Source organism: Panthera leo, chromosome A2, assembly GCF_018350215.1.
Source record: "Panthera leo isolate Ple1 chromosome A2, P.leo_Ple1_pat1.1, whole genome shotgun sequence".
Lineage (NCBI taxonomy): Eukaryota > Metazoa > Chordata > Mammalia > Carnivora > Felidae > Panthera > Panthera leo.
Window position 1 is genome coordinate 74,812,647 of NC_056680.1, and position 62,618 is coordinate 74,875,264.

Genomic DNA, 62,618 nt, shown 5'->3' on the forward strand with positions numbered 1-62,618 from the left:
AGAACACTTAGGAAAGTGTCAGACAAATAAAGATGTTAGTTATAATTATATTTCCTATTAACAGTAATATATTATTCTTATAAAAACAAATATACATGAAGCAAATATTACTATACTATGTTAGTACAACTATGTCATCCATACGAATAAAGATAAAATGTTATATACGTTAAATTATTAAAATTAATTAAGATTTTAGGAATCTTTATTAATTACTTGTTGATTTGAATGAATTTATCTCTTAGATATTTATCTTTTACGAGTTTTAACTTTCACAACTATCCTCAGCTAATCTATCAATGGTCTAAACTTTGTCTAAAGCACTTTCATTAATAGAGATTCTCAATTTTGTAGCCAGATTTTTTTTTTTTACCACATACATTGCATATTTGGAGTCCTGTTTAAGAAAACTTATCTTTCTGGGGTGCCTGGGTGGCTCAGTCAGTTAAGTGTCTGACTTCAGCTCAGGTCATGATCTCATGGTTCGTGGGTTCAAGCCCCACGTCGGCTCTGTGCTAACAGCTCAGAGCCTGCTTTGGATTCTGAGTGTGTGTGTCTCTCTCTCTGCCCCTCCCATACTCACACTCTGTCTCTGAAAAGTGAATAAATTTTTAAAAAATTAAAAAAAAACTTGTCTTCTCCAATATTATAAAAGCCCTGTACCGTTTCTTGTTATATTCAGTTTGAGATTTTCACCCACGCTGATCCTGGCATTAGTGTTTCTAGACTTCTGTGAACTCGTCAATCACTCGGCGTCTCCTGGCATTTCCGTAGAAGATCCCTGCACCATATTCAGAAATAAGTCGGTAGAGAAGTTTTCAGTTACTGCAAAAATGACAAACTAAGTTGTACTGTTTCTACATTGAATACAATAAGAAAACTGAATGGGCACTGGTGGAGAGAAAAGTCATGATGTTCACTCCTGATGAGCTGATGTTGAGTACTGACTTATGTAGGGAAAAAAGTTAATAAAATGAAACATACTGAGAATTCTCTTTTATAGACATTAGACCAATGACTGGACTTTTCTGTTCTATATGATCTATTAATTTTATGTACCTATAACTATAAACATGTCAGTAAGAAAAGTAACAAAATGCGGCTCGTGTAAGAAGACATTGCTGATTGTGAAGGTTGTCAGATGTTTGATGACACACGGACGTTAGTACTACATTGCATTTAATGTCAGACTGTAAATTTCATTAGTGTCAGAATTAAAATGCCTCCTCCTCCAGGTAGCTCACCTGGTTGGGGTGTGTGTGTGTGTGTGTGTGTGTGTGGCAGTTTGCTAACAATGCTGACCCCGCACTTGGTTAATACTTCCTGAGCTTGACACCCATGTCCCCTGACCTCCATTCTGTCAGTCAAGGCTACTGTGGGCATCACACTGGTCAGCTGTCACATTGCTAGGATCCTAGTTGGGGGAAGGAAGGACAAGGCCCAGGTCCCGTGGGATTGTCTCTGGGCTCCCCAACTACCAGGGGGAGCCCTGGCTCTGTATTCCAGGGGTCCCTCCTGTGGGGTGAGGTCTTTGCAGGTTGGACCTGGTAGGGGACAAACCTGAGTGTCCCAGCACACCAGCCTGCTGGACTGAGGGAGGTGGGTCGCTGACCTGCTAGACCGAGGGAGGAGGGGTAGCATGAGCAGCCAGTCAGGGATCGGGCACCACGAAGAAGCCCACTGTGGCCCCGTCTGCGTTTAGGGGCTGGGGACAGGGTGATGTGGGAGGGCCCGGGCTGGCAGAGCTGCTCCAGGCCTTAGGTGCTTCTGGCGCTGACAGGTCTCTTTGTGAGGAGGGGGCTTCCCAGCGTAAAATGTCTAACTCGAATGGTGCTGGGTTATGTGTCTTTCAGCTGACGACAGCAGTGACCAGTGCCTTTTTACTTGCAAAAGTGATCCTCTCAAAGGTACAGCCTCCCACGTTTTCTGTACAATTACCGTCTATACTGGCGAAGGCTCATGTTCCAGTGTGAGCTCCTGGTAACTGCATTTCCCTCTCCTGGTCACGTCTGTCCTTCCAGCTTTTCTCTCAAGGGGCTTTCGGCTACGTGCTACCCATCATTTCGTTCCTCCTTGCCTGGACTGAGACGTGGTTCCTGGATTTCAAAGTGTTACCTCAAGAGGCGGAAGAGGAAAACAGTAAGTGTCTCTCAAGTTAGGCTCCTCAGATGGGCTGGGGACCGAGCCAGAAGGAAGAGCCTGGAAGTCAGATTTGAAGGGAGCCACACTGGGTGGGGTAGGCGGGTCTCGGGTCTCCACCTTGCAGAGGACCCAGCAGAAATCCAGAGCAGGGCAGAGGACAGGACAGTGAGAGCACATGGCTCCTCTCTGGAGCTGTGAGGCCAGATTTCTCTGGAAGAAAGTGTGAGCCCTGGTGAGAGGGACAGACAGCAGAAACAGCCAGCACCTCCTTATCCCCAGTGATCGCGGTCCCAGGACACCAAGCACTTTGTGCATCTGAAGAGGACTGTTCCTTAGGGACACAGGGATGGCAGACACGATAGGCTGAGCTGAGACAGTAAGTCTCAGAGTCCGCGATCCTGCCAAGTCTCACGTTGCTACCTTACAGCAGGCGGTGGCCTGGAAGGGGCCCCAATTAGCACAGGGGGTGCCTGGTGGGGGAGAGTGGTGGGTGAGTGAGGAACCCAGAGGGCGGGAGGGGGAAGACAGCAGCCAGACATGTGTGCTCAGCTCAGGGTCCACCTCCCCCTGTGAGTAGCAGAGGGACTCCTAGCGATCTGTGACCATGAGCCCTGCGGGGCGGCCGTCATCTCCTGCGTGGACTCATGTGGATACTGACCAGGAAGGCCCAGTGATGGACTGAGCTGCATGATTCAGTATGGGGCTAGAATTCCTCTCTGCATGATGGCCTGAGTGGAAGCCCACGGGCCACATCTGCCCTCTGGTGGTGACATGTTTGAAACTCAGTACAGAGACCCAGGCCTTTTACCACGTGCCGTGGTTATGTCCTTCATGCGTCTGGCTCAGATTGCCCTGCAAAATAGGAAAAATAAGGTCCTATGTCCTAGAGAAAGTGAAGTATGATTGTAACCTCAAGGGATAACAGAGAATGAGTAAACATGTAAATGGATTTATTTTGAGTAATCTCATTTACAGAGTAGAAATCTATAAGAACAGAATTATTATTCAAGAGTGCATTTTAAACACCTGAATCAGACCTAGATAAGTCTTCTGTCGTGTGTCCTCTGTGCTTGTATGAAAACCTGTTGTGGAGCAGGGCAGGTACAGCTAATGGAAGTCGCTTTTGGACTTGTGTATAAACATCAAATCGAGCTTGGGTGAAAGCATATTAGCTGTTAATGTCACTGGGGCTTGAATGCGAGTGTGATGCCACCACGTTCAAAGGCACTAACTGGGCAGAACTGGCGTCGATGAAAACGTGGAGCAGCGGGTACGCTCACGGTCACGAGCAGGCAGTGAGCTCACACCTGCACCTGCGATTCGGCCGCGGCTTCCTCCAGCTTCTCTCGTGTTCGCTCAGCTCTGGCGAGACTCGCTGCCGATGCTCCCTGTGCTCACGGGCGCCCGTCCTGAGCTTCCACATCAGTTCCTCCCCTTTTCTGTGTTTGTTCAATTCCCTTTTCTGGCGGGACCTTTTTAAATAATAAATCTTTCTTCCCCGTCTTACTGACGCTTTCCACATTTATACAAGTCTCTCCACTTATTGTGCCTTACATTTGCTATTTCCCTAACGAAGTGAATACTGGAGGCCATTTGTATGACCTACCAGGTTGTTTTCCTTTGTGCTTTGGTTTTGATTATGGTGATTTCTGCAGGGAGGAAAGTGTTCTCCAGGGAAAGAGGCCCTAAATACTGAATCAAAGAATCCCCTGAGTCACAGGCAGGTTTTTAAGTCCGCTGCCATGTGCCCTCACAGCACTGGTTCATAGCGTAATAACAAAACCTATTTTTTGTTTGAAAGATTTTCTTTCTGGCAAGGGTTTTTCTCTTTTTTAGCGTAGCAACGACACCATTTTATTGTGCCTAACCTCGCAGAGAAGCTACCAGAACCGTGACGTCACTCTCAGCCTCTGAATTTCTTCCTTTCCAGGACTCCTGATAGTTCAGGATGCTTCAGAGAGGGCGGCACTCATACCTGGAGGTCTTTCTGATGGTCAGTTTTATTCTCCTCCTGAATCTGAAGCAGGTAACAAAAATGTGATTATCGTCTGTGTTTTCATCCATCATTCAAAAGCTCAGCCCTCCCTCCCTCTCCTGTCAGAACACTGCTGAGCAGACATCTCACAGTGCAGGCACGTAGGAGACAGAAACAACCGAGATGTGGTCTTGATGTGGGAGCAGTGGGGAGACACAGAGTGTAGAATACATGTAACCCAGAGACACAGACCCCGTGTGACCGGCCATGTGCATCTCAGAAGACAGGCAGACGAGGGGAAGGGTCCGCTCCTCTTCTTACCCGTCATCCCCTAGCCCGACCTTCCTCCCGGGTCCCCGTGTCTGAGGGTGCAGCTCTCTCTGAGCTGAGCTGTTGCCCATGAAGAAAGCAGAGCCTCCCTGGGGACTCGGCCCTTTCTTAGGCCTCACATCCCTGCCTTCTCCAGGCCATTTCCACCCTCTGTATTTCTGCCTCCTTTATCTCATTCATTGCACCACTTCCTGTCTTCTCCACCTTTCCTTCAGCATTCCCTGCTTTGGTTTCTGCAGCCATTTGCTGCCTCGGTCACCCTCTCCCTGCCCTGCCGGAGCGCCATGTCAAACATAACAATTGCATTGTCGTATGGCTTCCTCAAACCACTCGATGAGGCAGGAGTCTCATTATCCCTATTTCAGAGACCATCAGATTGAGGCGCAGAGAGGGGAATCATTTGTGCAAGGTCTCTGGAGGAGTAGGAGGTGGTGGGATCTGAACCCCAGCTCAGTGCTGGAATCCGCGCTCACAGCTGATCCATGTGGGGCCTCTCAGTATTAACGGAAACGAAGCATTGACCACCTCTTCCCCTGCCCAGAAGCCTTCAGTGGCAGAAAGGATGAAGGAAGTCCTGGGTCCTGAGCCTGGCAGAAAGCACCATTTTAACCTCATTACCCAGTTGTCCGACATCCTGGTACCGTCTCCGTGTGTTCTCTTCTTAGCTTTGCTGAAAACGTTGTGAGCCCAAGCCATCAAGCCATCGGGCAGCTTGCTTTTTCTGTTTGTCACACTGCCCCTCTGCAGGCCTGCTCTCCACGCACGGGAGAGAAGGCTATCCCACCGCACCCCCACCCTCTGGCTCCTGGGAGAACATTCTCTGCATTTCCTAGGACATTTCTCCCACCTGTGCGGGCTGCACTGCCTTCAGCCTTGACCTGGCCTCGTTCTATCACTGGGGTGGAAACTTGAGTTAGAGAGACTGCGTTATTTCATTCCCCGCATTGAGCTTAGTAACTATTTGAAACACACACACACACACAGGATAGTAAAGCAGATTCCAGGCAGAAAGAGGCATGTGAAAGATCAAAGGCCCAGCAATGTGACATAGTGAATCATTGGAACTCGAAGTACCTTGATATCCTGGGCTATTCGTATTTGATATTAAAGCAGGTTAAATCAGGAAGCATAGGGTCAGATGAACTACAGATGTGAATTGGCAGAATTTCTCTTCTTAGTCAGCAGAAGGTCAAAGAAATATCAAACTCTCGTTACCTCAGTATAAGGGTTACTTCGGGGAGATATTTTGGTATGTCATAGGACTTATTCTTTTGGCATACAGGCAGTTCAAATTTTGTCTGTGCTTTTGCACAGCTGTTATTTTTCTAACACTAGTAAAAGTTCTCAGCACTAATGTATTTACTTAATTAGAAACCCTAACTTGATATTCTCTGGACTATGTTGGATCTAAGCATGGGGTCAGACAAAATACAGATATGAACTAGGAGCCAATCTCTTTTTCAGGTGGCAGATACTCAATATAAGTATTCAATTTTTCATTACCTCGCTATGAGGGTTATTTCACTGAGGTTTTTTTTTATGTCATAGGAGTCATTCTTCTGAAAAAAGGGAGTTCGCATTGTTGTTCATGCTTTTATCTAGCTTTTATTTTTCTAGGACTCATAAAAGTTCTTGGTGCTGATATCTTTACCCAATTAGAAGTTCAGAACAGCCGGATAATGATAATGGGAGGAGTTACACCTTAGACATTCTTCATCAAACTTTCCAGTCCTGAATCCATTGGCTTCCTGCCTGTGACTTTTACCCCCACCTAGTGGTGGTTGGGAGCATGACCAGTTCATTGGATTATGGAGCGGGCCTGGAACATGGTCCGGGTGTTCAGGTAGCTGCTTTGTTCAAGACAAAATGCAGGTAAATAGTTGGGAGAGAAGGAGGGTTCAATGTGACTTACTCTATTGTATTATATTTTCATTGTCTGAATATGCAAGTTAGGAAAGAATTAAAATTAAACTTATTGTTGGAATGAACATGTCTAGAAAAGAAGATTCTCCTCTAAAGCATGGCTCACTCATTAGGCCGATGGCTAAAAACTACACAGGAGTCTGTGCTTCTGCTGCCCTGGGACTGACACAGGGCTGATTGGCGCCTGGGGGACAAGAGGGCATCTGGGGCTGCTCGCCTGCTCTTGACTTTCCTTCCCCAGCACCTAGGGCAGTGCCGGTACTTAGTAGATTTGTAACTGTGGAAGGGAGGAATGAGAAGGGAGAAAGAAATCAGAGTCACCAAAAATTAAAATGTTAGTATTTTTCTTTTTAATGGAATGGCTTGAATTTTAGTGTCAATATACTAAATATAAATATGAATATAGCTGAGAGAGAGAGAATCTCAAATCACGTACCACACTTTCAGTGCAGAGCCTGACGCTGGGCTCGATCCCACAAACCCTGAGATGATAACTTGAACAGAAATCGAGAGTCAGATGCTTAACCGACTGAGCCACCCAGGCACCTGTCATGTCTCAGAAGTGTTCCTGCTTAGATGATCAATTATATAGTGAGTCTATGTATGGTCCATAGACTTGAAACACAAGTTTTCCTCTTTTTAATAAAAATTTTGAAAAGTATTAAAGCATCATAGTGCAGGATATTACCTAACCTTGATTAAAAAAGAAAACAAACAAACAAACGGTTTTAGTGAGGTATAATTTACATAGCATAAAATGAATTCTTTTGTACATGTGCAACTGCATGATATTTAGTAACTTTATGCTTTTTAAACCAACATCACAATATAATTGTAGAGCACTTTTATCATTCAAAAATATTTCTTTATATGCAGCTACTCTTTCCTCCTACTTCTCGTCCTAGATAAACCACTGTTCTTCTTTCTGTCTTGAAAATTTGCTCTTTTTAGACAATTAATATAAATATCACAGAATATGTAATTTTTTGCATGTGGCTTCTTTTACTTAGTGTGGTGTTCTTGACCATCAATCATGTTCTAATATGCATAAATCGTCTCTTCCTTTATATGGCTCAATACTATTCCATTTTATGCATATATATTGTTTTGTTTATTCCTCAGTGGATGGATGTTTGGATTGTTGCCAATTATTGGCTATTATGAATAATCCTGATGTGAACACTTACATACATGTCCTTGTGGGAACAAATGGGTTGTTTTCCTTAGATAGATTCCTCAGAGAGGATTCGCTGGGTGTTTTGGCAAGGTTCTGTTTGACTTTTTAAGTTATTGCCGAAGAGTTCCCCAAAGTTGCTGTACCATTTTAAGGGTTTATTTCTGGACTCTCCATTCTCTTCTAGTGACCTGTATGCTCTCCCTGCACCAGGACCACGCTGGCTTAAGTAGGTAACTTAATTCTTCTGTGAGCTCTGAAATCAGGTGCTATAAGGCCTTGCCTAAAAGGTCCATGCTGCTGTCCCAAGGACCAACAGTAATAAACCTTTTCACACCGTGTGTGTGTGTGTGTGTGTGTGTGGCTTCATCATTCTCAACATGCAAGTCAAATTTTGGGTGCACCCCTCCCTCCCACTGCTTCTGCAGGGTGACCATATAACTGTCCTGCAACTGTGTTTTTTTTTTTCCAAAATGATTTTGGGTATCCAAAGTCCATTGGGTGTGATGTAATTTTAGGGTGAGCCTGTTAATTTGTGCCCACAAAGCTTTAATGAACTTGGAAAGAATTGCCATCATGACAGTATTAAATCTCCTAATCCATGAACATGGGCCTTCTCTGCATTTACTTAGATATTCTTTCATTGTTACCTGCATTGTTTTGTAACTTGTTAGCCTAGGAGTGTTGTTCTTCTTGTGTTGAAATAATTCCTAAATGTCTTATTCTTTTCGGTTCTATTGTAAATGGAACTGTTTCCTTAATTTCATTTTCAAGTTTTTCATGCTGGTATATATAAATACAACTGATGTTTTTAATTGAATGTGTACCATGTGACAATGCTAACCTTGCTGATTAGTTCTACTTTTGGGGGGTGTGTGTGTGTGTGTGTGCGCGCGTGCATGTAGATTCTGGGGGATTATCCATGTACAGAAGCATGTTATCTGTGGATAAAGACATTTTAACTTCTCCTTTGCAATCTGTTAGATATGTTTACCTTTTCCTATGTGCACTGTCTACCTTTAATACCGTGTTGAATAGAAGTGTCAAGAGTAGACATCTTTGTCTTGTTTCTGGTCTTTAGGGAAAAGTGTTCAGTCTTTCCACATTACGTATGATGTTAGCTATGGGTTTTCACAGATGCCCTTTATCAGGTTGAGGAAGTTCCCTGATATTAAGATTGTTTCTTCTGCTGACTGCATTATTCTTTTAAAGCCCCCTAGTGAATATTTCACTTTGGCTATAATGCTTTTCCATTTCAGATTTTTAAAAATATCTGTTCTTTTTTTGTAATTTCTGTCTCCTTTTTTAGATCGCTATTTGTTAATTTATTGTTGTCATACTTTACTTTTTTCTTTCTCCAAATTTTTATTTAAATTCCAGTTACTTAACAGGCAGTGTAATATTAGTTTCAGGTGTAATATTAGGTGTTTTCATCACTTACGTACAACATTCAGTGCTCACAACAAGTGCCTTCCTTAGTCCCCATCACCTATTTAACCCATCCCCCTGTCTACCTCCCCTCCAGTAACCCTTAGTTTTCTCTCTATAGTTAGGAGTCTGTTTTCCAGTTTGCTCCTCTGTCTTCTTTTTTTCCCCCTATGTTCCTCAGTTTTGTTTCTTAAATTCCACATATGAGTGAAATCATATGGTATTTGTTTTTCTCTGACTGACTTATTTTACTCAGCATAATACTCTCCAGCCCCATCCAGGTCCTTGCAAATGACAAGATTTCATTATTTTTTATAGCTAAGTAGTATTCCACTGTTTATATATACCACATCTTCTTCATCCATTCATCAATCGATGGACTTTTGGGCTCTTTATATAATTTGGCTATTGTTTTTTTGTTTTTTTTTTTTTTTTTTTTAATTTTTTTTTTCAACGTTTTTTATTTATTTTTGGGACAGAGAGAGACAGAGCATGAACGGGGGAGGGGCAGAGAGAGAGGGAGACACAGAATCGGAAACAGGCTCCAGGCTCCGAGCCATCAGCCCAGAGCCTGACGCGGGGCTCGAACTCACGGACCGCGAGATCGTGACCTGGCTGAAGTCGGACGCTTAACCGACTGCGCCACCCAGGTGCCCCAATTTGGCTATTGTTGATACTGCTGCTATAAACATCAGTGTGCACGTGTCCCTTCAAATCAGTATTTTCGTATCCTTTTGGTAAATGCTTAGTAATACAATAGCTGGGTTGTAGGGTAGTTCTATTTTTAATTTTGTGAGGAATATCCACACTGTTCTTGAGAGCGGCTGCATCAGTTTGCATTCCCACCAACAGTGTAAGAGGGTTTCTCTTTCTCCACATCCTCACCAACACCTGTTGTTTCCTGTGTTGTTAATTTTAGCCACTCTGACAGGTGTGAGGTGGTATCTCAGTGTGGTTTTGATTTGTATTTCCCTGATGATGAGTGATGTGGAACATCGTTTCATGTGTCTGTTAGACATCTGGATGTCTTCTTTGGAAAAAATGTCTATTCATGTTTTCTACCCAATTTTTAACTGGAACATTTTTGGGGGTGTTCAATTTTATAAGCTCTTTATGTATTTTGAATACTAATCCTTTATCAGATACGTCATTTGCATATAACTTCTCCCATGCCAAAGGCTGCCTTTTAGTTTTGTTGATTGTTTCCTTCGCTCTGCAGAAGTCTTTTATTTTGAGGAAGTCCCAATAATTTATTTTTTGCTTTGTTTCTCTTGCCTCAGAAGACATATCTAATAAGAAGTTGCTATCTCAAAGCAATGTCTGATGTCAAAGAGGTTACTGCTTGTGTTCTCCTCTCAGATTTTGATGGTTTCCTGTCTCACATTTAGGTCTTTCATCCATTTTGATTTTATTATTGTGTATGGTGTAAGAAAGTGGTCCAGGTTCATTTATTAGCATGGTGCTGTCCAGTTTTCTGAACACCATTTGTTGAAGAGAATTTCTGTTTTCCATTGGATGTTCTCTCCTGCATTGTTGAAGATTAGTTGACCATACAATTGTGGGTCAGTTTCTGGGTTCTCTATTCTGTTCTAGTGACTTAAGTGTCTGTTTTTGTGCCAGTACCATACTGTCTTGATGATTATAATTTTGTAATATTGAAGTCCAGAATCGTGATGCCTCCAGCTTTGCTTTTCTTTTTCAAGATGGCTTTGGCAATTTGGGGCCTTTTGTGGTCCATACAATTTAGGATTCTTTGTTCTAGCTCTGTGAAAAACACTGGTGATATTTTGATAGGATTGTATTAAATGTATAGATTGCTGTGGGTAGTATAGACATTTTAACAATATTTGTTCTTCCAATCTGTAAGCATGGAATGTTTTTCCATTTCTTTGCATCCTATTCAATTTCTTTCATCGGTGTTTTATACTTTTCAGAGTACAGTTCCTTGACTTCTTTGTTTAGGTTACTCCTAGCTATCTTATGGTTTTGGTGCATTTATAAATGGGATTGCTTCTTTTATTTCACTTTTTTCTGCTTCATTATTGATATATAAAAATGTAACAGATTTCTGTAGATTAATTTTGTATCCTGCAACTTTGCTGAATTTGTGTAACAGTTCTAGCAACTTTTTGGTGGAGTCTTTGGGTTTTCTATATAGAATATCATGTAGTCTGCAAACAGTGAAAGTTTGACTTCTTTTTGGCTGATTTGGATGCCTTTTATTTCTTTTTGTTGTCTGATTGCTGAGGCCAGGATTTCCAATACTATGTTAAATAACAGTGGTAAGGGTGGACATCCCTCTCTTCCTGACCATACATGAATCTCTCAGTTTGTCCCCATTCAGGATGATATTAGCTACGGGTTTTTCATATGCAGCCTTTATAATGTTGGATATGTTCCCTCTATCCCTACTTTGTTGAGGGTTTAATAATGAATGGGTGTTGTACTTTGTCAAATGCTTTTACCGCATCTACTGAAATGATCCTTTGGTTATGATCCTTTCTTTTATTAAAGTGGTGTATCACGTTAATTTATTTATAAATATTGAACCACCCTTGTAGCCCAGGAATAAATCCCACTTGATTGTGGTGAATGATTCTTTTGACGTACTGTTGGATTCAATTTGATAGTTTTGTTGAGAATTTTTCATCCATGTTCAGCAGGTGTAGAAAGAAAACCTGTAGTTTTCTTTTTTTAGTGGAGTCTTTGTCTGGTTTTGGAATCAGGGTAATAATGGCCTTGTAAAATGAATTTGGAAGTTTTCCTTCCATTTCTATTTTTTGGAATATTTGAGAAGAATAGGTATGAACTCTTTTTTAAATGTTTGGTAGAATTTGCCTGGTCCTGGACTTTTGTTTGGTAGGAGTTTTCTGACTACTGATTCAATTTCTTTTTTGGTTGTCAGTCTGTTCAAGTTTTCTATATCTTTCTGTTTCAGCTTTGGTAGTTTATATGTTTCTAGGAATTTATCCATTTCTTCCCAGTTGCCCAGTTTGTTGGCATATAATTGCTCATAATATCTTCTTAAAATTTGTATTTTTGTGGTGGCGGTTGTTTTTTCTTCTCTCTCATTTGTGATTTTTATTTATTTGGGTGCTTTCTTTTTACTTTTTGACAAATGTGACTAGGGCTTTATCAATTTTATTAAGTTTTTCAAAGAACCAGATCTTGGTTTCATTGACCTATTCTACTGGTTTTGTTTAGTTGCTATATCATATATTTCTGCTCTAATCATTATTATTCCCCCTTCTTGTGCTGGCTTTAGGTTTCATTTGTTGTTCTTATTAGAGCTCCTTTAGAAAGTTTAGGTTGTTTATTTGAGATTGTTCTTGCTTCTTGAGGTAGGCCTGTATTGCTATAAACTTCCCCCTTAGAACTGCTTTTACTGCATCCCAAAGGTTCAGACCATTGTGTTTTCATTTTCAATTGTTTCCACATATTTTTTATTTCTTCTTTGATTTTCTGGTTGACCCATTCATCCTTTAGTAGTATGTTGCTAAACCTTCATGCATTTGTGGTCTTTCCAAATTTTGTCTTGTGGTTGACTTCAATTTCACAGCGTTGTGGTCAGAAAAATATGCATGGCATGATCTCAATCTTTTTGTAGTTGTTTAGGCCTGATTTGTGACTTAGTATGTGATCTATTCTGGATAATGTTCCATGTGCCAGTTTTGGGGCTGTGCTCTTTACTGAAGTTGGTTTATGCTGAGGGGTGGGGGAGGAAAATTGTGGCAGCCAGCTCCATTTTCCTCAGAGAAGGGTCTCCGTGCTTGCTTGCTCTTAGAGAAATACTCCCAGAAGAGCAAATAATTTCCCTTCCTGCATCCCGGGTGGTTTTCAGATTGCTTTTTTTTTTAATGATGTCTGCCTCCAGTTTGCTTGCCTGCTTGGAGCAGTGCAGTGCACTTTGGGCTCTATCCCACCCAATCCTGCTGACATTTAAGACTCCAAACTTAGGAAACCTGGTGTGGGGGGGGGGCTTGCACTGGTTCTTAGGCAACAGTCTCACCGTGTTGGCTGGGCCTGATTTAGGGTTGATTCATGAGGGCAGTCGCAGAGGGGTAAGATTTGGAGCAGGGCAAGCTAAACAGCCAGTGTCCAGCAGGTGTCTCTGCACTTATGCCAAGAGGCAGGAGAGGGAAATGGTGCCCACGGGCTATTTTGTCCCCAGAGAAGTGTCTCTGCAAATGCCACCTCTCACAGATGTGCTCCAAGAAGAGCAACAGTCTCTCCCCATGTGCCTTAGGTGATCTTTGAATTGCACCATCTGCCCCAGAATTGTTTGCCTGCCTTCTCTCCAAGAGCAGGGCGATGCCCTCAGGGTTCTATCCCAGCCAAGCCCAGGGACCTGTAAACCTCCAGTCTTTAAACCCCACTGATTGCAAAAATTCATGAAAATCACTTCTTCTCATTTTCCCAGCCAATGGCTTTGGGGAAGTGTTCTCCTGGGCATTCCCCTGTGTGTTCGGCTCTCTCTCACCTTCCCCCACAACCGGGGCTCCCTCCCTTCTGCAGCACCTTGATCCTTTCTCCCTCAAACTGGCATGTGTCTGCTCATGACTCTCCTCAGTTTCCTTTTGTAAGTTATTTTCTTTCTAAGCTTAGCTTCCTGGAGATCACCCCTGTGTCTACATAGCCTAGTTGTAACCAAGATCAGGTAGGGGTTGTGGTCAAGCACTTTGAAGAAGACTTCCATCCCCTGCCAAATCTTTATGTTGTATGTATTGGGTAGCCCCTTCATACTTTAGGCAATTTTGAGTCTTACCCAGCTTATACACTTTGCTGAGTCTCTTCACATTGCCTCGGCATATGCCTATGGCCTCAGGGTCAACCAGGAGTATTGGGCTGGCTTTGAGTCTCCACTAAGCGCACACGCAGCTTCAACCAAGCACGTGATTGCCTCAGCCATGACCATAATCTCAAACCAGGAGAGCCTCTAGCCCTTCCTCCTTGCACACCACTGAGTCTGTCAGTTCACCCTCAAATCACTCGCCACCCCAGATTACCCGAGCTCCCTTACACTGTAATTTTGCTGCCAGTCCTCATGGCCTGTCCCAACTGGAGGAATCTTCATGCTCAGAGAGCTGGGTATTGGGAGGCGGGGGAAGAATGGGATCCACTCCAGGCCAGAGCATGACTGTGGTTCCCTGCACTCTGTAGCTTTTCAAAACTAAGCACTTCTCAGATTATTGTCTGCCTTTGGACACTTCCTGAGGGTGAAAGGGCTGGTTTAACTGGTTTACTACAGTTTTATATTGATTTTCAGGGAGAAGATTTGTTAACCTCACTTGATCAGAGCCAGAAGCCCTTGCTAGATCTCACTTTTAAATTATGCAAGGCATACATATTATTATATTTTAATGAAAAGTTTGTCTTCGGGGCGCCTGGGCAGCTCAGCCGGTTGAACATCTGACCCTTGATTTCAGCTCAGGTCATGATCCCAGGGTCGTGGGATCGAGCCCCATGTCAGGCTCTGTGCTGAGCATGGAGTCTGCTTAGGATTCTCTCTCTCTTTCCCTCCCTCTTCTCCTCTCCCCTCCTCACGTTCTCTCTTTTTCTCTCTCTCTCAAATAAAAATTTAAAAATAAAAAAATAAAAGTTTGTCTTCAATTAGGATGCCCAAATAATTACAGGGCATGTGGCTCAAATGCCATTAGCCTGACATGTGGAAAGGAACCCCAGAAACATGAAGACTTGGTATGACCATCCTCCTGAGACTCATTTCAAATTGAGAAGGCATTTAATCTGCCTCAGTGTCTCTAAGATTTACAGCAGTTTAATATGCTGGAAATTGAAACCTTCCAACAGCTATACCTTGATCTATTTATTTTGCCACAACTTTAACCTCAAATGTGTGACATTTATGAGGTTAAGAAGTGGAACATAATCTTGTCTGCTATTCATGCTCCTGCATCAGATTTGCTCCTGGCTACAATGCAGGCAGACATTCTCAGGAGAAGAAATGTCCTATTTGAGGTGTATTATCTGAAAAAAGTAAAGCAAAAGTGAGGCAAGCAGTTTCTTTTGTGTGTGAGTAGGTTCTATCCCTAACCTGCTACCTTCCCTTCCTACTGCTCACTTTCATTGTCCCTTCCCTGATTGTGAAAGTAATGCATGCTTTATATAAAACTACACAGGGGTGCCTGGGTGGCTCAGTCGGTTAAGTGTCTGACTTCGGCTCAGTCATGATCTCATGGTTCATGAGTTTGAGCTCTGCCTCAGGCTCTGTGTTGATGGCTCAGAGCCTGGACCCTGCTTGGGATTCTGTGTCTCCCTCTCCCTCTGCCCCCCACCCTCCACTCACCCCTGTCTCTCAAAAATGAATAAACATTAAAAAATTAAAAAAAAATAACTGTACACAGAACAGCAAAGAACCTGTCCTTCAGATTCCATAGCCACATTAGTACTGACAGTTCAATTTGTCTCCTGCTAGTTTTCTGTGTGAAATTTCACATCATTGTGGCCATACAATATTATTTCCACCCTGTCTTAATAATTATAATTTAAAAATTATAAAGTCAGTTTTTTGTACATATTTTAGAATGTCCAGAACTGATTTAAGTCATCTGGTTATTATTTTCTTCTCATCTTTCTGATCTTCACATATGTGTTTACTGTATTTAGTATCATAAATATGATTCTATGCTATATCGTTTTTTCATTACAAATTTGCCTTTACTCTATAAAATTTGCATTTCCCATGCTGTTCTAAACTATATACATATAATTTTAGTGGATGCAACATACTTTGTGGAAATATAACACTTATTTAATTTTTTATTCTACTCTCAGACATTTAGACTTTGCTCTTATTTTTAGGGGGGAAAGGTACATAATGGAAAGCAAGTATTATTTATTATTTCCTCAGAGATATTTCATAAAGAAATCATTCTAGAGTGAAATGTCAGAGTCACATGTATGATTAATATAAGACTCATGAGGCATGACCCACAGTGGTTATAGCAGCGCTCTCTGGCCACCGTGCACACAACAATAACCATCTGGGATCTTTGACATTAAGAAGTCCCCACCCGTCTCATTCACTGGGTACAGCGATTTTTAAAATTAGGTACATTAGACTGTGCCAAAGCTCACAGTTATTTGCGGTTGAAAAAAATACATGCCAACTTCTTGGCAAAGAGGTGGAGGAAGAGGAGCAGTAGATAATAATTCTTAGTCTGTATACAATTTTTCAGTAGTACAGAAGGGACATCCATTTTGATAGGTTACCACGAGTTAACCAAAGGTCTTCCTCCTACAAGAAGTAAAAGTAAAACTGTACTTTACAATTACAGTTTTGTGAACCTGAACTCTTGGCAATTAAAGACGTGTATCTCTGGAGGTCTTAAAATGGTTTAAAAATTTTTAAGTCTATTTATTTATTTTGAAAGAGAGAGAGGCAGAGAGACAGAGAGAGAGAGAGAGAGAGCACAAGCACATGGGGAGGGCCAGAGAGGAGGAGAGACAGAATCCCACGCAGGATCCACACCATCAGCGCCCAGCCCAGTGCAGGGCTAGAACTTACAAACCTTGAGATCATGACCTGAGCAAGATCAAGAGTCTGTCGTTTAACCTACTGCGCCAGTGAAGGCACAGCATCTCAACAGTCCTGGCCATACAATTCCCGACTCAGGAAGCAGATACCTGGAATGAACTTGATATAAAACAGGAGCTCGGGATACTAGAAGTCTGCGGGCTGTTCCCCGCAGAACAGAGGCATCAGACTGGACTGAAGGTGCAGCGTCTCAACAGTCCTGGCCATACAATTCCCGACTCATGAAGCAGCTACTTGGAATGAACTTGATATAAAACAGGGGAACCCCTCAACCACAGCCTAGGAATATGTTTGACAGCAGTCCTACGCGTGTGCAGATGGATATTTTCTTTTCATTAGCCGTGGCCTTGTGGAAAAGAGCAAACTTGGCTGTGGTCTAACTGCCCTTATTTTATCTGACAAAACCTACTACCCCTTGCACAGCCCCAACCAGTAAGGGCCGGTTTGACTTCGAGCATTTTCCACGAATCAACCACATTTGACAGAGCAAATAGACAAGAAAAGCCTGAGAAAAGAAAACCCCACCACCGCACCAGTGCCCTCCTGCCCCCCACACTGTCCCCTGCACCACGGCCCTCCCCCTGTCTGCACTCCAGGGCTGCCCAGGTCCAGGTCGGGTTGGGGAAGGGAGGGGATTGGAAGCCACAGGGGACACTGGCTAAGAGTGCCCGGCCCTGAAATCAGCCCACACGGCTCTGGGTCATTTGCTAGTCTCCCCTTTGCCTCTGTGCTTTCCACACACAGAAACAGTTGCAGATCAGTTCCAGGTCTCTAAGTAGAGGCCCAGGTATTTGGTCTAAAGAGGCCTAATGAAATCCCTGAAAATGAAGGAATGGATGAAAATTAAATTTCCTCCTTTTTTGTATTTGGTGGGTCTTGTGCTGTTTCCACCTCCACTTAGTCTCCAAAAGCACCTGTTTCACAGAAACTGAAGCTGATTGTAAATAAACACAAAATCCTTCCCGATTTTAAATGAGGCATTGTTTTATTCTAATATGTCAAAACTTTTACTTTAAAAGGATTCACTAGAAAAGGAAAAAAATGACCAATCACTTATTTCTTCACCCACCTACCATATATTGAACATTTTGTTTTACACTCATGCTTGTAGAAATAAACACACAAATATAAGTGAGTGTCATATTTCTTAGTGTTATTACTCAGTAAAAATCATAGTCAAAGGAGTGGGCAAATATTGCACAAAAAAAAGAAATGTAAATAAACTCAATATATGAAAAGATGGCTATACTTATGAGAGAAAAACAAATTAAAACCATGACGCAATATTATTTTTCACCTGTCAGATTAGCAAAATCCTGATGTTTGACTGTACTGTTCTGACATTCACCTACACTGTGGTACTCACATGATGGTAAGACACCAATAACTATCAAAATGACCAGTACACATGTCCAAAGTGACATAAAACAATACTATAATTTCAGCATATTTTAATTTTTTTATTATTTATTTTTGAGACACACACACATACAGAATCCTAAGCAGGATCCAGGCTCTGAGCTGTAAGCACAGAGCCCGACACGGGGCTCGAACCCAGGAACCGTGAGATCATGACCTGGGCGGAATTCAGACCTCAATGGACTGAGCCACTGAGGCGCCCCAATTTAGCATATTTTAAAATAGCAAATGGTAGGAAATAATCCATTGGTCGATCACAGGGTACTGATCTTAGAAAGTATTTTATAAGGTAAACATTCACTAGCGAAATACTGTGCCGCTAAGTGTCCCTGTATACTGACATAGAAAGGGCCCAAGGATGTGTAAGTGAGAAGTGCAGAATAATGTAAATTGTGTTCTGCCTGTGAGTTAGAAGGAAGAACATTAGATCTGTATGCATTTATTAATTTTGTATGTAAATTCATATTTGTATACATTAAAACTGGAAAGATCCCCAAGAAACAAAACTGTGACCCTGAAAGAGGTGAGGAGGTAGAGACAGTGGTTGAAGCAAGATTTCCTAGTTTGATGTTTAAAGTGTTTTGGTTTTTGGAACCATGTGAAGGTATAATCTAACAATTTTAGTATGGTCCTGCCATGAATACTTCTTCAACAGCACTTTCTTTTTTTTTTTTAAGTTTTTATTTATTTAAGTAATCTCTACACCCAATGTGGGGCTCCAGCTCATGACCCCAAGATCAAGACTGAGCCAGCCAGCCCCTTCGGTGACAGTCTCTGATTAATTTTCCATTCCTTTACCAATATACACTTTTTGGTAAATGCATAATAATCCATCATACAACATCATTTAGTTTATTTTTTTGCTTTCTTATTGGGCATTTGAGTTAATTTGGGATTGTAAATGGCACTACGGTATTGCATGTAAATCTCAGCACATAATTTGCGTGTGTGTGTGTGTGTGTGTATGTGAGGATGTGTTCTCTATTATTTCTAAACTAGAGCTGCTAACAGTAGATTCTAATGCTTTTGAGGACTTGTGTGTGCCCAGCACAATTAACTCATCGCATCCACACAACCCCAGGAGATGTGTCACTGTAAGTCCATTTAACAAATGAGAAAATTAGGCACAGGGAATTCAAATAGCTATAGACCCAAGATTTAAACCCAGGCACTTGGGGTCCAGAGTCCAAGCACTTAACCCCTCCAGCACCCTCCCTTCCCGTGTTAGTGCAGCTCTCATGGGGTTCTTGTGACATCGGGAAACATGGTGCACGTGTGACACGGGTCCAGGTCTGACACACCCGCCAGTCACATGACATGTGATACTGTCACCACCAGAATGTCTTAAACCAAGTGAGTCTGAATCTGCTGCCCTTGGAAGGAGAAATAACCTGGCACCTTCGCTGGCTGTGGCTCCCCTGGGGCCAGTGCCCCCAAAGAAGGCATCACAAGGACTCTCTCAGGGAAAGAGTTAGAAATGTGGAATTGACCATGATTATTACATCAATGCTGAATGTGGAGGTTCAGTTGCCATGCTGTCCATGGCCTTGGACTCTCAGTAATATTTCACCGAATGAAAACACACAGAGGCAAATGTAAGCTTTTGATTGTTTTTATTGTGCCTATTATGAAAAACAGCACAAAGTTCAGGCAGCAAGGATGAAGGCTTCCATGTATGTAAAATAAAAGGCCTCCAGGCAGTTATCTGGATACAGAGCCCCAGGGGCCGCGATGGAAGCTGCACGCCGGCTGTACTCAGAGGCGAGGGTGCTGGGTGGCTGACGGGCTGGTGGGCATGAAGGAGAGAGCGGTACTGAAGCCCCCGTGAGTGCCCCCCGGCCCCGCCCCTGACTCATGGCAGAGTCTGTTCTTGGTGCAGAGTGACATTTCCTGTTTGCCCAGCGGTTTGTAAGCCTGTTCTGCAATGATGACACATAGAAAAAGACATGTGAACTGAAATAACCCAAACCCAGAAAGAAAGCCCCGCTAGAGCCTCAGCAGACACCTTTAGTGACAGTAGCCAGTAAAGAAAAGTGGAGCCTTGGGCCACCATGGGTTAGGAACTCTTCTCATTGCGGCAGAGTGCTGGTCTCCCAAGTAGACGGTAGGCGATGATGATTGTGTAGACCACGCTCTTGACGAGGAGGATGATGTAGGTGTAGTAGGCAGAGCTGGTCACTAGCTGCAGCTGTAGGGGGTCTAAAAGAAGCTATTTTAGTTTCACCTGTTGTTTTGAAAGGCTAGTACTTATTAATGGGAGGTAGGTCGTATTATGCAATTCTGATGACCTGGGTGGAAGTGACTTTCCTGCACCAACGCAACCCAACAGTAAACGTCTATACCACTGTCACCCCTACCACCACCACCAAGACAACCCAGAATCCAGCTTGCGGGTCAAGTGAATCAACTTCTGTGAAATTCACTTAGTATATTCCAAAGTCTTAAAAAGCAAGGTTATGTTTTAGATGAATGAGTCACCCTGCAAAAAGCATTGGTGATAAGTAGCTTTTGCCATTTCTTCACCCCCACCTTGTCTATAAGTTACCATAATAGCTAATATGCATTAACCACTAACTAAATGCCAAACATTTGATTTGAGAGTTTTGAGGGCAAAGCTTTAATCTTACTTAAGTTTTCAATAACCTAGGAGATTATTATTTTCATTCCCATTTGACAGATAAATTGAGGACAGAGAAGGAATTTGTCTGATGTCATACAGTTAGTAAATACAAGCCAGATTTTAATCCCAGCAACATAATGTTCGAGAACACATTCTTACGTACTCTGATTCTGCACCTCCACAGGTTACAAATACCCCCAACAACAAACAGTTAAGAATATGTGTAAAGATAAATTGCTGATTTAGAAGCACCTTAGTCATCACACATTGTTCGTTAATGAAGTTCCTACTAACGGTATGGTCCATGGAAATTTGGTTGTGCTCATAGCAGGTTGGAAGGGAGGTTTTAGTGGAGGGTGTTGGCTGTGATGAGCACCGGGTGATGTATGGACGTGTTGAACCACTCACTATATTGTGCACCTGAAACTACTCTTACCCTGTATGTCAACTAACTGGAACTTAAATAAAATTAAAAAAAATAATAATAAAATGAAATAAAGTGGAAAAAAGTAGTCTCCAAAGAGTAAGAACTCCAGAATCATTAGCCCTTGGTGTGTGGAAAGGGACCCTGAGAGATGATGTGTTCATAGCTCCACGCCCTTGGTCAGGTAATATGTTACCTAAGGTCCAGAGGCCCCTCGATATTGCACATGGAAGGCAGATCGGCAGGGCTGGAGACAATGCTTCTTGTCACTTTCTTATACATACGTGGGGAGAAAGGGCCAGAAACCAGTACTTACCATGCATCAGGTAAATGAGATACCCTATGCTAGACATTTGCCATGTGTGACCCTATGTCTTTCATAACTGAGTTAGCTGTTGTTCGTTTTATTCCCGGTTGGCTCAGAAAATGCAAGTAATGTACCCATACTCATGCGCAAATAATTAAAAGACTGGGGTTAAAGTCCAGTCTGTGGCCCTTGAAGCCCTGCACTCACACCCATCCCCACGGGTGCCTGGCTTTGGGATTTCTTGCTCTGTGACTACATCTTACAGGTAGAATAGCAAACCAAGTAAGCGTATCAATTGTTGACTCAGATGGTCCATGTTGAGGCCTCAGATCCCGCTGTGCAGTGTGGTGCAAGGGACTTAGTTCATTTTAGCTCATTGCCTTCATGCATAAAATGTGAATGAAATCCTATATAGTGAGTATTAGGAGAATTAAACAAAATGCACTCACAGTAACACAATGCCTTCTGTACAAGAACCTCTTAATGTCAGTTCATGTTATTAACTATGAACAAAAACAAAGACTTAAAAAAAAAAAGCAACTCAATATCCTGTTTTCCTCAGACAGTAGAAACAAGGACCACAGAAATGAGTGAAATCTGTTGCTGAAAGACTTCGGAGCCCCTCACTGCACCCCTAAGTTATATAGTCCTCTCAATCCCAAATCCACAAAGATGTGAAGATGGCTCCTGGGAAATGATGGACTGACTTAAATTATCAGTCAGTCTATTTTGCAAGATCCTGCCATTGTGAGATTTCTACCTGAAGTCAGGGAAGTTCAACAGTTAAGTTGATTGGGAGGAAAAAATGCTATAGCATAACATAAAGGCACACACATACAAAAACTTACCATTTTCATCTTTCAGCGAAGCTTCTGTAGAATTAATAGCAGGGAGTTCTAAAAGAAAATAGAGAAGGTATTATTCAATTGTTCATATCCATGATTTGACATGTGTCTGAGTTGTGGGTGGATGGATAGATAGATACTTCCAGACATACACACATACAAACATACATACATACAATTTGGCAACCAAGAGGAGAGAGCCTAGACATATATGATCCTCACAATTTCTGGAATGATTGCTCCGTTACTATGTAATTCAGTAGATCGATTCACATATTCTATTTCCTCACATGAAGATGTTGAAGTTCACGAATGATGCATTTTTTTTTCTCACAACTAGAAGGTAATGTCTGAGACTATCTTGTTTTCCTTCTGCGCTCACCGCTCCTAGCACAGAGCCTGCCTCAACGTAGGTGTTCTATAAGTACTTGTTGACTGGAAAAATAACCGGAAATAGTGAATACTGGGCAATCCTCAGCACCCACGCAGACATGCGGAGTTGCTACAAAATGAATTCATCTAACCCTAGACTCCACAGGAGAATTTTACATGTTGGAAGGAGTCTGGTTGAGGTAAATTCACCTAAGTAAAGGCAAGAGGCCCTCCCTTTCCAAACCATGCATGCCCCCGTGGTGTGTGTGGGTGTGACAGCAATGCTAATGAAAGCCTGTACCTATCGAGTGATTACGACTGTGCCAGGCACTGTGTGAAAGGTTCACGTGCATTATCTCATCTGATCCCCCAGTCACACCGATGTGAGCTGAATTTGGAGGACTACACGTTACACAACAGGCAATAAGGTTTAGAGAGTCTAAGTAACTTGACCAGAGCCATGCTAGTAACTGGCTGAGCCAGCACTCAAACGGCAGTTGTGGGGGGTTAGATGAGCTAAAGCAAAAGCTCAGTGTTTCAGTGCGCGCTGAAAGATTGGCCAAGTAATCATAGTTTTCTGAATAGATAAAACCTGAGGGGAGGGTTGTATTTCTCTAATGCGAAAAAACAAACAAACAAACAAACAAAAAGCTGAAGTTACATAGAAAGACAAAATCCCTTAAAAAGATCATCGACTGTTGGCTGGACGGACAGACAGTCCCAACATATTTTGGCTTATCCTTTTTCTGCTTGATGAGTCCTTGTCCATACAGATACGGTTCTGGTATGCAAATTATTCACTCCACACCATCTTGTTTTGGGCGCTCTTACATTCTAAATTCTAATAGGCTTTGGGGTAAATCACAGGAATAAAAATGTTTGTATAATCATGTTTACATGTTAAAATACCCTCAAAAATGGACTTTAAAGTGTCTTAAAAGTCTCTTTCTTTTCCATACAGTAGCTCTACTCATTAAAAGAAAAAGAAACATCTTTTATCACCATGAATTGATTGAGGTAGAAACATTAAGGTAACAATTTTCCAAATTAAAATCTGTGTGTGTGTACCCTAGGTTCACTTTCTCAATCAAGGTTGGTTGAAAACTTAGACCATATAGTTTTATCTCTTCCAAATCATTTCATGGATTCATGTTTCCATGGTCTATATATTTTTAACTTTCATCAAAAACAAAAACAACAAAAAAACCTTACTAGAATCAGCATTAAAAATTTGCTGTAGAATGGCATTAACAGAAATACCCTCATTAGCTCTGTTCCATTGAGAAGACCTTGGGAGACATGCGTTTCCAAAATTAAGTGCCAAGTAAAACACATCTCACAAATAGGAACTTCTCCCTTTTCGATAATCATCACCATGGAACTTACTCTACTTTACTTCGATCACTATAAAAACCAACATCTAAAGGATTACAGTGGTTACATTAAACTTGTGCTTTGCTCATTTGCCTCCTCTCTGTTTCTTAGCTGTAGAAATTTTTAAAAATTAGGGCTGTCTGCACTCTTACTTCAGTTAGTTTTAGGAGAGGATGCACATAAATACAAGAAGCACATGAATAAATGCATTCATGTTATATTTTCAAAAGCAAGCATTTTCACTGACATGATTGTATTTCTTCTTCATCACAGCCAGGGAGAAAGCAGAGATAAATGTTCAACCCTAATTTGATCATTGGAAACACTAAGGATCCAAGAAGATAAAGATTTATTTCAACAATTTTAAGCGGTATACAGCAAAGGTCTTTGCACATTTAGTTACGTGCGTGTTCCCCCTGCTTCCAAAGGGCTTGGTAACCACAGAGAAAAGTACAAACTAGTCCTGTCCAGTGGGCCCTCTTGGGCCGTGGTCTCTTATGTCAAGGCTCAGGACTTGACTTCTGAGTCTAGAGGTTATTGGATCACAGCCGGGTGCCCACGCTATCGAAAAATGATCAGCATTTGTACCAATGGTGATCCTACGGGACACCATGGCTGAATCACAAGTGACCGTGAGTGATTAGGAAACATGTATTCACTCTACTGTAGTGATCCTCCTGGGGACAGTGGTCCATCCTGCATCCTTTCCAGGCCTGGCACACACTCGTTCCGCAATGTTTGCTGGGCAGCATTTCCCAGGGGTAGAAACACATCCATTGTGTAGAATGGAAGAATATTTGTATACATTAGCCTCACACAGTCTTTACTTACCAAATTTCACCTTAGAGTGGTATGTAAAATTCAAATATGAGAAACAGAAGACCATACTAAAACCTCAGCAACCAATTTACTATTTTTGTTGAGCGCGATCTGTCTCCACCAAATGAACAGCATTTTGTCGCCTATGACCCATTGTTTATGGGTTATACTTTGAGTAGAGCAAGATTAAAGTGAGAGGGACTTTGCTGAGTAGAACATTCCTAAAGATGTATAATTGTTCTAATTTCCTCATCAAGTACAATCCTTAAAAGTGGACTCTCTTTCGAGCGTTTATGATTTGGGAGGATGCTAGGTGCTTTTGCATGTACTGTTTCATGTAATTCATATAATGACGCTAAAAATATCACTGTAACCTTAACATTTTGGTTGATGAAACTGAGGTCAGAAAGGCTAAATGAATTTTTCTTGTTTTTTTTCTTTGTATGTTACAAAGTCAATACTATTTTAGTTCTATGGGGAAATAGCAGGACATTTATGCTACCATTAAAAGTAACAACATTTAAGAAAGATTTCTATTTGTTTCTTTTCATTAATATTTGACAGCAAAGGTGGGATATTTCCTTTGACAAAAGGGTTACTGGTATATACACACATACCTGTGTTTATTGAAGGAAACAGAATCTCTTGATCAACCCCTCCTTTATTCTTCTCGTGTTTGACAATACATTTGTGTTCTTTATCCATTGACTTTTCTGTCACAGTCAGCCAGGTGTATTTCATGTATGTGTCCTTAGTCTTCATGGTGTTTCCCTGCTGGGATTTCAGAATTGTTTTGCCATCTTTCTCTTTCCAATCTACCTTGATAACATCAGGGAAAAAATCCTCAAGAAGACAAAGATATGTTCCAGTCTTATGGAGTGTTCTTTCAGCAGGTGAAGGAAGAAAAATCGTGGGCTTGGGGGAAGTGTCTTCATTAGGGCTTTTATCTGTTGGAGAAAATGGAATAGCAATTAAAGCTATTGCTAGAAAAATGGAAACATTGTGTGGTTGGAACCACCTGGCACATAGTAAAAGGAAGGAAAAGTTGCCATAGAATTAGTGCTTATGGTGGCCTTTCCTCCACAATGGTTCTGAGTTGCTTACCTTCTTAGTTTCCATGGGAAAAAGAGGGTCAAGAAGTTACATAACATGCCCAAAGTCACAGCTACTAAGTGGCAGAGTCGGGATTAAAACATGGAATTTTTTTAAACAATACACAATCGCTTGTTTGAATGGGAAATATTTCCAGGTGTACTTGACAACCTATCGAGTTGACCCTGGGTGGCTCAGTCAGTTAAGCATCGGACTTCAGCTTGGATCGTGATCTCGCAGTTCTTGAGTTCAAGCCCAGCGTGGGGCTCTGCGCAGAACCTGGAGCCCATTCCGAATTCTGTGTCTCCCTCTCTCTCTGCCCCTTCCCTGCTTGCACTCAGTCTCTCTCTCAAAAATAAATAAACATTAAAAAAAAAAATTATAGAACATCTCGCTTTCACGTCTGAATCATGTCAGGACTTCGTGTAGGGCAATGTTTAAAGCTGCACTTCCAAATTATTTACACCTTGAATTTAGAAACAAAGTCTCAATATATCCAAAAGTGCTATTTCAAAACTGATTATTTTCAGAAATGCTTTTATATTAAAGCCTTATCAAGTAACACCCTTATCAGAACTTTTGTTTTGCTGTGGAAAATGTTCACTGAAAGCTTATTTCCTATTAGCATTTCATCTGAAGTTTATATGTGACCAAGAGAACACCATATTTTGACTCTCAGAGTCTCCCTCTAAGTTGAATCTGCCCTAGAAAGCTGCTGAACTTGTAACCCACAATATTTGGTGATTTCACTGGCTGAATAATATGTAACTGGTGTAATGTTACCTGTTATGATTCCAGAGTTTCCTGCAGACATAATGTCAAAACATATAACAAAAATCATAGTTTTCAGGGACATGTCATTTGAATGTTGGTATGTTACTTGATACATTTACTGCTGATTTAATGGTTATAATTATAAATGTTGGAACCATTTTAAAATTGATTTCCAACTGAAATGCAGGTGCTTTACTGATATTCTCTTTGGGCTAGTTTGGTATTAGTTTAATAATTCAAAGGGCAATTTCTTAAGAAAAGAGTTCATTTGAGAAGAACAGAAAAAAAATTCTTTTGGGGGGCTCTTAATATACTCTCTTTTTTTTCTTTATTTTTTTCTTTTTCTCTTTTTTTTTTTTTTAGAAAAAAAGATTCTTGAGAATTTCTGCCTGTGTAGCTAAGCTCCTAATTTTTATACTAACTCAGTAAGCAAACGATGAGTTCTTATTTAAGCTGTAGGTAGAATTAGGTCATAATGTGCTCTTTTTTTTTTTTTAATGTTTATTTAGTTTTGAGAGAGACAGAGACAGAATGCGAGTGAGTTGGGGGCAGAGAGAGAGGACACAGAAGCCGACATAGGCTGCAGGCTCTGAGCTGTCAGCACAGAGCCCGGCATGGGGCTCGAGCTCATGGACTGCAAGATCATGACCTGAGCTGAAGTCTGATGCTTAACTGACGGAGCCACCCAGGCACCCCTATAATGTGCTTCTTTTAAGTATACACATCTTGCTTGTAGTGCATATGTATTTTATTGATTATAACAGTAAGACATCGTATATTTCGCCAACCACATACTTTGTTTTTAGTGTAAAAAGCATGTTAGATAGACAAGATTAATTTTTCAATTGTACATGATATTTAAATGACTTTAGCCTCTAGTCAATATATTAAAGAAACTAATTTTCATTTTTGAAAATTTGTGGGTTTTTTTATTGGACCGCTTCTGATTCATTATAGTGAAGAACTCAAAAATCAAATGATGAACTTGATAAATTTCTGGACGGTAGCATACCGTTTTTACCCTCTGTCCCTTTTCCTTAACCAAATTCTTGATGTTTTACTGTTTTCAAGATAAAATGAATCTTGAACTTCCACAATTTTCTCAATGGAATAATGAACTGAGCATTAAAGCATCCATTTGATTATATATGGCTCATGCCTGTATTTTGGGTAATTATCTTACATAGTTTTTCCTTCAACATTCTTTTTTAAACCTGTTAACAGTGATTTTTATGATGAAGATAATTTTTATGATGCAAAAATAGAAACCAGATTCTAAAATAAATAAGCCTGTCTGGTATATTTATATACATTTATTTTCATAACCATAAAATACATTTGAGTTAAGTTGCCTGAGCTATTTATATTTTAAGATGCATCCATATGAATTTTAAATAAATGTACCAAGTGTCAACTACATTTTCAATTTGCAAGGGTGATACTTCAAACCTGCATATTGATGTTGATTTAATTCTGTTCTACTTTTTTTAATTTTTCCTTTATTAAACAAATAATTATAGCTATTTCATATTTAAAATGTGTGGGGAATACGTTTAGGAATTCCCTGGGCATGCACCAATGGGTTAACAAGGCATAAAGAATTACAAAGCCCTAGGTTACTCACACCCAAGTTTGGGTAGATAAGATTAGGCCCCCAGAATAAAGTAGGGCGGGGCCAAGGCCCCCAGGATAGAGAGGGGGGCAAAGGCCCCCAATACAAAAGTATATAAGGTAAGCAAGATTAGGTATTCAGGACCAAAATGCCCCCCAATTTAGTACTATCGCAGAAAGCTGCTTTCACAGGAGGGAAGGACCGAATTAGGTAAAGAGGTACAGAGGGCTATAGACCCGGGGTGTTGCAGGTGATGCTGCCCAGGGCAGAGCTGATTAGCAAAAGAAAAGGTGCCTTGTTAACCCTGAGGTTACATGCTCTGTAGCTAAGATAAGGAGACATAGCGCCTCCTGTCTGCCATTAACAACCATCTGCCCATCTGCCCAGCGCCAGGATTTTGCTTTATATTGACCCAAACCCCAAACCCCATATATCTTCAAAACCCCCTTTCCCTCATGGCCACGAGTTAATGTTCGCAGTTTCATTGTCTCTTTGTGCACTTCCATCATGTTTGTAAGCCTTCTGATCTTAATAAATACAGGGCAAGGATCCTTATTCGGGGCACTTGTCTTTTCCCGGACATGAGCCATCTCTCGCATTTTAATCCTGCATCCGCTCTCTTGCTGGCCAAGAGAGAGCTTTAGACTCAGAGTCTATGACAAAAATGTATTTCAAATGTATGACATTTCTAACTTTATTTAAAGGTCTAGCTATATTTAAAAAGTTTAAACATTTTTCTGATAAATATGAGCATGAAGGCGAAACTTGTTGGTGCCTGAGTGTGTCTGTTGAAGGTCACCATCTGTGAATGACATTCAATGTCATGGTGCCCACAGTAATGATGCAGCGGTAGCATGAAATGCTTTTGTTTAAAGACCATTTCTTCATTTTAGAAGATGGATCTGGAAAGTAATGTCCGCTATTTCACTTCACATTCCTCCTAAAGGACTCACGCATTGAAGTCCTTTTCTCATTTTATGGCGGGAAACATATAACAAATACGAAAATTTGGAGATCTTCATTTTATTAGATAATATAAAGTATGGACTCCACCACATTTTTTCCTACTTTTGAACATTAAATTTTACCCTGTGCTTTCTGTTAGGAAATCCCAGACCTTTTTCATCTGCTCTCCATAGTGCTTTTGATCCTCTCTTTTTATTCCATGGCCTCACTGTACTTGTGTATTCTATTTTAGGCCTTCTCAAATAGGTTTTGGAAATAGGCAGTTGAAATAAATGAGAAATGATTTGTGCGTTCGGGTTTGTTTCATTTGCAGTTTCAGAGGTTGATAGTTTTGCAAATCTAACTCGAAGGTGACATGAAAACTGAGAGAAGATGTTGGCAAATCCCGCTCTGCGATACAAACACAAAACATGCAGAATTCAAACACACTGAAATGCTGGGACATGAGGTGAAGCTTTCGTTCCCAACATCATCCCTCATGAAACAGGGGTTGTCTTATGTTTCGGTCCTGGGCAACCTCTCGTTTTAAAGGATGCTCTTCTAATGCTCTACTTTGATCAGACAATACTCCTTAGACAAGGTGTCAACCTGAAATAAACGCAATGCTCGTTTTAGAGGTAGCACTGGTAAAAGACAATAAAGAAGTTTAACATGGATTTGGTAAACAGTACTTGGGAACAAAGTCTCTACCCTTTACATTTACATTGCACAAATATAGAGTAACAGAGTAAATGAAAACAATGCTTTTTAAAAATTTTGTAAGTGGGTAATTTTTTCTTTTTTTCAGATAAAATATTCGGTGACATCATCATGAGGAGATCCCAAAACACTGGGACCCTGAGATAGCTCAGAAATGTGCTCGAAAGTATACATTTTAGACGCATGTGAAGAGTTTGAACAAAATTTTTGATGAAATGTCAGGGCACAAAAAGCTGTATTTCTCAACTTATTTTGTACTGATATCTTTTTTAACTTTGTAGGTGTAATTCAATTAAGATATTAAATACACAAGGGAATACTTGGCTTTTTATCTGTATCACTGCAAGCTTATATATTCAGGTTGCGCAATCTCTTCTCTTTTTATTTTATATCTGGATCTTTCCATTGAAAAATGAGAGATCACCTTATGTTCTGGCAGGCAATAGTGGAGGTAATGCTTATTCCATTATCATCATTTTTAGAAACAGGTGACAATGAGCCATAGAAATTGAAAGCATACTGCAAATTAAACCGTTTGTTCGAAAGTGACCTATAGACTAGATGGTAATTAACGTATTTTTCTGTACTCCTGATAATATAAAGAACTCCAAGGGATGGTAATTTGAAATGACATTTTTTTTTATCACTGACCATGTCCCAACCTTTATGGTTCTTATTGACATATTTAATTTCATTTAGTCCCTGTAACATCCACCTGAGATGGTTGTTACAGGGACAGAATCAATGGATGGAAATATAGCAAATATTAGCAGTAATAAGTGTCACTAAACTTTTTTAATGTTTTCATTATTTTTTTCTCTGTTCTTATTTTCATAATGAACATGTATTATTTTTATAATTTTAAGAAAGCAATAGTGACTGAATCAAAATCTAAACGCTAAGGAATGGTTATATAGAAAGTGATAGATACAGAGTCATAGTCCAGATTTTTCTCTGCACCACACTCCTCTAAAACACTTTTCAGGACTCCATGCATTATACGTCTGTCACCATTGTTTAATTGGATTGCTAGAATTTACATGGAGTATGTAGTCAGTTGGAAAAAAGAGGACCAAAAACTTGCTTTTCGGTTTATGAATTCATTTGTGCCTACGATCACAACTATTGTGGCAAAAAACCACATCACTTCTTTCATTTTTTTCAGTGTTTTACCACCTTTGTGAAAATTCTTGAAAAATTTTTATTTGACGAGACCTAGTGCTCTGGAAACACCTGTGTGAGATGTTCTCCCTCATCAGGCAAAATTTCACCTCTAAGTCTAATGAGGAATGAACAAATACAGCATACTGCATTTAGAGGGGAAAAACCTAGCTTAATGTTCTTGCATATGTTTATGCAGTTAAATATCTTGATACTTGATAGTAATCATCCTTTGACAAAATGAAAGTTCAGCAATATTTTATTCCTTCTTTTCCATTGATTATTTTTGGAATTAAATAAATAAGATACACAAACTTTACAAGACGTTCAAGACCGAAATCCCAAATGGTTCTAACATCTCCCCCGCCCTTAGAAACCCCCATTTGCTATAGCCAGTTAGCTCCTTGTGAATGTCCTCCATGCTAGATCAGGTGGCAACTACCCCCAAAGATCGGGGCAGAGTCTCCAAACTCTCCAAGGATCCTGCTGTTATCTGTGAACATACTGGGACCAAATCCTAGAATTCTGAGCCAGCACTGGTATCACCATCTCCCCTCCCCGCACTTTACTAAGAATGGAAAGAAAAGGTTCCTATAACCCTGAGCAGTGTGCCAGGACCGAACACTTGTATTCGCAATAGCCAGACCGATCACACTGTCTGAAGAGCTTTTACACAATCTCCCTTTGTGCCAGTTTTAAGGTTGTGCCCATATTTTTTCAAGGTTTATATAAAGACATAAAAATGGGCCCCACTACCATTAAACAAACATGAAACTCAAACAAAATCACATTAGATATGAACACAGTCGAGAATTGAGGAACTGACCTCTGCCTGGTCAGCTTGGTTCTGTCTTTCCATCTCAGTCACACAAGTTGGAAAGTATGATTTTACCTTTTCTTACTATTTTATTGATGCTCAAATCTCTTCCCTTAAAAGGTTTTCTTGTATGATATCCCTTCTTTTACCGGAGTATGACTTGCAGTTATCATTTCTTTTGTTTTCAAAGAGGAACCAAAAAGTATTTAATAAATGAGTGTTCAATATTTTTATAGTTTTTTTTTTAATTTCTACATATTGAGGGGGTAGTTATCTTGTTTGTAAAGTTCTTTCCAGAATCCTGTCGCCCCTGATAGTAGACCAGATGAGTTGTTACAGAGTCTGAAATATTAATAATGATCTCTAAACTTACTTATTCCTGAAAGACTACCTATTTGAACTTGAAATTACCCCAAGAGTTTCCAGGGAACTCATCTAAAATCCTGAGCTGTTCATCAGAGGATCCTGTCTGGTCTGGTCTTTCTGCCGCTGTCCCGGCCTGAACGGAAAGACAGCTGTGGGTCATGAGGCCGAGTCCTGCTTGTAGGTCACCTGCTCCAGCTCTCCTGCCCCAGTCAGTGTTTCCGGCGCACTTGATGCCGATGTGGAAAGAAGACTGAATGTGATGGTGTGGAAAGGACTTGTCATTTTATAGCAATACCCTAAGAATCACATTTTGAAAATCCAATTTTTGAACGTGTATTCAACATGACTTATTTGATCATTTGTGGAGGAGAGAGGCAATTATAATGCCATGATTAGAAGCAAAAGCATCATTTTCTGCATGAGGAGTAATACAAATTGAGCTATTACTAATTAAGCATTCAACTAAAGAATCTATTTAAAAAGTCAGGCTGCAGATGAGTAAATATCAGATTATAAAAACATGGCTTCATGTTTCTAATATCACATCATGGTCCAGACCATGCATTTTGGAATGGACAAGTCTCTATTGGATCCCCCTCTATGCCATAGTAATAAGCCATGTGAGTTAAGGCAAATAACTGAACTTCTTCAAGCCTTAATTTCTCCATCTGCAAATTTGGAATAAGAGGATTTTCTGTATAGGGCTGTTGAGGAATGAATGAGATAAGGCGGTGAAACTGGTCAGCATGGTATCTGGCCCTCAGTGAATCTTAGCTAATATTATTATTCTCTTTAATGGGATGGTTTCAGGCCATTTTATCAAATTATTCCACAAAACAAAATGTATGGATTTTGTAAGCAATAGGTATTATAAATTAAAAAAGCAAGAGAGCTCATAATTCCAAGACATTTTGTGTCTCCTACAGCCACACGCCGAAACACATAGGGCCCAATGATGCCACAACCTAGAATAGTTGTCCTGTAGACTAGAAGTTTTTTGAGTTTGGGGGTTGTGTCTTCTTTACCCCTTTTCTAGCATCCAGCACAGAAACTGTGTTCAATAAGTGTTTGCTGAGACAACAAATGAGCAAATGAAAATGTAAAGCCCTGCAGACAGACTCTTTTCACGGACTGTGGAGCTAAAATGATTTGTTGAGTTCATAGTTCTATTCAACTGGACCATCTCTTAAGAAATATCACAAGACTCGCAATGGCACGAATTTTTGCTAGTCTTACCCTGCCCTCTAAGAAGCCAGAGTAATAAAATAAGAGGGGTTGTTGATGTTTTATGGTCAATTACTGTAAGAGTAAAAATTTTTGCACTGCATTAAGGGTGAGATCCAAAGCAATCACAGATTTTGCAGGTTATTAGAGAAAGAAACATTACTCATTAAGAATTCATACTAGAGGTACTTAATCAAAGTGTTTCTCTTAAAGAGACCATCTATAAGAAGAGCATCTTGAACCTGTAACTCACACCAAGGGTTTAAAGACACCATCCTAAAAATAATTTTAATTTCAAGCCTTGGTCTATTTGTGCATGTGCGTATTGTCAAAATATAGAATTTCAGTTTACTTGCAAGCAGGTAAGTAAATAAGCCATTTTCAAAGTAATTCATTTACATACAGAGTTTCCAGTAGCTGCAAAATGGCTCTCTGTATGCTGACTTGATCATATAGATCATTTGCTTTCTCTAAAAAGCATCTCTTGGTTTTTTATTCACACAATCAAAGTAGAACAACGTTACTTACCTGGGGGAGTTACTATGAGCTTAGTTCCTTCTGCAAATATCTTGATCCATCCTGATTCATCACACTGGTTAGAGCTTCTACAAAAACGTCAGCCTTGTCCTGAGCCTCATGGCATGACCAGCAAGTAGAAACCTTGTCCTGGCAATTTGATCTTCTGGACTCCCTTGGAAGTCTTTGAATATAGGCTTCATGGCGTCTGACATTTTATAAATTTTCCTCAGATTGGTTGATAAAAATCTGTGTTTTCCAAGGAGTCAGTAATTACAGAAAGTGCTGATAGAAAATGGAAACAATTAGAGCACAAGTAAAAAGAAGAGAGAGAGAGAGAGAGAGAGAGAGAGAGAGAGAAAGATTGGGAGTAACTTGTCATCCAACTACTCATTTAAATTACCAGGAGGGGCACCTGGGTGGCTCAGTCGGTTGAGTGTCCGACTTTGGCCTAGGTCATGATCTTGCCTTTCCCAAGTTCCAGTCTCATGTCGGGCTCTGTGCTGACGGCTCAGAGTCTGGGGCCTGTTTCAGATTCTGTCTCTCCCTCTCTCTTTCTCAAAAACAAAAATAAACATTAAAAAAAAAATAAATTACCAGGAAAAGTGTTCAGTCAATTAAAATGTTTTGATTTCCAGGTGTTCAAGTGTGTGAAACTACTCAGAGATCACATCAAAGGAAAAGCCCTTCTCTTCTCAGAAACACCAGACCTGCTCTGTTAGCAATCTGGGATTGTATTTCTAAAGGAGAAAATTCTTTAGTAACCAAAAATACAAAAATGCCAACAGAAATATACTCAAGAAATGTGAACAGTGTTGTCCAGTTTTAAATCAGCTACTTTTACCATTTGACAACATGATTCTCTACCACACAGTGCAAAAATGAGAAAATAATTGTGTAATGACATTCCCGCCCCCCCCACCGAAATAAAAGAAGAAATCTGTAGAAGTCTTTCTTCCATGAAATACTAGATTCCTATTTAAACCATAATTTGAAAACAAAATCCAGTTCTCTGATATGTTGAAAAAAAGAAGTGATTCTGTGATCTTCAGAAATGCACTTGTAGTCCTCTCTCTGTGGTTAACTAGCTCTGGCCGAGCTTTTGCCATCACGGGGTCTCTGCATCCCCATTGGTTGTGTGGGCATTGGGCTCTGTATGTCCAAAGGGCCCTTGCTGTTCTAACAGCTCATAACCTGTGACTAAGGACAGGAAAGGTTGGGCTGTGGTTGCTCAAGTGGGAAAGAAGTTGAGAGTTAGTAATAGAGAAGGTTTTCTTATAGGTCCTTCTGACTTTGTGATATTGTGAGATCCCAGTGGGCACCATATTAGGTGGCCTTACTGGACTTCAGGACATTTTTGATTATCAGGTAAAAGCCTCCATTTTCTTTCTTATCTGTGTCCAAGCCAGAATTGGACTAGTCTTACAGGTAATATTGGTTAATAGGATTGGATATAGGATTTGTTTCAGGGGCCCTGCTTCTTTTCGTTGTTACCAGTGGGTCTACTTGAGGGAATCCCCAGAGTACATGCAACACATGTCAACTGTTCTGTCTGGTGTTTGGGGAGAGGAGAGTTGATCCTGAGAGATTCTCATTTTGGTGGCTCCATTTGAGAACCAAAGGAGTAAAATCAGAGGCGCTTGAATAAATTGAAAGTGGACGTAAAAACAGTAAGAAGATAAGCAAGGGGTATAGTCAACATACAAGCCCAAGCCAAAGACCCACATAAATCCATTTGGTTGGCACTGCCAGTGATTGGTCAGAATGGACTCTAAGAGGGGGGCATGAATCAGGACTGGGAAGGCAGGGCCAGGCCTCATTCTTCAGAGGCCAGGACGTGAAAGGAAAGTTTGTTTTAGAACCAATGAAAAAGCTTCTCTGTAAGACCTGTCTCAATGTTATTTTATTATGTCCCTGGTATAAAGAACCAACAGATCCCAGCACCTCACCAAGACACCTATGTAATAATAATTCAATGTTATCTTCCTTTTGGGGGCAATACCTCCATAATTTTCCTTTAGGTTTTGCTTCAAACACACGTACCCTTGAGCTCTTTTTCATCCCTGAGTTATAGATTTTTCACCAATTTCATGAGTGTGGCAGCTATATGGCTATCATGAGAATTGGAAGAAAACTCTTACCACTGTATAATAAGAAATGAGATAATAACCTCAAAACATTATGCAGAAGTATGTACATTTACACGGACATCTTATAGATCATTAGTTTGTAGAAAGTTCCCAAAGCTTGTTGAAATTTAATAATTAATGTAGTTATTGCTTTAGGTTATATGACATTTCTATACTCTGCTGTGAATGAAGAAAAATCTTGGAGGAAGAATTCACAATTCTTAACTCTTCAAAATAAAGCAGACTTTACTGTTGTTTGGAGGACGATGTAAGATGTGACTTTTAAAGAGCCCCTGAGCTCCTGTGTTAGCTGAGATGGCTCAGGGAAGAAGCTCGGTTGTAATGGGAACTGACACTGTGATGTGCTGACCCTGTGCTCGAACTGTCCTGTGTGGAACCTCCTTCAGTCCTCAGCAACCCTATGAGAAAGATCTGGTAACGTTCCTGGATCGTGCTGTCAGTTAAGTGGCTGAGCAGGAATTCAAATCCAGGTTTTTATCACTCCAAAGGCTTTATGGGGGCCCCTGGGTGGCTCAGTTGGTTAAGCATCTGACTTCAGCTCAGGTCATGATCTCGAGGTTCATGAGTTCGAGCCCCACATCAGGCTCTGTGCTGACAGCTAGGAGCCTGGAGTGTGCTTTGGGTCCTGTGTCTCCTTCTCTCTCTGTCCTTCCCCTGCTCATGCTATCTCTCTCTCTCTCTGTCTCTCTCAAACAAACAAACAAAAACAACAAAGGCCTTGTGGTTTTCATCATTCTCCTATTCATTCATTCATTCATTCGTTATTCATTCAAAACCAGCAAACCATTTTGCACATTGGATATGGCTTCCTTCCCAGGAAGCTTCTCATAGACGGAGAAGTGGAAAATTCAGGACACTTACAAAAGCCATCCAGTCCCCAAGAGGGATAAGAATAGATGATAAAGTGACCTAACTAGAAGAAACATCAGATTACATCCTTGGGCTCCTAGCACAGACCTTGCTGAGGACACAGATGCAGGAGACAAGTCCTGTAGAGACAGTGGCCAGGTCCCTGTGGGAGGCAGAAAGGCGTGTGTATGTGTTTGCAGGGGTGTGGGGTCATGGGAGGGTTTTTGTTCAGTGTTACTGGCGCATTTCCATACAGTGGATCCCAGCAGGCGCAGTAATACAGCCCAGCATCATCCTCACTAATTTTGTGTATCCTCAGGCTCGCTGGCAAATCCCTCTGTCGTTTTCTGGCTTCATATTTTTCCTCACTAACACCTTGTTCGTGGACCACATTTTCATTTGAGGAAATATACAGAATGCGTTTTAGAGGCTGGTCTGGCCTCTGTCGATACCAGTGTATATTTACGTTTTTCTTTAAGACACCTGTTTTTACTTGGCATTCTAAAAATGCTGTGTTTCCTTTTTTCTTGGTAATGGATGGTATGAATTGTGTTATGAAAATGCCTCCATTTGTATCTGAAAGAAAAACAAAAGCAACAATTAGCAAAATTTAGACATTCATTGAAATAATACACCTTTCTTCCCCATTAATGAAAAGCTTGGGGTCAGGGGGTCAACATTTTCTTCCGGAAGAATTCAAGGTCATGGTGAAATTTGTAGTTTACTTTGAATGACCTTGTGGGTGGCCTTCTGCCCACATGGGCCACTAGATTGTCGATGCTTAATATCACCTTTCTTCACTGAATGAAATGCCCTGTGGGTAGAGCCACTCACAGCTGCAAAGGGAGGCCACCAGGACCAGCTGGGACAGGAGCCACATTCTGCCAGCACTTGTCAGGAGAGGTGGTTGAATACAGGGCTGATCACAGCGCAGATCTGGTGGCTGTTGCCGTAAGAGGAAGTGGTGCTCTGAGCACACAGCTAAGAACCAGAGGAAGAGACCCACAGAATTTACCCCAAATCATCCTGCAAATAAGGCTACTAACCTGCTTTATCAGCAGATTTCTCTCATTACTGTGCATTTGTTATCCAATGATATTAATGTAAAGAAGCCATTTTCCTGGTAAAGGACTATTGTCCTTCACCAGTTCAAATCAGAGAGTGGGAGGTGGGGGGGTAATTCTTACAGTTCTTCTATGAGTTATGAATTATCTGCTTCCTCTCTCTGTCTCTATGTCTGTCATTCTCTCTCTCTCTCTTTCTTTCTCTCTCTCTCTGTCATTCTCTCTTTCTCTCTCATATCTTTCCATTGTCATTTGGGTAATATCTAGTGGCCCATAGTCTTTCCTCATTTATCTTAAATCCACTGATGAGCCTTTCAGGGCATTCTTCATATCTGTCACTGTGTTTTTTATTTCTTGCATTTCCTTTGATTCTTTCCATCTCTCTAATGAAATGATTTGCCTGATCTTGCATCTTGTTTACTTTTCCTATTAGATTAGATCCTTTAAAGCGTTCATCAAAATTATTTTAAGTTCCCTGATGGTTCCAACATCTCTGTCATGTCTCAGTCTGGTTCTGGTGACTGGTCTGGGTCCTCACACTGTGTTTCCTCTTGACTTGCTCTACGCCTCTGGGTGTCTGGCTGGAAGCTGGCCATGTTGTGTGGTAGAGTAGATACTGAGATAAATATGTTTTGTGCTTGAAAACGAACACGCCTTGGGGTGCCTGGGTGGCTCAGTCGGTTAAGCGTCCAACTTCGGCTCAGGTCATGATCTCACGGTTCGTGGGTTTGGGTCCTGCATCCGGCTCTGTGCTGACAGCTCAGAGCCTGGAGCCTGCTTCCGATTCTATGTTTCTGTCTCTCTTTCTCTGGCCCGCCCCTCCCCTCCCCTGCTCATGCTCTGTCTCTCTGTCTAAAAACTAAATAAACAAAAAATTAAAAAATAAAGTGGATGAAATGAATATTACATTGCAAAAATGTTGTGATCATTATATATATATATATATATATGTAATATGTATACATAATATACCTAATATAATATATATGTGATATCGGCAACATGTTTCCTGGCACTCAGTGATTTCTTCTTTGGATTTGAGCAACATAAACTTTCGGGTAATCTCCAGACAGTTACCTGACTTGGTCCAGATGTTGAACATAGTCTGAGTTTTCAGAGGTTGAGGAAGACTTCCTGGGAAGTGGAGGCCAGCTCTGAGCACAAGCCAAGAAGCTGGCCACGGTGCTCACGTAGGGAAGAATGTGGGTAGACACAGACCTGAGAAGAGGTTCCGTGTGGGTTGTCCGGGCACCTCTTGACCTATGTGTCCAGCTGACACAGTAGTAAATACCCACATTTCCTTTTCTTGCAGATTTATTCTCAAGGTCAAAATGGACCCAGGAACACTGTTTTTGGCGACAGAGCCTCATGGTTGATAAAAATCTGTCAGGCTATGCTTCAACCAGTATGAGTGGCTGAATATCATCTTAGGCAGTGTTTGGACTTTTTCTATATTTCTCAGAAAGATTAGCATTTCAGATCGCTCCAACTTAAACTGTCAAACACAAACTGGGCTCAACAAAGAGGAGTTCTGAACACCAGCTTTATAAAGATGCACCATTAAATCATGTCTTTGCTCTCCCACCAAAAGTTGAAACAAGTGAGGAGCCGGTCTGAGCTCAGACGAAGGAGAACGTCAGTACTTCCAACACTGACATCTTGCTGAGGAGGCAGGAAAACAAGAGTTTGATGACCAGATGGTTCAGTCAGGGGGGGAAGGGTGTGATCTGACCCAGGTGGGTCACATGGTCTCTACAGGCCATCCCGTGCTGGCTGCATACCAGATAGGACACCCCAGGGGTGCGCGGAAAATCAAGGGAGACAGCCTTGATTGTGTGCTGGTTTGGGGATGATGAGATTGCCTTATTTCCTTCACACACCCTGTGCCCCTCCCAGGGTTGCATACAGTACATAGGAAAAGACGCCTTTCATGTTCAGTATGAAACCTTTCACCTTCTGGTTTCAGGGCAGAGTGATGTGAAATTACTCTATGTAATTAAACAGATATTAACTCATGTATCCAGAGTCACAAAGCTGGTATCTGCGGGACCCTGGGAACTCAGTGAAAAACTCCTGTGGAAAAGGGAAAACACAATGATAACAACATAGGTCTCCCATGACTATACCACTGTAGGGCAAACACCATTTTCAGTGCGGTACATTTATTTATGGTTTTTCTTCCACAGCATATACATATACAGACACACATAAAATTATATGATTATATGCAAAAAACTAATTATACACCTATATAAATTTAAATTATACATACACATACATATATATAATTTAAGTGGTCATTTACTTAGACTTTATATGATTTAGCTTTATTTATGAACTTATGATTATTTTTATAGCTGAAATTTATAAATAATTAAGTATACACTTGTACACATCTTACAGTGTATATGTTTCATAAGAAATTTATATAAAATCATTGTAAACCTTTTAAAAATCAGAAGAAGTGCAAAAAATAAAAATAAATATTATCCACAACAGGCTTTACCACTCTTAAAACTCTTAAATTTACCTTGATTTTATTAATATATCCATTCACATATCTGTGAGCTGGTCACATATGCAGTTCTTTATTCTTTTATTTTTCTCAATATTTTCAAGTTAGTATTTTCTTTTTTTTAATATTTTTAAGGTTTATTTATTTTTTAGAGAGAGAGAGAGAAAGAGACAGAACACAAGTGGGGGGGAGGGGCAGAGAGAGAGACAAACATACACAGAATCCACAGCAGCTCCAGGCTCTGAGCTGTTAGCACAGAGCCTGACTCAGGGCTCGAACCCACCAACCATGAGATCATGACCTGAGCCGAAGTCAGATGCGTAACTGATTGAGCCACCCAGGCGCCCCTCAAGCTAGTATTTTCAGCCTTATTCCTTAAAGTCCCTATTTTTGGTAGACACCTAGTGTTTCATATTTTGGTGCAACATTAATTAACTTCACCGTTTTCCCACCATGGACACCCCTGGGAAGGTAATGAGAAGATGATACAGCCTCAACCCTTTTGTATTACTCATAAGTGACCCTTACTTTTAGATCCTGACTTCTCCGACTGTGAGTGAAGTACACAGGGATCCTGCAGGAACCTTGTGAAACGAGATTGGCATTCAGGAGGCCTGGCTGAGGTTTGATTTTCTGCATTTGTAACAAGCTCCTAGGTGAGTGGAGGCTGCTGGTCCACGAATCAAATGTTGGGCACCAAAAAGTTAGAATACACATCCAAATGATTTCCTTTTCAAATAGGCAATAATAACCCATATAATCGCTGCAATGCCCCAATATATTGAGCATGAGGCATGCCCCAAGCGTCGTGAGAACTTTATAGGTATTATTGACGTTACTTCTCTCAGGACCTCCTTCAGGTTAATATGTTTCCATTTTAAAATAAGGAAAATGAGTCAGAGATATGTTATACAATTTATTCAGAATAAGTTCATAAATGGGGAGAGTGGCTATGTAATGAAGGGACATTGAAGAAACGCTAAGAAATAGGGAAACCTATAGTAACAATAAATGTCACTCTCAGTGTATCATTCTATGGAGGTGGTTGACGAACTACTTCTGTGTAGGGCCACACGATAACATTTTAGGGTTTTGGGGTCTCTGTTGCAACCATTCAACTCTGGCATTTAGTGCAAAAGCCACTATAGACAATTTATGAACATATGGGCAAGGTGGTGGTTCAGTAAAACTTTATTACAAAACTAGGGGCTGCTGGGTATGAATATAGTTTGCTGACTTCCTGTTCCATGGCAACCATTATGGTGAATTGTAGTGTCTTAGTTTGTATTTTTTATGGAAGATACAGAGTAGTAATATTATTACACAGAAAATTAAAAATATATAACAATTTTAAGTGTGTCATATGTATATATAGCTATATTCTATATTATTATATACACAAACTCATTATTAAATGTATAGATCAATAAAATATTGAGGATTATGCATACATAATAGATTTTTATTAAATTTTACAAAATCTTTAAATGTACCAAGAAGAATTAAAAGCACCTATCTTTCCAGAGACATCCACTCTTTAAACTTTGAAGAATTCCTTTGCGTTAGTTCTTTTTATGTATTTGAAAGCGTATTACATAAACCAGTTCTGTGTTTAACCTTTTCCTTGAATATGTGGTGAATATGTTCCAGGTTCTTATAGTTGATCCAAAAAACATGTTTTTAATGGCTCCATAATATTTTGTCACTTCAAAGTCTCATAGATGATGGCCCCTTTCCCTCCCGTCACCACTGTAGGGGTTCCTGGTCGTTTTGTGTTGAAAAGTCAGGGTGGCTCTCCCTCCTGAGATCAGTCTCCGTGGGGCCACTTCAGGTGAATTCTGCCCTGCTCTTCTCATTATTAAGTGATATAATCTGTGTAAAGCATTTGATACAGATACGATAAGAAGCTAAGTACTTCTTTTCATTCCCTTCTTTCTAGAAACGGTTCACATTCTCTGACTCTATATTCCCCTCAGGGATCTTCCTACCGTTGCTTCTGTAGATGTGTTAGGGGACAGGTGAGGCCCTTTGAGACCCAGGCCCTCCGGGTCCTCCAGCTGGGGACCCACCACTGTCAGGAATCATGCTGGACAGAAAGTGGGACACAAGATCCAGAGTTTGCCCCTGGGAAGGAAGACGTTCAGTTTCCGTGGCCTCTCTGCACGTGATAGAAGCACCTGATCCGTAGAATGAGAAACAGAATGAATGTGTTGTCATTATCTCAGGAAGGAGGGATAAAGTGCATGGCAATTATGTGGTCAGATGTTCACATTTACCAAAGGTACCAAAATTTTTGCCAAGTAAAGGTTTTTTTCTCATCTTTGACAGTGAACTCTAAAGAAGTGGGAGAGGAGTTGGAGTTTTTTTGTTTTTGTTTTTCTTGAGAGAGAGAGAGAGAGAGAGCTCAAGTGAGGGAGGGTCAGAGAGAGAGGGAGAGAGAGAATCCTAAGCAGGCTCATGTCCAGTGTGGAGCTTAACTCGGGGTTCCATCTCACGACCTTTGATCATGACCTGAGCTGAAATCAAGAGTCTGATGCTCAACCGACTGAGCCAACCGGGGCGCCCCAAGAGAGGGAGTTTTATAGCTTCACACATAACACAGTGTGTTTCCTTATTTTTGAAAACTCATAGCCATCCAGTTACTAATCACAGATTTCAATTCTCAATAATTATTTTGTGTTTTATTGATGTGTGAAGGACATGCCTTTCTCTTCTTTACAGATGTAGAGACTGTGTATTATCTTTCTTGTTACCAATCTGATTCTTATTCAGGATCTTTCTTTCTCTTTGTAGAACCCTGGAGAACTAAGTCTTGGAGGCATATCCACCATGTTGGAAGCATGTGAAGTGCTCAGGGGCTGTTTAAAAGTACATCTCTGTTTTCGTCCCCGTATCGATCCCTGGATGTGGAGTGAGGCACTGTCTATCTCTCCAGGATACAGAATTTATACTTTGGTGTCTCATATTCCCCAAAGAGCTGGTTGCTTACTTCAGGGTTTCACGGTCACTAGATTCCTTCAGGATGGCCTCAGTTATTATGTCTGACAGATCATTCTACCTGTGAAGAACTGTAATGCCCGTGAATTAAATCAGAAAGTAAAAATGACAGGAAATATTTATGTCCTTTCCTCTCTTCATTCTGAGCCACCCGGGTGCTAGAAACCTCTGTCTCCACAGTGAATTAACAGACACATGGATTTTTCGCTGATCCATCCACCCTATGTTTTCAGAGTTCCCAGACAGCTGAATCCAGCGGGAACCAGTGTCAAACTGCTTTCACGCGGACCGTCATCGCTGGTATCACGTGGGGCTCGCTGTGTGAGCAGAATCTATAATGTCTTCCTGCAAAGGTCAGGAACTACTGCAGAGGGAGAGGCTCCAGCTGGGCACCGGGCCGTGCGGCCTCTGTGGTTGCCCATGTGGAGAAGGATGTGGGTGGACCCAGACCCGAGCACGGTTCTTGTGCAGCTTCTCCTGGCAACTCTGGTGCTGTGGCTCCAGTCCCAGAAGGCACAGAAGTATACAGCCTCATCTTCTTGCTCTAAGAAATTTATTTTCAAGGTTGCAGTGGAAGCGTGAGCGTTTTTACTTGCCTCAAGTTTGTCGCTCTTCCCTCCTAAAGAAACTCGAACGGGGTGTGTTGAGACGAGTGTTAGATGTTCTATCTCCTGATCTGGCTTCTGCCGGTACCAGTGTATGGCTCTATTGATGACCTCAGCGGACATCTTGCACAATATGTGTGCACTCTTCCCCCTTGCTCTGGAAATTGATATTTCAGGTTGTTCCAGTTTCCCCTGCCCAAGGCCAACTGCAAGCCAAGAAGAGAAATCCCCATGAGCAAATGATATGGAAAAGGGCAACAATAAAGAATTTCTCAAGTTCTCCTGTAGACTGAAGTGACTGGGGGACACTCACAGGCCCAGAGAGATGAGAAGATGATGGCCACAAGCAGTGACATCCTGCGGGCCAGGCTGGCTCCCCAGGGACAAGGTGAGAAGTGAGGTCCCCGTGAGCAGGACTGGGCAGGACAGTGATAGGAGGGCGGAGCTGGTTCAGGATTTAGAAGAAGTGGTGGCTTAGAGAGTTTCCTGACCAACCACAGGTATGAGCAGTTCTGCGGCTTCCTGAGTCCCGTGAGTGCTGGGCAGATGGGGTAAGAGGGCCCCCAATCTGGAAAGACATCCTGGTACCAATGTGTCTGTCTGGGGTGGGGCAGGATGGTTCTCACACCCCCTCAGCCATTCCCCCTGGGATCCCAAACCCCAGAGACATTGCCCAGAGACATGGGGCCATGCCTGCTGGGTTCAGCCCCCGTGTGTATCTACCTCTGATTTGCTGTTGACTCGCGACTCGGATGGGAAACCTGACCTTTACTCTTCTGTAACAACCACAACAACACAACAATCAGAGACTGAAATATGTCATCGATGATTTGAATACGCCATGTGAACAAGCACCAGAGTATCTTTGGGTCTTGTAAGTTAATTGTGATGTCACCAGGCAGATGAGGACTCAGAGAAATCAAATTTCATTTACAATCTGGGTGCCTCCAGGAAGGGAGCAAGCTGCAATTGCTGGGGTCATGGGTCAGGGAAGTCTCTGGAAACCAGCTTCTACTTGCCCTGGGCCTTGCCACTGTCTCATGAGCATGATGTCACATGTGGGATCATTTTCAAAGCAATGTTGTGTTTCAAACGTAATGGTAAGTGCTAAAATTAATGTACATCCAATGTCCATTGTGGACTTGCTTTTGTTAGGCATATTTCTGACAGCTTTCCTGTATAATTTATGTAATCCTCTCCCCTGTCCCAGGAGATGGCTGTTGTGATTAATCTCCATGTCACAGATGAGGACATTAGCAGGTAGGGTCCTGTGGCAGACTGTCCTGAAAGGGAAATCTTCCAGATGTGTGCCTGCTGTATTCCTTTACACGTGACTTCTTTTTTTTTGTTTATTAATTTATTTTTGAGAGAGAGAGATAGAGAGACTGCACAGGGTAGGAGCAGAGAGAGAGGGAGACAGAATCCCAAACAGGCTCCCCACTGTCAGCGTAGAGCCCAACCAGGGCTCCAACTAATGAACCATGGGATCATGACCCAAGCCAAATCAAGAGTTTCTGCTTAACTGACTGAGCCACCCAGGTGCCCCAGCCATGGTTTCATGAGTGACACTCATACTGTCCTGCCCAGGCTCGGCTGGGTGTGGCGGCAGGTCTGGGACAACCCATGATCGCCCACAAATGCCAGAGTATGTTCTTGTGAAGTTAACAAACACTAAGGGAATTCAAAGTGGCCCAATGTCGCAACTGAAACAGCATGGACTATGCATTTGGAAACACTTCTGTTCCTCTCTAAGCAACAATTCTTTCTTCCATGAATTAGGTTCATTTGCAGGATTTTTATGACGATCACATGAGCTCCTGGATGCACACAACATCTGGCTCATTATGTGGCAGCCAGCGGAGCGAATGGATATGAATTCCATGCAGTTCTTTGCCAGCCTGAGCTTTTGACACTTCTGAAAATCTCTGGGGAATGAAACACTGCACCTTGCTTCTCTCTGAGATAATCAGACCATTTCAACATACCAAGTCTCCAAATAGGAATCCAGCCCAATAGGAAGTTAGGTGAAACCAGACATCTGGGGTACAGTTGGTAGCATCTGTGGGGGTACAATCGACAACCATCAGGCTGTCTTTTCTCTTTCCTCTGAGACTGAGGCATTGACCCGAGGAAGGTCACAGGACGTAGTGCAGGCTGAGGCTGAGGCCTAGTCAGGGCTGAGGTCTGGGCTTGGGGCCAGAGTTGTTGGGAGGGATGCGGTCACAGTCATGATTAGGGGTGTGTGTGATTATTAACTTAGTATAATGGTAATATAGATTTCCGGGGGCCTTTCTATTAGGTCATCGTGTCCTCTTCTACTTCTGCACGTTTTATATTAAGGACCAAAGCAGAACGGACAGAATTTTATGCACCTCGTGGTTGTGGTTCTTTGTCTGTAATTGGTCTTGAACAAGGGTTTTTGATCCATAAATCCTGATTTGGTGTTGTCGGTACCTGTGTGCATGAAAAGTGAAATCTGGATACCCTGTAGTGAAAATATCATTTCCATTATTGAAACAAATATTTCTGTTGCTTCCATTATGTATATCCACTTGCAAATCTAAACAAAAGAACAGCATTTCAAGAAAAGCCAAGGTTATCAAGAAATAAAACATGAAATTTAAAAATTTAAAAGTATCACTCAACCAATCTGAAAAGTAGGGAAACAAATTCACATTCGCAGGTGAATCCTGCCTGCTCAGGCTGTCTGCCCACAAAGAAGGCTAAGGAGGAGCCAGGGACGCCGGAACAGGAAGAGGAGAGGGAGCCTCCAGGAGTGTGAGCGCAGGAGAGGGGTGACTCGGAGCCCGATGCCAGGTTGGGCATTTCTGACATTGCTCTAAATGGCCAGTAATATATGGGAATTTTATCCATATGTATATGATGCCAAAATAAGCAATCCATTTACGAAGGTGGAAGTTTCCCCCAGGATGGTTATTAGGAAGATTATTATTTTATCAAGAGGATTTTTTTATTTCAGTAGGAAAGTTGGCCCCAGTTACCAAGTCTGCGATGACCTGAAATCCCCTTTTGACTTTTTAGGTGACAGTCATCACTGGTCCCTCTGCCCATCTGCCCCTAGGGACTCAGGTCAAACGCTTCTATGACCCTTTATACAGGTCTCGGCTCTGAATGTCTGGTGGCCCCAGGGCCTGGGGAGTCCTTTTGTTTGTGTGAAGGTGGGAGGGCTGTCTCTTCATGTCCTCATTGGAAGAAGCCAGGATACTCCCAACTGTATCTTTAGAGAAAGACTCCATAGAATCAATGTCCCCAAGGATTTAGGCTCCTCTTATAGCTGGGCTGGATGTAGTGCAAGAGCCAAAGGTTGGAATTATGAATTCTGTCCACCTCCCAATAAGTCTTTGGGAAAGGTAGCTAGGCCAGGATTTCTCGGCCTGAAAATTGCTACCATTGGGGGCTCAGTATTTGTTTGACATGGGGGTGGGATGTCCTGGGCACAGTAGAATGTTTAACATCATTCCTGGCCTCTACTCATGAGATGCCTATAGCACCCCCAACCTGTTGTGACAACCAGAAACGTCTTCAGACATTGCCAATATCCTCTGGAAGGGAGATTGCCTCCGGTTGAGAATCAAGGTTTAGGCCCCTCTTGTAGGATACAGGCACACCTTATTTCTATGGTTTTGAGTGTGGGCCTCAGCCAGCCAAGACTGGGACAAAATCATACTCCCATTAACATCCGGCCCACAAAAGTTCCATTCGCTCAACGAACAACACCATTAATGTGCTTTCCTTGGGGATTTCGCTCCCTCATCTGGGTGAGTGTAACAGGAAACGACTCTATCACTTTGTTAACATACAGGTCCTGCCTTGCTCAACTGGCTGTTACCTGTTACTTTCATATATCCTGTGCTAAGTTTCACTTTTGCTACGTCGGCCACGTGTTTTAGTCATTGTTCAATTTCCCTACTGCATCTAGCATGGTGCCTTCCCTTTAGTGAGAGCTCCTTAAATATTCATTATCATTAAATGATCATTCATATTCTACAGCTTATTGACACAAATGACAGTTGTTAAAATAAAAGGCTAAGTCTTTAGTACAGTATTTACAATTTCCAAGATGCTTACATCCTTCAGCTCGTTTTCTCTAAATGATGTTATCTTGAGGCAAGAAGTGATTCCCAGAGCGATGAGGATGTAATGTAAGGCTTCTTGGATCGTACATGGTGGAACCGAAAGTCACACTTCTTTCTCTAATGCCAAGTGCGCAGTGTAGAAGAGAGCCCAAAGACATCCCCACTACTTCTAAATCCCATTCTGCATGTTATCAGCATGACTTATTGGCTGTCTAACAGTGTCCTTAACTACGTAAATGCAGTAAAGAGTTCAGGACCTGACATCTACTTGTCCCTCATTTCATGCCAGGCCCTCCCTGGCAGCCATAGAGGAAGTGAGCATATCTTGGCCATTTGAGTCAAGGCTGCTGTTTTGTTTTCAAACATCTGAGCTCCAAGAGGCTCCTGGGAGGAACACTCACCATAGTGGACTCCTGTTGTGTCTTATCTGCACCCTCTTTAATCAGGGCCACAAATAATAATGACAAGTGATATGGTTTTGTTGAACTCTTACTATGTGACAGGCATGGGTCTAAATTCTTTGCATATATAAACTCAGTATACCTCCCAGCAACCCTTTGAGGTAGGAACACTTATACCTCTTTAAATGCCTTGGGGGACTGGATCTCAGAATGTTGAGCTGGATGGTAGCTGTATGTTCTGTGTGGGCACCTATATATACTAGAGAACAGGGTCATCAAAGGTAGAGAGGGGCACACTCCATCATGAATGTCTGAACTCTACAGATTAAAGTTATTAACGCTCTGTATAGAGGTCTCCAAACATTCTTGAATTTTTACCATGGTGCCTCCCTCCTTCACGAACCTCTTCTCTCCAAATTTGGGCACAATGACCTACTATTCACCATAGGGTCTAATGCTCATGTTCTCATCACCAGTGTTATCCCGTTTCTGAGCAACAATCAGGCTGTTACCAGTGGGGCTGGGAGTGTGTCCAAGAGCATTTCAAATACAGCAAACAAAGTGGTCAAAGCAACTTCAGTCACCGTGATTGACCTGGAGGTCCTTTACTCTCTTGTCCATGCACCCATGAGGAATATGTCCGCACTCTCCAGTGGGCTGAGAGTGGGGGAGTGGAGCACCAAGGGCAGAAATCAAGGAGCACATCCTTGTGTTCCATCTTGATGCTTCTTTGCTCAATAAAGAGTTCTTGTTATGCCTATCTTTCCTCGTAGAAAAATTCTGGGGACCCAGACGTCAGAAAAAAATTGACTGCATGATAAAATTCTCTGCAAAAAATTCTCTGCTGATTGTCTCTAAATATACACCACAGAGATCAATTTAAATAGCTCTGTGTGGCTCCCAGGGCTGGAATATACCTTATACTTACAGAAAAAAAGAACATAATCATAAAAAGGATGGTTAAATAAATTCTCTATTTCTGTCCAACATGCCTGCTTCAAATGTTTTCTTTGTTTCGCTTTGCTTTGCTCACCAGTCTGGATCAAGAGCTCAGATTTTGTAATCAGACAGATCTGGCCTCAGAGTCCCACTTGCTCCTTATTATCAAGGCACTTAATTTATCGAGGCATCAAATTTCTAAAATATCTATGAAATTGAGACGATGATAATAATTAATAGTTATCTCACAATATTGTTATTAGAATTACATAACAAAAAGTATGTGAAGTATTTAACACAGTGCCTAGTACATAAGGAATATTCAGTTAACACTAGCTATTAGTATATTCTTATCAGAATATTACATTATATTTATTAATTTTTATATGGAACCGAGCGCCTTGAGAGAATGAGTACACATTCAACTCTGTACACATAAACTAGTTAATTCTTCGTTTTGGTTTGGCTGAGCAAAGAAAAGAAGCAGAGTCAAAGAAATCTGGTGACTCACAGATGTGCGATACAAATAAAGCATAAGATAGCCATACAAATGCTAATTCCACCACGTCCAAAATGTAACTGCAGATTTTTGCTAATTACTCTGTAACTTCCACTTAGAAGTTAAAAAAATAAAGGCAACCGAACCACAGTACATAGGAATGACCAGCTTGTGATTAAAAAGTTAACTGTTGACTCATAGATGGTAGGCAAGTAGATAAAGGAAGGACAGGAGAACGGATCAATTATGAAGCAAGAGAGGCTATATTTTAGTCGACATTATGAAAGTAGCAGGCGTTTCTCTAGCCCCAGATATTTAATAAGAGCTGGTGTTGTTTCACTACCCTACTTGCGTATTATATTAAAGAACATCAGGAACACAGAATTGGATTCCTCATAACATTGGTGAATAAAGCCCTATAATCATTGGTCTACACATGGACTTCTTTTAGGTTACTCATTTTATTCTACTTACATGATGATGACTTACTCAATATGTCAACAAATACCACAGAATCCATTATGTAACCGAAGAACAAAAGCATTACAAATAATCTGCATGCTACTTTCTTAGTTCATCAACCAGAAGAGCACAGAATTTAATGATAATCTCGCAAACTTGTCCAGTTTCCTGTTTTGTTACTGCAGGAACAGGGCACATCCTGTTCTGTTAGATACAGGTCCTTGGTGGCTTTGTGGGAACTGAAATGAAACAAACTAGATAAAATGGTCCCCCTGCTCCCGTTTTAGTTATTTAGTGGGAAACATGACCCACTTATTTGACCATCTGCTTTATTTCTTCCTTTTGCTCCTCCAGATGAATGGTCTACCTCTCTTTACCTTGTCCTGGGCATTACGAGGCAGACCCTAATGGACTACATGGATGGTTTTCGTTATTCTCTGGTTGCTGCTTGGAAGCAGTCAATGGAAGCATCAGGAGGAGGCTGGAAAGTGGGAGCAGAGTGAGCTCAGTGCTCCCTCCCTGACAGGTGGCCTTGGGTTGGCTGCATCCTCCCCTGGAGCCAACATACAGGGCCCTCTACCCCAGGACAGAAGTTATGCTCAGGACCCAAGAGGTGTAGGTGGGAGTGGCCATTCCCTTTTATTCCGATTAACCCACTGGAGGAATTTGTTTCTTTTCTTTCAGTGCCTGGATCCACAGGATTGGAAATCTTGTGCCCAGAAAGAAATGCTTTTGTCAGGTAACATGGTGATGGTTCTTTGGACTTCAGTTTCTATTGGCCAACATTGGATAGAAATCGGAGCAAAGATGTCCATTAGTGGAATCCACAGGGGTTAGTCTCAGGGGTCCCAGAGCAGGATGGGGAGCATCAATCCTGGGGATGAAACAGAAGATTTTGGAGAATCCACCTTTATGGCCCTCAGCATCCACACTTGTCCTTTGACCAGGAGAGAAATGGGTTCCCCCAAAGAAGGGGACACACAGAGTCCTAATTGAAAGTCTATCTTCTCTGTCACCAGGTGAAGATACATGAGGTTGACTTCCAGCAACCTTCCATGAAAGCTAGAAGACTACGTTTTCACACAATAAAAGTACCAATCGACTTGATGGAAACTATGGTTGTGTGCGATTCTGCTGGAGACCATCTCATTCCTGCATCTGCATGTGGGAAAAAGATACATAGAGAAAACAAGGAAGTTACCGCACAGTGTTACTAAGAAGACTGAGTATTTGTGCCACTCTCCGTAGTACTTGGTACTGTCCTACTCAGGGGAAAAGACACACTCAGCCCAAGCACCTACTCTGAGCTCTCCAAGCATGACCCTTGTCTCTGACTTGGAGTCCATGGGAATCAGGAAAGAAAATAAGATTTTTTAGTGAAAGAAGCAAAGGTTGTTTGAGAAGAGGGGAGAAACGTGATCAAGACAGAGCCAGTTACAGGTCTTTCTAACCATCACATTTCACCTGCTGTGTCTAAGTGCTCAGTAATATGCAGAGATTTTAATATTAAAACTACCTGCGGGTTCCCTGGGCTGTTGAGTCTGTTAAGCCGTGAACTCTTGGTTTCGGTTCAGGTCATGGTCTCACAGCTATGGGATCGAGCCCCACTGCTGGCTCTACGCTGAGGGCGGAGCCTGCTTGGATTCTCTCTCTCTCTCTTTCTCTCGATCTGTCCCTCCCTTGTTTATGCATGCACTCTTTCTCCTTCAAAGTAAATAAATAAACTTTGGAAAACAAGCAAGCAAGAAAACAAAAACAAAAACAAAAAACACCTAAGTGAATGTCTCTCTCTCTTTTTGTTTAATTGATGTCTGTGCTAGGCCTTGACCGGGGACTCCCACAGGGGGTACAGCTGGCTCCTTCGCTGCTGCTGCTTGAGCCTCAGGTTTTCCTTGTACTTGTTCAGCAGGCGGAGCATGGCACGTGTCTTCTTGGGCCGCAGATCTAAGGGCTTGTACTTCTTAGCCTGGAGAATCTCCTGAGGTTCTCTGGTTGATGAGGGTGAGAACAGGGCATGATCTCACAGCTCGTGGGTTCGAGCCCCACATCGGGCTCTGTGCTGACAGCTCAGAGCCTGGAGCCTGCTTCAGATTCTGTGTCTCCCTCTCTCTTTCTCTGCCCTTCCCTCGCTCACACTCTGTCTCTCTCGCTCTCAAAAAATAAATAAACATTAAAAAAAAAAAAAAAAGGAAGAAAAGAAAAGAAAAAACTATCCTGAGCTCAATGTGAAGAGGTGACCTCTCCAAAGCTGGTCCTTTCCTCTGCTCCAGGCTGTGTCCCCGAGCCCATTCTCGTGGCTGAACATAAAAAGCACCCAACACAAAACAGTCAACCTGAATATCCAGGTGCACCTGGCAATCTTCACAATTTTGATTTTTCTAGATGATTCTGAGGTAACAGACATCACTTTTCCCACAGTACTAGGGTGTGGGTGCAGTTGGTAATGGATAATATAACTATGAAAATTGTGATATTTAAGATGTCTTTAGACTTAATCAACCCTGATATGATAATATAACGTTGGTCGGACTATTCAAAGTCTTTGTGTCTCACCCACCTCAGGAATGAAACAAATGAGCTGAGCCCAAATTCTCGGGACATTTTGAGCTCCATCTGTGCAAAATCCCCTACCCTGGAGATAACGTGGGCCCCTCAGTAATACTCAAAATATCAATCTCCCTTCAACAGACTTTGATGGAGCCTCCACCATACCCGGTCTTGTACATTCTAATAAGATACTTTCAGTGTTTTTATGAATCGGTCATTTAAACAACCATTTCATTGGCAAATATTTACTTAGGAAAGGAGGTCTGGGTGGCCTCTGGCTGGTTTGCCTTTGGTGTGTGTGGCCAAAGTGTCCTTGGTGAAGCTCACCTTAGCCAAAAGGAGAAGAGTAGGAGGTAAATGACTCGAAAGATGTGTTTGCACCCAAAGGATTGTTTGCTCCATACATAAGGCCACTGTCCTTCCCAGGTATGTGTAACCAAGGCACTAAGGAACCATGTGGAAATCTGAGATTTTAATTGATTTGGGATGACATCTCGTGAGTGCCTTCATATTTCGCTAATTTCTCTCTCCCTAAACTGTAATACTCAGATCTCGGAGTCACTCCTCTGCGGAGTCGGACAATGAGAGGGTGCCACAAGAGGAAAGGGTTTGGTTGTATTAGAAAATGGGGAAGACGTGCTCTGTCTCTCTCTGTCCCAAAAATAAATAAAAAACGTTGAAAAAAAAAATTAAAAAAAAAAAAAAAAAAAAGAAAGGGGGCGCCTGGGTGGCGCAGTCGGTTAAGCGTCCGACTTCAGCCAGGTCACGATCTCGCGGTCCGTGAGTTCGAGCCCCGCGACGATCTCGCGGTCCATGAGTTCGAGCCCCGCGTCAGGCTCTGGGCTGATGGCTCGGAGCCTGGAGCCTGTTTCCGATTCTGTGTCTCCCTCTCTCTCTGACCCTCCCCCGTTCATGCTCTGTCTCTCTCTGTCCCAAAAATAAATAAAAAACGTTGAAAAAAAAAAATTTAAAAAAAAAAAAAAGAAAATGGGGAAGACGAATGAAGGAACATCCCCTGAAAAGAGCAAAGATAAACTTCTGCGCCAGCTATTCCCACCCCTTCCTGCATATGCTGGAGGTGTTGGCCTTGACCCAGGCCTTCAGTACAAGGTCAGGGTCTTAGTTGGGCTCTTTGAAAAGGAGGTGTGTCTAAATTATAAATCTCCCACCAAAAACACAGAAGGGAGGCAGAGGAGTTAGTGAGCCTGAGGAACCAATTTCCTCGAGATCATTTAGACTTTCTCTTCATTAATCATGTTAGCAATGCCATTAAGCTGTATATAGACTTTGAAATTTCAATTGTAAATGGGTTTAATTCCACTCAGACTTCCTCAAACAGCTTTTTTTTCCTCCCTCCCCCACCCACATATAGTAGTGGGAGTTTTCCTTTTGGGGCTGGAGGATCAGTAACACGTTTTCTTTGCTTTGCTTTGCTTTGCTTTCTTTCTGTTTTGGTCTTTTCAATCAGTTGACTAACTTTATAAGAAGGTAACAAACATAGTAATATTTTATTTGTATAATTTTGCTCTATACGGAAGTCAGTCACATAATCTTAAAGTTGAACCACCCCATTTTACAGATGAAAGAATAGAGGTCTAGGGAAGCTGGTCCCCAAATCCCATATGGAGTCACTTTCAAGGAGAAGAGGAAGGCGGAGGGCCCGGGGTCTCGTCCAGGGCTGATGCGTGCATCTGCCCTGAGGATCATTTCCCCCACAGGAGAGTGAGCGCCAGGCATGGGTGAGGGTGCTGCGAAGTCAGCCACACTGTTTCCTGGGCTTCTGATCAAGGAGTCTCCGCACAGGAACCAGCAGTGGGCGGGGCGGCAACTTAGAAACTGGAGTCAGGAGTTTAATTCCAGTCTCAGCTTTCAAACATTTTGTGGCCCATCTCCAGAGAGTCCTTCACCCTTGATACTATTTGCACCATATTTTATTTGCACATTCTTTAGGGCAGATAGTCAGATTTTTAAATTGCCAGTGTATAAGAGTGCTTTTAATAGAAATAAATGTGGGTCCCAGTGGAAGCCAAAACTACAAATTTTATAGCTGCTACATTTTTAAAAAAGGAAAAAGAATGAGTAAAATTCACTTTAGGACTATTTTTATTTAGTAATCCCAAATATCCAAAGTCATTTCTCACATGCAATGAATATAGAGATTATTAAAGAGATATTTAATCTTCTTTCTATAGTCTCCAGAATATGACTTGTATACTACACAAGCAGCCCATCATGGCGAGGACTAGTGCACTGGCTACATTTCAAGTGCTCAGTAGCCACATGGGGCTGGTGCCTGGTGCTCGTGGCTGCTGCCTTGAGCAGCTCAGATCCTGCCCCAGATGCTTCAGAAGCTCCGCCCCGGATGATCCTTGAAAAGTGCGTCCAGACAGGACAGCTCCTGGGTCTGCACCAGCCTGCCAGCCAGGGGCTCCTTAGCCTCCTGGGTTATGTGCAGTGGACCCACAGAGGGGGCACTGGGGAGAGCCAGGGGTGCTGAGGGCTGACTCAGGGCACCCCAGGAACCCAGAGGTGGTGGAAGGTATCAGGCCTGGAGGGCCCAGATTCAGAGACCTTTATGTGCAGCCAGGGGTGGGAAGGTGGGAGCCAGGCCAGCGCGAGGGGCGTGCGGTTCCCAGACAGCACAGTAATACATGCCCTCGTCATGCTTCTGCATCTTCAGCACCCAAAGGGTACAGGTGCTGCCATCCTTGGCCTCTGTGGCCGTGACATTGTCTGCTTTCTCGACAGATTCCCACTGCACATCCTAATGGAACATGGCCAGTTAGTGAAGCCTTTGGGGGACCTTTCCCTCCTGGTAGTGGTACCTGTGGGTGTAGCTGACCTTGGTTCCAGCCGGGCATGGAAGAGTGGTGAGCTGCCCTCACGAGCCACGACCACAGCCGGCTGCTCCAGCCTGACCTCCTCTGTGCAACCTGCAAAGGGGACCTCCATGAGGCAGGGGAGGCCTAGAGCCTCAGTCACCCTGTGCACCCTGCACCAGGGAGGGAGTCCGGACTTACAAGGAAACAGGAAGGTGCACAGGAGAACAAGGGGACCCAGCATGATTCTACCTCCTGCCAGGTGGACAAAAGCCCAGGGTGACCTCGCAGCAGCACCTGCTAGGAGGTGACTGCAGAAAGCTGGTCAGGTTCCTAGCCTCCAGGTTGCCCTGGCAGGTAGTGATGAGAGAGAGGGGGGAGGGACTGAAGGGGCCAGAGGGCAGGGACAGGTCTGATCACATGAGGGAGGGGAGAGGGACCACCAATGGTCAGGTGCTGAGAAACACTGAAGAAAGTTGGTGCAGTAAAAGCACCAGCAACAATAATAATCTTGGACTACACTTGAGCACTAATTGGTTTCTGTTCATTGTTTGATTAAATCCTGAAAATAACCCTGTGGGATGACTATTGCTAACCTGGCTGGTATTTTACACAACTCTTCCAAAGCTGCATGCCTAAGGGGAAATAAGTGGGATGACAGCCTGGTCTGGCCGGAGACAAATCTCAAGCCTCAAATGGCCACTAACAGAGCAATGAGGGCGTGGCCTTCCTGGGGGGTGGGGACTAGCAGAGCAGCAATCCCCGCCTAAAAGGCACGCCACCCACCACCCCCATCCAAGCTGGCACTGGAGCATTGTCCCCAGAAGAGGCATCAGGAGATTAAATGCCCTCACATAACACGATAGCTGTGCAGTCGTGGGCGAGCTGTTTCTCCTCCTTTTCCTCATCTGTCAAAAGGGACCTCGTTCGTTTGCAGGCAGAGTGAACAGGAAATGTGAGCAAAGCGTGTAGCCTGTCCCAGGTGCATAGACAAGGCTCAGGAAATGTTGGGGAAGGGCATTTCACCTCAACACTGGCTTGGGTGCCGTCGATGATTTCTGGGATCCTCATAGTACAAAATTGTAGGGAATATTACTGTTTTTGGAAAATCAGGGGCATGTGTGAATGTGTGAGTGTGAGTGTGCATGTGTGTGTCCAAAGGCAGAAGCCTGCATTGACCCAGGGGCGGTGGAGACCAGGGGGCGGAACCAGGTCCTGCAGTCCCAGGGTCAGATCCTCAGGAATGGTCAAGTCAGGGCGTTGTGAAGGGGCAGCTGAGGAACGCATCTGAAATGAAATTTTGAGAGATAAAGGGAGCATTGACTTCCGACTGAAATGCAGGTTCCTTTTCAGTTATGCCAAGTGTATCAGGGCCTCCTGGGTATAGTTACGGTCATCACATATGATAATTATCATTACAGCCTGACCGCCTAGAGGGAGAGGGCAGCTCCAGTCCAAGCCCCGCCACTTGGAAGATGTGCATCCTTGGGAAAGTCACTGTAAATGAAAATAATAATACTCTGGAGACAACATCCACCCTGGGCCAGTGATTGGGCCATACTGGTTGCTTTGTAAATAAATCCTATCAGCCTAAATACAATGTAATTCTTATAACAGTTTATTCCTGTTTATTAACATGTTTATTAACATGTCAGGGTAGTTACAACAACCGCATTGACAGATCAGCTAATTAGAATCTTAAAATGCTTCACCTGTTCTAGATCATGTAAGTAATGGAGTCTTGATTCAAATCCAAGTCTAATAAATGCCAAAATCCATGACGCTATCGATTCCTAGTAAATAAAAAGTTTTATGTGTTATAATTATATATATATATATATATATATATATATATATATATCATGAAGATGTTATAATTATATATATATGCATATACACATATATGCATACACCATGAAGACTATTTCAGAGACGTTGCAGAACTCAAGAATGTCTCTCAGGTGCCAGTAAGCAAAAAGCATAAACTATTCTTGAAGAGCAGTCCTTCAGGTAATAATGCTGGACCTCAGAACACAGTAGAAATTCTTTTACCTCTTGCATATTACTAGTTGCTTGCCTTTTGTGAAATACTAATTTTTTAAAGGCCGTAACAAAATCATTGATCCATTAGATAATAACAAATAATCTTTATTGAATGTCAAACATTGTACATATTGATTCCTTCCTTGTAAGCATAAAGTAGGTGTTCTTCATCCCATTCTGCAGATGAACAGAGGCTTATTAGGGACGTTAGGTAACGTATGGGAGATTGCCTGGCTAAGAAAGAGCACAGCAAGAACTTCAAGTCCACCAGGCTCTTGAAGACTGTGACCCACATAACAGGCTTGGATGTTTGTGATGCAGGGATTACTTTCTGTCCTCCTTTTGCTGTCGCTTTGAATGCAAAATGTGATCTTAGAGTTTGCATTTATTGTCAATGATGTGCTTCCCACTTAAAAACTAGTCGTTTGCTTGTTACTTACACTGACTTCTCGCGCCCCCTCCTGGCCAGTTCAGGTATGTCATGCATGTTATAGGCCATCTGTATTCCAGCCCAGGTAAGTGGAAAATCTTACAACCAAAAACTTTTTTGCTAACAAACTATGAAGCAGTGCTATAAGACAGATTCCAACTAGTTTGACAACTTGCCTGTTACTCAGGGGATTGTTTGACTCAGCACTGATGGCACCTTTTCCTGGGGAACACCTTCCTTCCTGCAGAAATCAACACCATCATCAAAACCAAAGCACAAAGCAAATGAAAAACTTGGTCAGCTCAGACCAGTGGCCTATAGTGTGCATTTTGTTAGAGACAAGCCAGTGCAAAAGATAGTAGATTGAGAGCATCTTATAAATGCATAAAGTGATAGTAAGATGGTGAAGAAATATTGATTCAATATAACAGTTTCCACCCCACAAAGGGAATTCCGAGGGGAAAGAAGAGAGGAGGCAGCAGGATGTGGAAGCTCAGGACCGGCGCCCGCGAGCACAGAGAGCGTCGGTAGCGAGTCTCATCCGGAGCTGAGCGAACACGAGAGAAGCTGGAGGAAGCCGCGGCCGAATCGCAGGTCCAGGTGTGAGCTCACTACCTGCTCGTGACCGTGAGCGTACCCGCTGCTCCACGTTTTCATCGACGCCAGTTCTGCCCTGTTAGTGCCTTTGAACGTGGTGGCATCACTCTCGCATTCAGGTGTCAGTCACATTAGCAGCACCAGTGACCCCCGGATGACATTCCCAGGGAAATGTGCCTGTCACCGGCGGTGGAGGGATTCATGCAGTGGCTGCAACCAGCGGCAGAAGGAGCAGCACAGAGGAGCAGTGAGCCTAGTGGACAGACGGAGGGACAGACACGGATCGACGGGAATGCGATGCCGTTTATATAGATGTAAAGACGCATTATTCACAAGCAATTCTCTGTAGATTTCACAAGTACATAGGACACCAAACATATCAGACAATTCTCACTTGTGCCTGAAGAAATGGAGATTTTACAAGAAGGAGCCGCTTACCTAAAACTCCCAAGCACACCGAGTACACAAGTGGAAAAAGAGGTCTCCTGCCTGGTATTTCTGGGCTCTTCCACTCACTAAACTGAGTCTTTGCTGTAAGAGAATTCACTTGCTGGGAATCCAGGGATTATAAAGTGTAGGACATACCTTAAATGGCCAGCAGGGGGTGCAAGAAGTCAGCGTAAGTAACAAGCAAAGTACCACCGTTTTTAAGCAGGAAGCACAATATTGAGAAAAAGAGGGAAGTATAACCACATCACATTTTGCATTCAAAGCAACAGCTCACTGAGGACAGAAATTAAGCCCCGAATCACAAACATCCAAGAAGTTTACTTAGAGCACAGGCCATGAGACCCTGGCCGACTCGAAGTTCTGGCTGTGCTCTTTCTCAGCTAGGCAAGCTCAAATACACCTCTGTCTCATCCGCAGAATGGGATGCGTAATACCCAAGGAATTGCAAGGAAGGAATGAATATGTGCAGTGTTTGACATTCAATAGTTTATTTGGTATTATTTAAGGGATCAATGATTGCCGTTATGACCTCCAAACTATTGGTCATCACAAAAAGCAAACTATTACTAATTCAGCAGTGCTAGAAGAATCTCTACTACGTTCAGGAGTCCAGCACTGTCACCCGAATGACTGCTCTTCAAGAATAGCTCATGCTCTTTGCTTACTGGCATGTGAGAGAAATTCTCGGGTTCTGCGACCTCTTTGGAATTTTCTTTATGGCCCTTTACTTTTTAGAGCTTAAAAGAAACTATATGTACACATGGAATTCTACTTATATGCAGTGGATGCTGTGACGGGTTTTGGACTCTGTTAGACTTGGGTTTGAGTCAAGGCTCCTTGACTGACTTGCATGACCCTGAGCAGGTGAAATGTCTTCAGACTCCAATTAGTTGATCTGTCAGATGTGGTTGTTAGAAGTACCTTGACGTGTTATTACAAGGAACAAATGGTCATAAGAATTACTCTTAAGACTGCCTGATCGTATTTATTTACAAAGCAACCACCTTGGCCGGATCTCTTGCCCTTAGTGGATGATGTCTCCAGAGTAGGCATTATTATTCCCATTCACAGTGACTTTCCCAAGGACACACATCCTCCAAGTGGCAGGGCTTGGACTGGAGCTGTCATTCTGTCCTTGTCAATGTAATAAATCTTCACAGACTCAGGAGCTGTCATTCAGAGCTTTCAAATGTCCCTGTTGGGCAGCTCCATGCTGAGAAGGACCTCTCCCCTCAGCCACCGTATGTCAGATCACAGCGTCGGCTTCCCAGAGAGCTGGGGCCCCCGGCTGGACCCCACGACTGGACCGCTCACCAGACAAGCGAGTCTGGAAGGCTGGCCACACGTGGAGGCGTCTGAACGGGCAGGTCCCTGAAGGCCGCGTGCACCTGGCAGCCACGGAGCCCGTGGGAAAGGCAGGCAGGATGTGGAGCTTTGGCTGAGGTTTCCGGGCTGCCCTCAACTCTTCTGGAAAGTGCCCTGGCCCAGCCCCACCCCGGCACCAGCAGGGGATGGGGTTGCTTTCTGGGAAGCTGCGGGAGGCCCCAGCAGCACCGGGCCCGGAAGAGTGAACTGGGCCCTAGTGAGGCTTCCTCTCTCCCCCACTGTCAGCCCCTGTTTTAGTCCAGTGTGTTCAGTAGTGATTTGCATAAAGTCACGTTCCCATCCGTGTCCCAGCCCAGACTGGGTGAGAATTCTGTTCATGACAGTTTCTTCTAATCTTCTGTGCAAGGAACACAGAATGTAATTCAGTGTTATTGACACCCTGATGATAATATTCTAAAACATATGGTATCTCATACACATATATTAAATGTATAGCATCTTCTAAGCCTTTCTCCAAGTACTCTCCATACAGAGGCATGTGGTCATTATGAACACTACTGATCTGTGTCACTGTGGTCACAAAACAGCACAGAGAGACCCATTTCAAGGTCATGATATCGTAGGACATTCTAATAATTCATGATAGACTATTTCTCACACTGTCACTAGGTAACACCTCACAACCAGCTGATAGAAATACAAGGTGTGCATGTGATGACCTTGTCCCCCAGGGCTGCAATGTTGGGGACAGTTCTATCACTGCCATCATCGTTCTGATCACTTGATATGTGGCAGGTGCGATCATCAGGAGACACTGAAGGAGTAAACGTACATTTGTGAGCTTGGGCCCATCCTGCCCCCTTAGCACAGACCACAGGCCTGTATCCCACAGGCCCCAGGGGACAGAAAAGAGAAGCAGAGAGAAGGGAAAATGGACAGAAGAGGCTCCTATGAAGAGGGCACTGAGAGGACAGGAAGTGGTCATCAGAAGACAGGGAAATACACAGATGTCAGAATAACAAAGAATTTCAAGTAGCTACTGTGACCATTGAAGGAGAGGTAGAGAGAGAGAGAGTGGAAAGTCAATAAGAGAGAGAGAGAAATAGAAATAGAAACTGGGTGTTAGAGATGGCCAAACAGATGTAGGGAGGCAGATACGCAGACACAGGTAAGAGACATGTAGAGAGAAACAGAGAGAGAGGGAGAGAGATCAAGAGGAGACAGAGGAGAGATAGAAATAAAGAAGGAGGAGAGCCAGCTGGAAAGGGAGACATGGAGACAGATGCAGAGGGACGGACAGCAACAGGAAATGAGAAAGGCAAAGAGCTGGACATGGCGAGGGAGACAGAGGGACGTCAGGAGGGGACAGGGACACATAGGGCAGTGGGAGCAGCGCCAGCGCGGGTGACGGAGCTGTGACCCCCCCCCCCCCCCGGGTGACACGTGTCCGAATCCAGTGTCTCATGAGGGGCTGCAGGAGGGCGATTCCCTCCTTCTCCAGTTCTCTCTCACATACTGGTCCTGAGCCCATGAAGTGAAGCTGTCGTTCATCAGCTCTGTGCTGTCCTGAAACATAGTTTGTATGGAGACGGGCGCGTACGTGGTGACTCTGTACTATTGTGTCATTTCTGGTTTCAGTCATTTCTCACCTGAGCCCTGGTCCTCGTGGTAAGAAATGGTGTTTGATCCCACAGCATAGATGCCAGGAGTGCTCAGAGTTCCGGGTTATTATGGCTTTCACTTTTCTCAGTGGATATCTTCAAAGGGAGTAATTTTCAGAGATGAGGATTCAATTATAGATCACAGTTTTGCTAATCCTTAAAAATTTTATATTTGCCTTTCCCCTTATACTGACATCTTGCTAAGTAACACTCTCAACATGAATTTAAAAATA

General features: G+C 42.4%; 1 protein-coding gene and 1 gene segment (V, D, J or C); one reads left to right on the plus strand and one right to left on the minus strand.

The window, feature by feature from the left end:
• The first annotated feature begins 1,629 nt into the window (after nt 1–1,629).
• On the plus strand, nt 1,630–6,231 carry LOC122206045 (STARD3 N-terminal-like protein). The gene is made up of 4 exons (XM_042914795.1): nt 1,630–1,907; nt 2,022–2,139; nt 4,073–4,168; nt 6,065–6,231. Exons 1-4 carry the CDS (start codon nt 1,815–1,817, stop codon nt 6,151–6,153), a joined length of 396 nt encoding a protein of 131 aa, XP_042770729.1. The 5' UTR covers nt 1,630–1,814; the 3' UTR covers nt 6,154–6,231.
• Nucleotides 6,232–19,551: 13,320 nt separating this feature from the next.
• Nucleotides 19,552–37,909, minus strand: LOC122206034. The segment is given in 6 exon segments: nt 19,552–20,145; nt 22,146–22,193; nt 25,325–25,654; nt 33,947–34,004; nt 37,193–37,509; nt 37,768–37,909. Coding segments are annotated over 6 exon segments (942 nt in total).
• Between the last annotated feature and the right edge of the window lie 24,709 nt (nt 37,910–62,618).

Bases quoted from the DNA above. Each gene is read 5' to 3' on its own strand.
- LOC122206045 (XM_042914795.1), top strand. From the start codon at position 1,815: ATGTCTAACTCGAATGGTGCTGGGTTATGTGTCTTTCAGCTGACGACA. The intron at 1,908-2,021 runs GTACAGCCTCCC...CTGTCCTTCCAG, and splicing joins CAAAAGTGATCCTCTCAAAG to CTTTTCTCTCAAGGGGCTTT. The intron at 2,140-4,072 runs GTAAGTGTCTCT...CTTCCTTTCCAG, and splicing joins AGAGGCGGAAGAGGAAAACA to GACTCCTGATAGTTCAGGAT.